This window comes from Nuphar pumila, chromosome 6 (assembly GCF_984573655.1).
Source record: "Nuphar pumila chromosome 6, dmNupPumi1.hap1.1, whole genome shotgun sequence".
Lineage (NCBI taxonomy): Eukaryota > Viridiplantae > Streptophyta > Magnoliopsida > Nymphaeales > Nymphaeaceae > Nuphar > Nuphar pumila.
In genome coordinates this window covers 73,431,467-73,503,555 of record NC_143254.1, presented here as the reverse complement: position 1 = coordinate 73,503,555, position 72,089 = coordinate 73,431,467, and the positions used below count along the sequence as shown (strand labels likewise).

The window sequence follows — 72,089 nt, the reverse complement described above, 5'->3', positions numbered from 1 at the left end:
AGAAAATCTCTAATTGTATTCTGAGAAGTGAAAAAATTATATAAAATGTCTTTTAAAATTGATTTCTGGAATTGCCTAGCATTTTAGAAGAAAATTTTAAATTTCTGCATGATTTTTAATGTTTGTGGGTAGCATCTCTGCAAACCCTCATGAGACCTTGCTCGTCCACTTGGGTAACCCAGGGGTTCAAAAAGGGCTTGTTGCATAAGCTAAATGCAACCATGATTCCTACGAAAGTGAGTTATTTGTTTAATAAAAGTTTGCATTTTACTCGGGTAGTTCATATCTCCATTGTAAGGGTAGGGTGTATTGCTAAGGACTAGTAATTATTCCAGCATGGGGGTATTTGATGATGCATAAATTACTCATAATTATAATATATTTTTATTACATAAATGCATCATTTATATGTTTATAACTCTCGAATTTCGTTTGAAACGGACTTAAAACGAGAGAGATATCGCATTTTTAGTGAAACGGGTCGGACCTCAGGGCGGTACGGGTCAAAATTGGATCCAAAGGCCCATTTTGGGTCTTGGATCTGGTCAAAATGTACCCAATCCAACCCACATCAACCCAAATTTGAATTTGGAAAGAAATTGCAAAAAACCTTTTCAGAAAAGGCGCCTATCAAATCTTTCTATTTTAATCATCTTTTTGGAATTTCCAGAAAAGAGGTCTTTTGCATAAAATGAATGAAGAAACCCTAAGAGAGGGTTCTTGCCTTGGGAAATGCACCACCCAGACTTATGTTCTCTCCTCCATCGTCTTCTCCAACTTCCCTTTTCCTTCTTTTCCATTTTCCTTGTTGCCCCCTTAGTTCTTTAGTGATTTCTTTCCCTCTTCTTCGTTGTCGCCCCTCTCTTCTCCATGCCTTCTTCATGCTCAAACTCCTCTCGTTTTTATACATCTCTAACATTTGACTGTTGTGTTTTGCAGGTGTAGCAGCACGAAGAAGGTGCTTCTTCCAGCGGTGTGACGTCCACAACGCTTGGAAGGCCGGCCCTCCTTACCGGCTTTTCTCCCACCCGAGCGAGACTCGGATTGCCTTCCACCATTTCGGCGCACTTCTAGGCTACAGCACAGCGTAGCACACTCCAGCAACGTCCTCAGCACCCTGGTTGGCATAGTTCTCTTGGCATTGAACCGCTTGCCTCCTACTCCCGCACTCGTCGGACATCCCCCACGCATGGTATGTCTTTATTCCCTACTTCTTCTAGTTAAAACCCATATGTGTGTTGTTTTGTTTTCTGTTTTCTGAAATTTGTGTGATTGTCAGCCTTAGTATAGGTGTGTGTGTGCTTAGACTAGCACCTTAGGTCGAGTGTAGCATTAGGTTTGCTGGGTGTTTTGTGTTTCGGCATCTATTTCAAGTGATTTCCTAATATCGCTTCAACCGGCTAGATTGATTCTAGCCCGGCTAAAATTGCTATGTTTTAGGAGTTAATTTAGTTGATGTGCATATTGTAGTTATGTTTCTAAACGTGTAGAAGTTGATTGTGATTCTATAAGTGTGTTTGTTGTAGATGGATTTGCATTTCGTTTTTAGGTGCTCTCAACCACCAAAAATCGGGTAGAGTTCTTCTACCCGATTTAGGTATGTTTGAATTAGTAGATAGTTTGTAATGTGTGGCTTAATTTCTGTTTTTGCAGTGTTATTGTATTTAGTTCCTTACTGTTAGTGAATCCCTTTAGATAACATTAGGGCTGTTTCGTTGATTTTTAATTGTATAAGTAGTTAGTGATGTGTTAAACTTAATTCATTGCATTTCCATGGTACTCGATTTAGGCATTTTGTGTACTTAGGGTATAGTCTTTAATTTTCTGTGTTAACAGCAATTCTTTAGATGTTTAAGTGCTAATATTTTAGATTTATTCAGTTTATAGCCATATAGTTTTAATTGGATATTAGGTTCAACTTTGTTTTCGCAGGATTTGGATGATATTGCATGTTACCCGATTTTTATATTTTATGCAAATTAGCTTTTCTTAGTTGTTTTGTGAGTTGCTTTTAACAATAGATACAATTCGTAATATGTTAATTAGTGAGATTAAGTGGTATTAGGTTGATCACTTGCTGAGTTTAGTTTACATGTTACTATAGTTTTAAGATTAGTATTATTAGAAGTAATTTCACTCTAATCGATTGTAGTATTACATATTAAATTAGATTTTTGTAGTCATTGGTAGTTTCTTGTTTTTCCAGCTTGTTATCTCTGTTGATTAATTAATTCCCTATATGCTACATAGTACTAATATCCTAGATTAGTTATTAGTGTTGTGTTAAGTGTTTTTGGCAATTGATTCATCCAAAGACCAAAACCGAGTAGCATGTGGCTACTCGATTTGGGCGTTTGGCAAAGATTGACATAGACTAATAATTGTTGTGAGTTTACATTTTTAGCAGTGATTTCCAGTAGTTTTATGTGTTCATTGGTGCATGGATTTGGTATTAGTTTAGGTGATTTGATGATTGAGTTATATTAATTAGTTTGGTTATTGTATTAGCATTAGTGTGTATTTCGCGCAAATAGTGTAGGTAGTCAATTTAGATTCCATTTTCTTAGTATAATTAGTTGTATTTTCTGTTTGTTAGTTAGTAGTAAGTTGTGAATGATTGTAATTGTGTATGTTTTGAGCAACAGTGCTTTCTTGGGATTAGCATAAATGAATAGTAGATTGAATTTAAACCCAGAATATTACATGGACTTACACTCATTGTTTTAAGTGTTAATTTTTTGAGTTTTTCCAATATTTTTGTTCTATTCATTAGAGTGTTTACTGTTTACAAACCAAAATTCAGCTCATTTCGAGTTTATTTGGTTTGGCTTTTAAGCGTTTTACAAAATTAGGTTTTCGCGATTTTAGATTTCGGGTCAAACGATTCTAGAACTTTTCTACGAACTTGAAATGCTTGTATCCGGAGTTTCCGGATGAGTTTTTCATTTCCGTAAAGTCTGACAAACTCTTGAATCTGTCAAAAAGAGAAAAAAATATAAATACTTAGAATCAAACTTCGTCTGTCTCTTCAAACATCCTATTTGCGAAAACCTGTTTGAATCTGATTTTGCGCTATTCAGGGACAAAACAGTCATTTACTTAGTTAATTGATTTTCCTTAGTTTTTAGTGTTTTCTAACATGTAGTTAATGTACTAACAGTAGTTAGACTATTTAGAATTAATATGATTAGTTAGTCTAGTTAATTTTTCATTTTCCTTTATTTCTAGTTAATTGTAATTTAGTTTAGTAATTAGTTCAGAATTAGGGTTAGTCTAATTTTTAGAATTACTTCTGAAAATGTTGCTAACTTTTGATTTTCTTTTGTTTAGGTTGATAAGTTAGAAACATATCAACAGGTGTATTTAAACTGCGAGTGCGGATGCACGTGTGGCGAAAAGACAAATTTACCCCTGGCAATTTGGAGAAGACTTAGCAATCCATTTCAGTTCATTTTCATTTTTAGATTGTCATTCAATTAGAATTGTAATGTTAATGTAGTTGTAAACAGATATGATATTAATAAATAGAAGTTTTAGATTTAATTTGAATGTATCATGTTCCTTGAGGATTCGACCTGTACTCACCACATTCGTGGAAAGTCGGTTTTTATTACTTGATTGGTGATTTTCCAAAACTCTTTCAACGATAAAATAAGGTTTTAAAATAACACTTACAAAAATAACGATCAGCATACATGCTTCTCATTAGGCATATGCATCTTCTCATTAGCTCAATGCATCAAATATGTATCCCAATTAGCTTAGTGCATGAAACATGCATTCTAATATACGTTTTCTCATCAACATGATGCATTAGATTTTCATTAGCATAAGGCATATGCATGAACATTTCATCATTTGCATTCTAAATTCAATATGATCTTTGTAATTTCTTTCTATATTTGTCTGTTATCTTGTGCTAACTCAGTTTTTGCAGGAAAAAGGTGGAAAAGTTGATTTCTTTTTCTCAGATTAGGAATTTTATATTTCAATTTCAATTTCAATTCAAAACTATAATAATTAGATACTAATGAGAATTTCTCCTTTTCAGCTTAGAATAGAATATATGAGCATGTAATTCTCATAATTGCTTGTTATATCTCATTTTATTTTCATTTTTATTTCAAAAATTCACAATGGTGAAGTATGAATGGCACGTGCACCTTTCTAATAAGTGGTAAATAATTATAAGTAAATGATTCACATTTATGGCTATAGTCAAAATGTGAACAATACTTAAGATTTTTATCTTTTATGGAATAACATTTGACCTCCACTTAGGTCTCTTTTGAAAATCATCATATTTTTTTGAAATATTATTTTCTTTCTTTATCAGAATTAAATATGTGAATTAATTTAAGATATATTTGTGGCCATAGTCATGGATATATTAAAAGTTAATTTCATTTTAAATCCTATAAAGGCACAAAAAATTTATTTCATTCTTTATTAGAATTTAAATATAGATTAGATTATAATATGTTTGCGATCATAGTCATGAATGTATTATGATTTAATCTTATTTCAATTCTATTAAAGAATGAAATATGCTTTCAAATTTCAATCTTCAAATTCTTTCAAAGCATTCATCATTTAGGATAGAATTGCATTTCTTTCAAATCATTTTCAAATCATCTTCCAAAATTCCAAGTGATTTTGAAATAAACTTTCAAAAATATAATTTTCATTCCTAAATTCATTTTCAGTTTCCATTTGTAAATTCAGATTTATCCTTTTATTCTCAAATTCCATCTTATTTCAAAATTCTAACTTTCAATTCTCATTTTTGAATTTCATGTTTTAAATTCCAAATTTCATTCAATATCTTTATTTCCACTTCAAAATTTTCAAATCCTGAGTTTCAATTCTACTTTAAATCAAAGTTTTGAAATATATTTTGAGATTCCAACTCAAATTCTGAGATTGATTCTGAATTTCTAAATCGATTTTTCCAATTCTATCATGATTTCAAGGCAAATTTCAAAACCAATCCTAGATTTCCAAATTCAATTCAGTTTTCAAATTTAATCTTGATTTCAAATTCCAAGTCTGAATTCAAATTCTATTTCCAAAGTTTATTTCTTTGAAACTTCAACTTCTGAATTCATTCTTTGAGTTGCAAATCCAATTTCAATTTCAAATTCTAAATTCAATTTCAATTTCCAAATTCATTTCTAAGTTCAAGGTTAAAATTCAATTTCAAAATCGATTCCAAGTTTCAATTTGAATTTCTATTTCCATTTCCGAGTTCAATTCTGATTTCAAAAGGTCAAATCAAATTTCAAAGTCAATTTCATATTCGAATTTTCATTCTAAACTTTAAATTTCAAACTCCAAATTCGATTTTGAACTCCAGTTTCAAAATTCAATCTTTTTCTACTTCACTCTTCAATTTCAAAAACCCTCAAAATCTCAATTCTATTTCAACCTTTGACTTCGGTTATGATTTCAACTTCCAAACTTCAAGTTTCCTTTCCACAATCTCAAATTCATTTCAAATCCCAAGTTTTAATTTCAAATTCCAGTTTTTCAAAACAAGTTCAACTTTTTGAATCATTTCTTCAAAGATATTTTCAAACTTATTTCAAATTCACTTGGAAAAAATTAAAATTTCTGCAGCACTTCTCAAAAGCATACATCTTTGCATTTTCATTGCACAAGCATGATTCAATGTGCATTTTAGGATTTCAAAATAATTACTTAGACAAAATTAGGCAAAGCAAAAGGCATGGATTCGATCCTTGGTTCAATTATCTCTGGTAAAGGCGTCAGGAACGGTTGAACCTCGTACTGACAAGTGAATCCCGTTTCTCCATCTTTTCCCCCAAATTTTTCAAAAACGGAGGTGAGTTAAATTTTTAAATTTTTTTTTTCAAATAAAGGTCAAGTGAGACCTTGCAAAAGGGTTTCTCTCTTCTTCTCTTTTTTCCCTAAAAAGGAAGAAGAAAGAAAGAGAAATTTTTTGCAATGATCACACTAACCTACAGTTTCTGCTAAAAGAAAATAAGAACAACACAATTTGAAAAATGTCAAAACCAGCTAGACTATGTCTTGCCGATTTTGCTGTTTGGCAAGAAAATGAATAATATAATGAATGAGCACCTAAATTAAGACTCAAACTCGATCTTAAACTATAGAAACATTAATTGAAGACAGTGGTTTGCTATCAAAATCAGAAAATAAAAATTGCTTTTAGGTCTTTATTGGACTCGACAAGGGTGACTCAATCTACACTAAAAGAAATGGGAAGGAAGAAGACTCACCTCAGAGGGCTGTCCGGTGAGGGAGGGGGGAGTATGAGAGGTTAGTTGGAGTTGGAAAATGTGCCCAACATGTTCCTTGAGGGTCTGCCATGTCTTCTTCGATGTTGCACTCATCGGAGAATCGATTTAGAGAGGGTTCGAAGAAGAAAGGTGAGAGCCGTATGGAGAAAGGGACGGCCACTTCTCGTTGATGAAGACGACACACCACCGAGAAGAAGTTTGCCTTTGATATGCAGCACCTGTAAGAGAATATGACAGCCAACCAAGAAATAAACGAAACAAAAAAAAAAAAGAGGAAGAGAAGAAACACGCCAATGGCGTGTGAAAGTGAGAGGAAAGAGGGAAGAGAAGAGAGGGTGAGGGGAAATTTTCCAAAACCAAAAAACATTGACCCTAGATTTTTTTGAACTATTTATATTCTAAAGTCAGCCCTAATTCTAAAATCCACCTAAATAAGAAATTAGTTTTAGTTAAATGCCTAAACTCTATGTTATTTACAACTGGGTAACTAAATGCATTAGAAATCGGTGGTTTATAGAAAATATTATTGAAAAACACTTTAGATCACGTGGGTTTGGGATATTTAAGGTTTGGGTCTAGTCCAAGATCCAAACTTGAGCTCTTGGATCAGAACTGGATCTTGTTGGCCTCGAAATCTGATCCGAAATCTTAAAAATACAATATTTTTCTTGTTTTAACTCCGATTCGAGTGAAATTCGAACCAAGATCTCTTTGTATCTAATTACATCAATACATGGGTTCTAAACCATTAAAATACTTGAAAATGCATATTGTATGAAAATGATGTGCATTTCATGCATGATCAAATACCCCTATGCTTGAATGTTTGTTAGTCCCTTAACAAACTAAACTAAACTACCTAAGTTATGAAACTTAGAAAATAGACAAATATACAAATAAAAATAAATATCATACAAATTTTAAATAGCCTAACTCACTTTTGTAGGAATCACAGTTACATTTAGCTTATGCAACAAGCCTTTTAAACCCCTGGGTTACCCCAATGGACGAATAAGGTCTCGTGAGGGTTTACAAAGATGCTACCCACAAACATCGATGTCATGCTGGGAATAAAAATTCTTTTCAAAAATATTATGCAATTAAGAAATTAGTTTAAGCAAATATTTCATGCAATTTACATTCTCATAACACATTTAGAATTTTTGTGCCTCCACAGTAAATATTTTCCTTTCACTTTTCTAAAATTTGCAATTATCTATGATTTTTCCTTAGAAAGTCAAGTATTATCATGTTATTTCTCATTTATCATCACTTGTATGTTTTCTGCATAATATTTCATAATTACTTCTAAGCAATGAATTTTTCTCATTAAGCTCATTCTTTTGATTTTGATTTTTAATTTTCACATTTTTCAATTTTTTAGTCGAGCACTATTTTAAATATCCAGTTTCGTGACCCATGTAGCGAGCTTTGGGTCAGTAACTCCCAGGCCAGATGACCTTAGGGCACCAGATACAGAGTAGCCCTCAAACTTAATTGCTCGAGTCAATAGACCTTCGTTTTTAATAGTTTACGTGTAGTCTTCTTATTGTCACGTGCAATGTCTACATCTATTAGGATTTCTATGAAGTCCATGTAACAAACTTTCAAGCCGGTGGCTCCCAAACCAGATGGCTTTAGGGCACCAGATGTAGAACACCCTTTAGACTCTACTTGCTCAAACCAAATAGGTCACAAATATTGACTAGACAAGAAGATTATCTCCTTCGTTATCCTTTTCGTCATGAGACTCAAACACTTCAACTTGTGTCTAAGTTCAGCTACTGGGAATCACAAAGACATCAACGACTGAACGTAAATTCTTTTTTTCTTTTAAGATCATATTTCTATATATTTTTTATTTGCTTAGTTTTTCAAAAACATATTATGCATACTTATACTTTAGTGATTTAAAACAATTCTAACATTTAAATACTATCTTTTCTTTGAAATTTACATAAATAGCCACTCTTTTTATATTGGTTCAGATTTTTTTTTCACATGGGGCTTAAAAAATTCTAAATTTCCAAATTATGTCAAAAATATTCATATATGCTACAAACTTGTTTCTTAAAGACCTAATTTTATAAGTTTTAGCTACCTGAGCAGATTTTTTTTTTTAGTGTGCATCTAAACCATCCCCCCATGCTTGAATGACGTTGTCCCTAGTGGCATACAAAAATATAAACATACAAATGCATATGCACACTAAAGAACATAAAATAAATACGAAAGAAAAGATAGATACAACCTGATATGTGCAGAGCCTCTTGAGCTGATGATTGATTTGACTTTGCACCACCACTATGCATATACGAATGCATAGTTTTCTGCTGATCTAGCCAATGGTAAGCTCCTGAAGCCGTGTCCTGTGTCCGGTAAACTATAACTCATACACTGAAGTATCATATAATATGCATACCTACATGACAAAAAAAATTTCAAGTCAAAATAAAATCAAACATAAATAAAATCTTATTCCTACTCTGTACATATGATACACTGTCCAGCTCAGATTTTGTCCTATTCTTCAATGGTGTTCTAGCATATTCTACTCAGAAGCCTAAAGTTCATTTCCCTTGGGATTCAACACAGGTTGGCTCGGATGACTACCCTCGGTTCTCCTCGTCAATGCATCTGTTAATTGGCCCATCTGTGTTTCAAGCTTGGCTATAGACTGAGTATGGGAGTTAAGCATCTGGTTATACTTCTCCATAGCATTGTGACTAGAGGTTTTTACCTCTTGCAATGCTTGAAGAATCTTCTCCTCAAAAGACAACTATGAAGCTCTCTTCTGAGGGGTAACCAAGGGAAAGGTAAGAGAGGGTTGGGGGTAATTTGGCCTATGAAATGACTAAGTGAATGTACTAGGCCTAACCTAGTGAGACAGAGGGGCAGGGACTAAAGCTTGCTAGTTTTTCCATAAAAAAATTGAATGGTTTCACCAACCTGGACTGTAAGTAGAAGAAAATGGATCATTCAGGAGATTGGTGAACCCCTGGGCAGTCTAAACTTGTTCATGAACAAATTTAGGGTATTGAGCTACCGAAGGGTACTCAGTGACAGAATGTGTCAGACTGGCACATAGAGCATACACTTGATGAATGGGGGATGGGCCCACGAGAAGTTGATCCAGCTTCTGCAAAAGCATATTCACTTTGCTTTGCAGCGCAATAATCAGACCAATCTCGAGAACACCACCTTTCTTAGAAATGTTGGGTGTGGATCTCTCGGTATGAGAGCTAGAGGCATGATGCAATGAATTTTCTGCTAAAGTATCAAACAATCTCCATGCCTCATCTTCGCTCTTCAACATGAAGGTGCCCCTGCACGAAGAATCGATCATCTGACAATTCTGTTTAGATAGACCATCATAGAAACTCTGCACCAGTTGCCATCTCGGCACCTGATGATGGGGACACTTCCTAAGGAGATCATTTATCCTCTCCCAGGTCTCATGAAATTGCTCACCATTTAGCTCTGAAAAGCTAGTAATGGCTCGCCTAAACTGGTTTGTCCTACCAATGAAAAAGTATTTTTTTAGGAACTTCTGTTGCATCTGATCCCAGGACCTTATTTTTATAGTATCTAAGGACTTTAGCTAATACTTGGCCTTGTCCTTCAATGAGAATGGGAAAAGGGTCAATCTCAAAGCATCATCCCCGAAATTATGTATCTTTACTGTAGAACAGATTTTGATGAACTCATCTAAGTGCCTATAGGGATCCTTGTGACTAAGGCCGTAAAAAGATGGGAGCATCTGAATGACACTGGCCTTAATCTTGAAATGGGGCGCTCCTATATTGAGTCTCCAAATGCAGGATGTACTCCATAGGGATGAAGTACTCCATCAAGGAACGTGGAGGAGCTAGAGCTAGAGGATCCATGTCACCCATTTCTCTAGGACTTTGAGGAGAATGTAAATTCTCTCTAGGTCATCGATAAAAGGATGCAAAAAAATACCTAAAGCTCTTCGCCCCTGCATACACTGGTGCTAAGACCAGATGTATGGAACGAACCTAAACTAAACTAAACTAAACACAAAATAAAAGAAACAAAACACAATGTAAAAAGCAGTAAAAATAATCTAAACTATGTCAGAACTATTTAACTATTCTATAAAATTTAAAATAACAAAAAAAATCTAAATCACAAAATTAATAAATACAAGAAATCACAATTATGTTCTCTAAGACTCACATGTCTAATCGCTCCTTGAATCATGCAGTTTAGTGAATCCTAGATAAAACAGTACATGAATCCTATATTTACTAACTAATCCTACTAACTAAACAAGAAAAAAACAATAAACAAAAATTAATAAACTGAAATATTAGAAATAACAGAATATCAATTGTCGTTCCCCAACAACGATGCCAAAATTTGGTTGATCTTTTTACAGTGGTATTTTTAAAACATATTTTTCAATAAAATAATTTGAAAAATTGTCAACCAAAAGTATAAATACTGACTTTCCACTTTCGTGGCGAGTACGGGTTGAATCCTCAGAAAACAGGATGATATTCTGATTAAATCTAAAAAATTCACTTTATTAATATAACAGATGTTTACAACTAAGTCAAACACTACAACTATAATTAAGTTATAGACTAAAAATAAAAATTAACTCCTAAAGTAGGTTGCTAAAGTCTTCTCTAGATCGTAAGGGCATTTTCATCTTTTCACCACATTTGTATTCACACTCTCAGTATGAATACGCCTTTTGACCTGTAGTGAACTTATCAACCTAAACAACAAAAACAACAAGTCAGTAAACAATTATGAAAATTAATTCTAAAAATTATATTAAAACTAATTTTAAAATTAATTATTAAATCTAAATTATAATTAAACTAAAAATAAACTAAAAAGATAATATCTAATTAAACTAACTAATTATATTAAATCTAACTAAGTTAACTACTATAAATATACTAACTAATATGCAAAAAAATAAGAAAACTATCAAAAACTAACTAATTAGCAAAATGATTGTTTTGCCCTCAATGTAGTATAAAATTGAATTCTGATAGGTTTTCAAAAAAAACTGTTTGGAGAGGAAAACAAAGTCCAAAATTACTGAAATTTCTTTTGTTCTATTTCTGACAGATCCAAGAATTTGTCAAATTTTACAGAGTTGAAAATTTCATTTGGAGGCTCCAGATATAAGTGTTTCAAATCTGATAAAATTTTGGAATTCGTCTGTCCCGAAATTTAAAAACCCGAAAAAAATGTTTTTGGAAAATGCTTAAAAATCAAACCAAATCAACTCCGATTGAGTTGATTTTTAGTCAGTTGACCGTTAACACACAGATGAATAGAATATAATATGTTTTTTAGAAAAACTTAGAAAAAATGCACATAAAATGATGAGTGCAATTTGATGTAATTTCCAGTTTAAAAATTTAGTTCACTATTCACATTCAATCCTTCACTCAATATACTAGTAAATTAGAGCACATGCAATACAGACCTAAACACCTCTACTATGTTGTTAATTACAGTAAATAAAATGAATTATACTAAAGAATTTAACTCTAAAATCAACACCTCAGTTACTAAAAAAAATTAACAAGTTGATGCTAAAGTAGAATCAAAATTCACACACTTCTATACACTATTTTAAGTTTAAAAAAATGCACTCTAAGCTGATGAAACACTGCTGGAAATGTCCTCCTTTTGGGAATTATTCACTTCTAAAATTAATACTAACAAATGTAAATGTGAAAATAATACCACATGACTATGCTAATTGGCTTCATAATTAAACATATACTCCTTAGCACAAATGCACATGCGAGACCGACATACTACCTAACTTAGACCCAATTAAATATGATCTCTATAATACCTAATTAAGTATTGCCAACCCTTATATGATATGAACCATAAGTATTCATGTATGACAAGACTTACCTAAAATAATGAATACTATATAAATAAATTCATCTAGCTAAGAGACGGGAAATAATTGAATTATTAAACTAGTTTGGAATTGAGATGGGGTCCAACCAACTTTCCTTAAAGGGATATGGACTTCTCAAAGGCAAAATTGCCAGCCTAGAGGGAGGTCCATGTGTTTTTTACTTTGAGAATTAATTAAGGAGGTAATCCCCTTTTGATTCAAATCACATGAATTTAGGTAAGAGATTTCAATTCCACTTACCTAAATTATAAAGATGAGGAGATTCTCTGGGTTGGCGTCTTCAATGAGAACCAACTCTTTCTCTTTTAGGCTTTAAGAATTTTAGCAACCACCAAGCAATTTCTAAAATTGCCTAACAATAGCATTTATGAAACAACTCTTCATGCAATTTGAAATTTAAAAGTTTTACTACACTAACTAATAAGTAACCTAAACTATACAATGCCCAAATGAACTAATGCATGGGCATAAATGGAATACACAGTAAAAATCAACAATGCTAGAATTAAAACCTAAATCCTAAATTAACTAATTATTGACTAGCTTAAAAATTAGCATGCAATGCACCTAGACAACTAAAATGAACCTTCCTAAACCTAATGAAACTTCTTAAAAGTACCTAAGACCACAGTTGGGCCAGCAATGGCTGCTAGACCCTAGGTGGAAGACGACAAACACAAAACACACTAACTTACAGACCGATTTTACCTAAGATAAAAAAAATCAATTTTTACTAAAACAAAATAGTGAATTATACTAAACCACATTCTAATCTATGCTACACTATTTATTCCAGATCCTAAGACTGACAAACAGAACTTATATCTATTGGACTCAAAACAAAAAGCCAGAAAACAATTTTTTTAAAAAATAGAAATCCACAAGAATCAACTAGACAAGATCTAGCCAATTTTTATACTTTGACACGAACAACACATTCAGACTCGACCCACATGTGAAAACTACGCTATACTCAGTCTTAACATCTGAACAAAATGAGTTCTAACTTATTGTTTTTGTTAAAAGAAAATAAGAACAACATAATTTAAAAAACATCAAAACCTGCTAGACTATGTCTAGACAATTTTGCAAGTTGGCAAGAAAATGAATAATGCAATGAATGAGCACCTAAACTAAGACTCAAACTCGATCTTAAACTATAGAAACTTGAATTGTAGATAGTGGTTTGCTGTAAAACTCTAGAAAATAAAAATTCCTTTTTAGGTCTTTATTGGACTCAACAAGGGTGACTCGATCTACACTAAAAGAAAGGGGAAGGAAGAAGACTCACCTCTGAGGGATGTCCGACGAGGGAGGGGGGAGGATGAGCAGTTAGTTGGAGTTGAAAAATGCACCCAGCACGTTCCTTGACGGTCTGCTATCTCTCCTTTGTTGTTGCACTCATCGGAGAACCGATTTAGAGAGGGTTCAAAGAAGAAAGGTGAGAGCCGTATGGAGAAAGGGACGACCACTCCTCATTGATGCAGACAGCACACCACCGAGAAAAAGTTCGCCTTTACAAGAGAATATGATAGCCAATCAAGAAATAAACGAAACAAAAAGAAAGGAGGAAGAGAAGAAACACACCAATGGCGTGTGAAAAAAGAGAGGAAAGAGGGAAGAGAAGAGAGGGGGAGAGGGGTGATTTTCCAAAACCAAAAAATTTTGACCCTGGATTTTTTTGAACTATTTATATCCTAAAGTCAGCCCAAATTCTAAAAGCCACCTAAATAAGAAATTAGTTTTAGTTAAACGCCTAAACTCTATGTTATTTGCAACTGAGTAACTAAATGCATTAGAAAGAGGTGGTTTGTAGAAAATATTATCGAAAAACACTTTAGATCATGTGGGTTTGGGATATTTAAGGTTTGGGTCTAGTCCAAAATCCAAACTTGAGTTCTTGGGTCGGAATTGGATCCAGTTGGCCTCAAAATTCAATCTAAAACCCTAAAATGCAATATTTTTCTCGTTTTAACTCTGAAAACCTCTTTGTATCTAATTACATCAATGCATAGGTTCTAAACCATTAAAATATGTAAAAATGCATGAATATTGTATAAAAATGATGTGCATTTCATGCATCATCAATTAGCAATTAAAATAAAAAACCTTAAACTCAATTCATACTTTAAAAAAAAATCATATTTAGCATGCTTTCACTAAATAAATTATGAAGTTAGTAATTAAAATGCAAAACTCTAAAATTTAAATCATACTTAAAAAAAATCAGATTAAGCATGCTTTCACTATATAAATTTCTAAATTAACAATTAAAATACAAAAACCTTAAAATAAAAAATTAAAAAAATTAAAAAAAAAAACTTTGTCGGTGGTGGCAGGTGGTAGGAATGAGCGCCGACAGTGACGGTGATTGCCGATGAACACAGAGAGAAAGAGAAAGAACACAGAGAGACAAAGATGAAACTACTAGCCGGTGGTGATGGCCGATAAACACATAGTCAGGGAGAGAGAAGATGAGACAGAAAGAAGGAGATGTTGACGGCGATGGTCGTCGGTGAACATAGAGAGAAGGAGAGAGAGAGGAAGAAAGAAAGCACTGATAGATAGAGAGAGGTCACTGACGATGGCGATGGTGGTTGCTGGCAATGATGGTGGTAGTCGCCAATGGTGGCGGTGGGGGTCACCAACTGTGGCGGTGAACAGAAAGAGGGGGGAGAGAGTGGGGAAGAGAGTGTGAGAGGGGGTTCTAAAAGACATTTTTTTTAATCCTCTTTTTTCTACTAGCGCACTTTTTATGTGCATAAAAAAAATAATCTTTACTTGAGCAACAAGTAGATGCGCCAATAAAAATCTTTTTTCTGGTGCACTTCCTCTATGCTCCAAGAAATATTTATTATACTGATGCCTTATGTTTGGCTCTAGTATAACTTGCATTTTCATTGGCACTTGGCATGCCAAGGGGTTGCACCAATAAAAATGTTATTTCTTGTAGTGGTTGATGATGGTGGCCTAATTTTTTAAATGATCACTTAGGGCCCATATCTATAACACTTCAAAATTTCACCCAAAATTATTTGATTTTTTTTTATTTACTTTCATAGAGAAAAGGGGGAAGGTCGATCCACCCTTCCTTTATTATAGCTTTCATACATGTTAAGTCCACCCAAGGTGGATTTGTGTGGTTTAAGTAAGAGAGCCCACTTAGGAAGGACGCCCCTTACTTGTTCAATATATATATAAAATTAGGTGACATACATCACCAAGAGAGAGAGAAAGAAGGGAGGGTCAGCCTTCACTTCTTTGATAGGTGGGTCCCACTAGGGGTCGATTCACCCTATCCATATTTCAATAAAATATATATTGATTTTTTTCATATTCTAATTAAAATTCTGAATTCAGTTTTCTATTTGATTTTGGATCTTATTTGGATTGCATTCAATTTGGATCAACTAAAAATTCATATCCAAATCTGGAATGAATTTCGAATCTATCCAAGATTCAGTATCCAAACATCAAATCCAATGTAATTGGATTAGATTCAATCTATTTCTATAATGGATTCTGGATTTACCTAAGATCCATATCCAAATACTAGGCCTAACAATTTAAATGGTGGAATTCAATTTAAGGTTAATTCCTTGAACCCTTTAATTTCATTCAAGTATGTATAAATATGTTCAAATTTCATTTCTTTCAACTGCTATTTATCAAAATTTAAACTTCAAAAATTGAAGAAAAATATTTGTTATTGATTTAATAATTCATTAAAATTTTATAGGTATTACATTCTTTCTTCCTTAAAAGAATTTTGTCCCCAAAATTCATTACAAGTCTATTAAAACAACTAAGGGTACTTTTCTCGTATACTAGCTTTGGGTTCCCATGTGCACTCCTGGATGCCATGGTGTTGCCATAGTACTTTGACCAATAGAATGGTATTGATCCTTAGTACCTGCTTTTTTCGACCTAGAATGTTCACTGGTCTTTTCTTCCATACTGAAATCCTTTTGTATATTCACATCTTCATAATGTATGATATGAGATGTGTTATGTATGTATCTTTGCAACATTAATACGTGAAATACGTTGTGAATCAACAAATACTGAAGAGGTAAAGCTACTCTATATGTTGTCTCACCAATATATTCTAGTATCTCAAACAGTCCAACTTATCTAGGACTGAACTTCCCTTGCTATCTATCAATCAGAGAATAAGTTTTAAATAAAAAGTAAAAATTAAACTAAATATGATTTTGACTTACAGAGTGTTGTCGGGTTTCCTGAATGGACAATGATTCACACTTCTGTTTCTGGTTTTAAACCTTGGCTCTGGTACCAAAGAAGTAACACCCCACCCAACTTTTTCAGAAAGTTTTTTGTATTCACTTTCATAGAGAGAAGGGGAAAGTCGATCCACCCTTCCTCTATTCTAGCTTTCATACATGTTAAGTCCACCCAAGGTGGATTTGTGTGGTTTAAGTAAGAGAGCCCACTTAGGAAGAACACCCCTCACTTGTCCAAAATATATATATATATATAGGTGACACATGTCATCAAGAGAAAGAGAAGGGAGGGTCGACCTTCATTTTGGTAGGTGGGTCCCACTAGGGGTCAAGCCACCCTATCCACCTTTTAATAAAATTTATACTTACAATTTTTAAATATTCTAATTATAATTCTTATTTGGGTTTTCTATTTGATTTTGGATCTTATTTAGATTGCATTTAATTTGGATCAACTAAAAATTCAAATTCAAATCTAAAATGAATTTTGAATCTATCCAAAATTCAATATTCAAACACTAAATGTAATGTAATTGGATCGGAACCAATCTATTTCTATAATGGATTCTGGATTTATGTGAGATTCATATCTAAATACTAGGTCTAATAATTTAAATGGTGTGATTCAATTTCAGGTTAATTCCTCGAACCCTTTAATTTCATTCGAATATATATAAATATTTTTAAATTTTATTTCTTTTAACTGCTATTTATCAAAATTTAAACTTCAAAAGTTGAACAATTTTTTTTTTTTAATAATTCATTAAAATTTTACATGCCTTACAATTAGGGGTGGCAAAACCTAACACGACCCGCCAACCCGCCTCTTAGGCGGGTTCGGGTTTGGCTTAAACTAACCTGTTTAATAAACGGGTCGACCCGCCTAACCCATTTATTACACGGGTCGGGTTCGTGTTAGGGGTATGCCAACCCGCCAACCCAGCTGACCCATTTAATAAACGAGTTTGGTGGTCGGGTCAACCCGTTTACCCAAACCCGACCAGCCAACCCGTTTACCCGACCCTGACCTGCCCGCCAACCCAACCCGCCAACCCGACCCACCAACCCGCCCGCTAACCTGCCAACCCGTTTACCTGACCCAACCCGTTTATTAAACGGGTTGGCGGGTCGTGTCGGGTTACCCGTTTAATAAACGGGTCAGGTTCGTGTTTGCTACCGTCGACCTGTTTATTAAACGGGTCAGGTTCGGGTTGAGGTATGCTGACCTGCCAACCCGCCAGGTCGACCCGCCAACCCGACCCAATTGCCACCCCTACTTACAATATGAGTTGTAATAGGGATGACATCCGAGGTGGGAATTCTTCTTCTGTGCCCGTAGACCTTGGGTAATTTTGACCGTTTGGGTAGCCTTTTAAATGGTTGTCTTATGGCCGTTATATTTCTTGCAGATCGGACATCCCATAGTGGTGTTTTTTCTATTTTGATATACGGCGTATTGAGCAGGACACGCCACCCAATTGGCTAATTCACAAACAGTACAAGCTGGTTTTGTCTAACGTGGTCAGAAAGTTATAATTTTTTTGGAAAATCCCAAGAAACTATCCTCATATTCAATCATTAAAATGCTAAAATATTAAAAATATGAACATACATAAAACAGGGGAAAAAATGTTACAGAAGCGTTAATATAAGCATTATTATCTCAAAAACCATGATGGCAATTCATAGAAACAATGCTCCATGTGGGGAAGCAGTCAAGTCTTTCATCCATTCATCTTGCTACTCAGCGTGATATCCGAGCAATGGCCATCATCAGATGGCCTGATCAGGCTTCAGGACCTTCAATGGATAGGGGTTGACAGGTTGGGTATTGATTGAATTACGTGGCTTATAGCTTCCTGCTTTTTTCATAATTTATTTTCTGTATTATTTATATGATGCGATCTCTCGTCACCGTTCTATTAATAAATTTTACGTGTTCCTCAAAAAAAAAAGTCAGAGAAACAAAAGATAAAAAATAGTCATGAAGCGTCAAGCCTTCTTTGTCAAACTTTTTCTGCTATGCATTTATACATATTAAATTCTTTCTTGTCAAACTTCTTACGCATGTGTTTAAAGACAGGAAAAGAAATAAGTTACATAGTAACACAGTAATAAAAATTCAAATGTGTTAATTAACTACTTTAGAATTAGATAAACCTCTCTCTCTCTCTCTCTCTCTCTCTCTCTCTCTCTCTCTCTCTCTCTATATATATATATATATATATATATATATATATATATATATATATATATATATATATATATATATATAGTGAAGGTTGGGTAGATGAGGGGCAGAGCCAGGATTTTGACATAGGGTGGTGGGCACAAATATAAAGTAAAAAACAATAATTACTAACAATATATTTTTTTTAAGGAAAAATTACTAATAATATGTTTCAAAAAACAAAATCAAAACCCTATTTTCTACGGACATCATAAATGGTTCATTTATGCTAAATAAAAAACCCTCAATATTCTAACCAAAATCAAATCACAAAATATTCATGGAAAAACACAAAAACCTTAAAACTATAAACTAAATATTTATATCTTTCTAAAAAAACAAATCAAAAGTAATCACTACAAACAACATAAATTATTCTAACCAAAATTACATCTTACAATATTCATATATTCATGCCTAATAATAATTGAAAAAAATAGAAAAAACCTTAAACCCTAACTAAACATTTATATCATTTAAAAAACAATACCCCAATCCCTACAAACATTATAAATTATGTAATTAAGATTAATTAATAAAAACTCTTAATATTCTAACCAAAATCAAGCCACTTAATATTCATAGATTCATGCCTAATGGTAATTAAACACACACTCACCTTAAAACCATAAACCTAACATTTACTTCATTCTAAAAATATATATCTTGACCTTAATCCTAACAATCATCACATTATAGATATGCTAATTAAAAAAACCTTAACAAAATATCTATGTCATTTGAAAAACCACAATAAAGACATAAATTCTAACAAAAATCAAAGATTTGGAAGTTTGGTAACCAAAATCAAACATTTATGAATGGAATCATGCTTAATATAATTAAAATAAAATACTAAATTCTTCATTATATAATCATGTGATTTGGAAAAAAAAACAAATCAATGCCCAAAATACTAAAAGAGATCGTAGATTTATGCTAATTGAAAAAGAACAAATAAAAACCATAATATTCGACATTCATTATTCATGCTTAATGCTAATTAAAAATGAAAACACAAACGTATACTACAAGAAATCTGCGGATTATCGACGAACGTAATTCATCGTAAATTCATCGTTGAATAGTTTAGCGACAAATAACTTTCATCGCAATTTCCTAGTCGCTAATTAGCGATAAAACATATTTGTTGTTACTTTCATCCCTAATTTGCGATGGATTAGCGAATGCCATGATTCATCGTGAGGCTGTCACTAATCCGCAAAGATTTGGTTTTGCGATAGATGCACATTTGTCACTAATTTCGTCGCTATTATAGCGACGGATTTGTGATAGATTACAATCTATCACAAAACATTAGTCGATTTAGTTTTGTGATGGATAAATATCCATCCTTAATCTGTCGCTAAATTAGAGGCTGATACTAATTAGCGACGGATATTATTGTCACTAATCCATCACAAAAATTTTAAAAATTAAAAAAAAAATTGTTTGAAATATAAATATCATGAAAAAAAAATCGTTATACAATTTATATATCCCGTGTATAAAAAACAAAGTACACATAAAATATATATATACAAACCAGGTGAAACAAATTTAACACAAGTTACAAGAGGAAAAAATTTATTGATCCACTATAATCCTCACCAAGTTCTAATTATTTACAAGTGAACATATACAAAGAGTTTTGTTTGAAACAACAAGAAGGTGCAACAAATTCAACACATGAATCTAATCATCGCCAAGATTCGGAGCATCATCCTCTTTATTGTCTCGATTTTCTCCTTCATTCATGCCTCTATCAGCTCCTCTACGTTGATTATCTCCAGCATCCTACAAGAGAACCAAAAGGTTAGTATTGATACACAAAAATATAATAAAATAAATTATATGCAATGGACCTAATCTAAGGCAATCAAAGTAACATGGATGAATGACACATACACTAGCAATAAAGTAAAGGACATTAACAAAATTCAGATATGTGTTCTAAGGCTGACAAAAAAAAATCATAGTGATTCAATCATGCAGATATGTGTTCTAAGGTTGTCAAAAAAATATCATAGTGATTCAAGCATGCATATATGGTTTATAAGGCTGTCAAATAAATGTGTTATGTATCACAATCATTCATATATGTGTTATAAGGCAGTCAAAAAACTTTCATAGTGATGAAATCATGCTTATATGTGTTTTAAGGTTATCAAAAAACTTTCATAGTGATTCAATCATATATATATATATATATATGTGTGTGTGTGTGTGTGTGTGTGTGTTATAAGGCAGTCAAACAATTTTATAATGATGAAATCATGCTTATATATGTGTTCTAAGGTTATCAAAAAACTTTTATAGTGATTCAATCATGCATATATATGTTCTAAGGTTGTCAAAAAACTTTTATAGTGATTCAATCATGCATATATGTGTTATAAGATAGTCCAAAAACTTTCATAATGATTCAATCATGCATATATGTGTTATAAGGCGGTCAAAAAACTTTCATAATGATGAAATCATGCTCATATGTGATGAAATCATGTATATACTAGCTCGAAATCTAACGACATGAAACAAATGACATGAAACTTTCATACCTGACAGGCACCTGCAGACAAAGTTCCTCTGTCCCGAAAAAAGTTGCACAACTCATTACAGACAACGTCGGAAATGGCTTCATGTAAAAAGTCATGCATTGTATCCTTAACAAGTTGGCAGACACCATCTCAAGAATTAGCAGGGTCAATCGGATGCTAGGTGTTGATGCTGGTGAGAGAACTCTGAGAGCCCTGGCTGGAGGAGGCAACAATTGGTGTGGTATTCATATTACTCCCAAACCCAAACATACGACCCTTTTTTGGTTCACCGGTTGCAGTCACCCATGTTGCAGGATCAAAAAGCGGATGCTGAGTAGAGTCATCGTCATATCGCTCTACCATCTGATGCTCGTATGATTCCTATAAAATAATGATTACAGTATGGATTAATAATTAAGAATTACAATGTTCATGGTAACTTGTCTATTATAATATTTATTAATATAATAAATATATACCATTTTCGCTCTCGCCTTCTCTAATGTGAACTCTTTCGTGCTCTTACGTTTATGTGTTTCAACAAAAACATCCTTATAAGGCACAATGCCTCCTTATTCTGCTTTCTGTGAAGTTAAATGATAAAAAAATCAATTAAAAAGTATGCAACAATACTTATAAATTTGATAATATATATTGATGAGTTACCATTTTCTTCAGGTGGCTCCCAAAAGTCCTACATTCACATGTGTGTAGATGAGCATCGAGCATCTTCGCTTGATTTTGTGCAGCCTTTGCTGAGCGGTTTCAAAATTCATGGCCCGCCCACTTGTTGCATATTGCATCCCAATAATCTGACTTGATAGCAGGAAGGTCATGGCCCTTCCACTGCAGTGGATCATCTATCCCACCAGATGCTTTTATTGCTGCAGTCTTTATATTATGCACCATGTCGGCAAATCGACTGGCAGTCACCTTCTGCCACAGCCGCCTCGCATGCTGCTCCTCCTTCGTAGTCGTGAAGCAATTTGAAGCCTACAAATAATTTTAGAAAGTTAGTACACATGACAATAACAAAAAAATAAATATGGAACACATTAGGTATGATAAACGATTATATACCATGAATGAGGACCACAATTTGTCCAACATCTCCTTCGGGTACTCTTTTCATTAAGCGATCGGTCTTGAAAGATGTTGAACTAGTGACTGCCTAATTTCTTGTATTACTTCTTATGGCTCGAACCTCACGCTGCACATGAAGTGGTACACATTAATAATCAACTATCGATATACACTATTTATAAGATAAGTATTGAATAAGTAAAAATGAAATACTTACGATCGACTATCGATATACACTATTTGAATGAGTCATTGTATGTCAGACTGAGAAGACCCTGCATCTGGCATTGTCTTGTGATGTGTATGAATAGCTGGTGTTGGTGGGTCATGTGCAGACAAAACAACATCTATAGAAAAATGAGTTAGAAATTCACACAATGAACATTTAAACTAATCAAGTATACAATTATTTAAATGATATACCTATCAAAGCATTACGTGAAGACGAAGGCTGAGACTAGCTATCATGGCCTCCACTTGATCTTCGACCACTGAGTGCTCGATCATTGTGACCTCCATGAACCATATTCTAACAAATAAAAATGTTATTTGGATCAGTTGCATAACTCTTGATCTTATCATATACATGAAATGTAAAGATTTAAAGGTCCTACATGAATCAGTTTTATAATTATGCATGAATTGTGCATGTACATGGTAAGTATGCATGGAATGTAACATGATTTGCAATTCTACGAACATGGATACATAATCAAATAAAAAATAACTTTATGCAATCATGCATATAGTCACATCAAACATTGTAATATGTTCAAATCATTCATATAATAACAATGTCAAACATGTACCTGCAGCAAACACACTTCAATATCCCGCTAACTACAACCATAACTAGTATGGTCTCTGAAATACAAATATAAGAGGATATGAGAAAGTGATGTGGTATGTATTACAAGATGTATTTCACTAGCTTGAGTATGTTTCCTCATCACTTATTTGACTTTCATATTCTTCTTCTTCCTCTTCCTCCTCTTTGTCCTCTTTGTCTTCTTCTTCATTGGGCACCCATCTACTTGGTATATCATTTGGATCACATTCTTTCATACGTGTGCTATCAAACAATAGAGATGTGACATACAGACCATGTGTGACATCGTGACCATAAGAGAAGTTATACATATCATCTGATTGATAGTAATCACCATCTTCAACAATCTTGTCTTCCTGTAACTGATCATACTCGGGATATAGTTTAGACTTCACCTTACAAACTGTTCACCATTCATTTCTATCTGACTTCCTTGTATTCAGATATGAAGTATAGTAAACTTGTTGAGCTTGCAAGGCTAATATGAATTATTCATATGTTATAAACCTTGATTTATAATTCACCTCCACAATGCCTAAGGCTTTGTCGACTCTTGTTGCTGTGGGATCAAACCAATGACACTTGAATAAAGTTACACTGTTATTTATGCATAAGTAAGTCAATTCTATTATTTCTTCTATAACATCATAGTAGTCATGTTCATTTTCACCGTAGCCGCTACCCTTGACACACACGCCACTATTCATTATTGACTTATTTACACCATAGTCATTTGTATGGAATTGATAACCCTTTATGATGTACCCATTGTAACATTGCACAACTTTGGTCGAACCATTTTATAAATCACATATTCTTTGGTCATTAACATCACCATGGCAGACCTACAAGCATAAGCAATGATTGTGATCATGACCAATTAAGTAACATATTATTTTTTACATGGAAAGAATATATGTCATCGTCCTTACCAACTCTTTCAAGCATGCCACAAACTTATTTTCACGTTGTTTCTGTACTTCTGAATCAGTGAGATATGAAAGTTCTCTTTGCAACTATAGATCAAATCATCTATACTTAACAAATAATTATATTACCGAACCATGTACATACGTAGAGAACTTAGTGTAACATATTAAGCATACTTACTCGATGTAGGGGTCAATCGTTGAACAATTAAAAAGGATATAGATTTATGGTGCGTCTTGCTTTTGATCTTCCAAGAGTCTTGACTGACAACTGTCAAAGGCATGCCAAGTGATTTAAATATCGATAGTTTGTCAGCCACAGTAACTTGTTCTCCATCATCATTACGAGGTGGGCAAGTGTAACGTGTTGGAATGTGAGGTTCAAAGTACATAGATGAGAAATTTGAAATCTCTTCTAAAGTGTACGCCTCACAAATTGAACCCTCCACTCTTGCTTTATTCTGAACCTTTTTTTTTAAGTCAAACATGCACCTGTCAATAATATACATCTTGTAATACAATAAATTTCCAATAGATTGGAGAGAAAAATATAAAAAATATATACCTTTCAAATGGGTACATCCATCGATATTGCACAGAACTACCAACCATAAGTTTATATGGCAAATATATGATCACATGTTCTATAACATCGAAAATGCTGGCGAAAATATCTTCTCTAGCTGACAAATAGTAGTGACGACAGAATCCTTGAGATTTTTTGCCTCAATTACTATAACTTCTGATGCGTATAATGTTCTAAAAAATCTACTCAACTCGGATAATACCCCCCATATAGGTTTGTCTAACATATCGTGGAATGCTAGGAGAATCAATTGTTGCATAATGACATGACAATCATAGCTCTTCAACCCATATAATTGTCTTTCATCTATCTTCATAGCCTAAGCAATGTTAGAGACATATCCATCTGAAAATCTCAATTGTCTCAACCATTGACATACCTGCTTTACTTGATCTGGTCCAAGCACGTACCATGTCTTTGGTTTCAGTACTTTGCCATTGTACTCTTTGAGTTCCAATTCTGGTCTTTTACATATTACTTTTAAATCCATACGGGCGTTCGGATTATCCTTCATTTTTTCCTTGATATTCATTATCGTATTGAATATATTATCAAACACATTTTTCTCCACATGCATCACGTCTAAATTATGTCTTATCAATAAGGTTGACCAATATGGTAGTTCCCAAAATATAAATTTCTTTGTCCAATTGTGATCCTTCTCAAATCCAAGGAAGGGCGTCGGACTATGGGCATTTATCAGTCCATATGGAAAGTATCGCAATTATCTTAAAATCTCTATGCCATACAATCGTGTAGGTGGACCTTCTATTTCAGTTATGCCTGCTCGGAACACATTCCTTTATCTTCAGAATGGATGGTCGCCTAATAGAAATCAATGGTAATATATATGAAAACCCTAATATATATATATATATATATATATATATATATATATATATATATATATATATATATATATATATATATATATATATATGTGAATTAATACGAATGCGAATTCGCAATGCATTATTCATTGAAACCCTAAATTCAATTCGAATTGCATAAGATCACTCAGATCTCAAATCAAAGAATTTAAATGATGTTAAAACCCTATCATTTTATGTAAATTAATAAAGAAGGTATTTTTAAAGGAGACAGACATTGGAAGCTAGAGGTTTTAAGTTGAGTAAGAGTAAGACTGAATATATGGAATGTCGGTTTAGTAAGCAACGAAGTAGTGATGGGAGTGTAGTGAAGCTTGGTGAGCAAGAAATACTGGTGAATGATTATTTCAAATATTTGGGATCCATCATTCAAAAGTATGGAGAAATTGATGGAGATGTAAATCATAGGATAAAGGTTGGGTGGATGAAATGGAAAAGTGCAACTGGAGTGCTGTGCGATCGTAGAATGCCATTGCGGTTGAAGGGAAAGTTTTATAGGACGACTATTAGACCCGCTTTATTATATGGTACGGAATGTTGGGCTGCCAAGAGACATCATATTCAAAAAATGAGTGTAGCTGAGATGCGGATGCTTAGATGGATGTGTGGAAATACAATAAAAGATAAGATTCGGAACGAGGAGATACGTAAGAAGGTAGGTGTTGCACCCATTGAAAATAAGATGCGAGAGAATTGTTTACAGTGGTTTGGACATATTCGGCGAAGGCCTAATGATGCTCCAGTTAGAAGGTTGGAGAAATGGGAAAATATATTAGTTAAAAGAGGTTGGGGTAGGCCTAGGAAGACTTGGATGGAGATGATAGGAAAGGATATGAATGCTTTGAACCTCACCGAGGACATGGCATTGGATAGAAATGATTGGAGGAAAAGGATTCATGTGGAAGACCCAAAATGAATTTCTTTTTTTGGTTCATATCGCTGACCCCAATTGTTTTGGGATGAAGGCGTAGTTGTCGTTGTTGTTGTTGTTGTTGTTGTTGATGGGTTATACTAGAGATGGTTTTTCATGAAGAACATTAATTTAGAATATATTTTAAAATTCAAGTTATATTTGAGTTTGTCATATTTTTCCTTCGTAGGTGGGCTTGGGTCCCACTAGGGGGTCGACCCTAGCCCATGGCCGACCCATATTAGGACAACAGCTAGCCCTGAAGACCAGCTAGACGATAGCAAGAAGGTAAGGAAAAATAAAATTTTCAAAAAAATAGCAAGGATTGGCCAAGTGGGCGGCGCCCATGGCAGTCCTGTAATGATTTTTGGGTGTCATTATGAGGAGGGAGCGTATTTCCAAGGGGAGCATGGGGTTGCGCCCCATGGCATTTTTGAAATAGTGTAGAGAGGGTTCAAAAGGGAGAAGGCGATTGGGAGTGTTGGGCGGCCATGCAAGGGAATTACACCCTTTCCACTGCCTAGAGGGGGGTGTAGGAGCCCTCAATCGTAGGATCTCTCCAAGAGATCCTAGACCTCCATATCCCATGCATAGGATATAAAAGTTTTTGTGGAAGAGAGAGAGAGAGAGCATTTGTGAGGGGCATTTTTTTTTTAGCTTCCATCTCTCTCCCTTCCCTTCCTCTCCTCTTCCTCTAAACCGAGTGTGTGGGTGTGTTATGCACCGTGTGGAGGAGGTCCCTCAAGCAGAACAGCCGACCTCTCCTCCTTCACAATTCGAGCAAAGTGAATACCTCAACTATATTTTCTATTTTTATTCGGATATGTGTGTGTTATAGGATGCATGAAGCCAAAGAGTTCCCTATGCATCTGTTGTTTGCACGGCTCTTTGGTGGGTTAATGGTGTTCGGGTTGATGTTTGTAGATTTCTTCACTTTGAGCACCCAAGCACTTAGTATGATTATACAAATCTTATTCCACATTTTTTCATCCATTCTTTTTTTTCTAGCATTGCTTGCAGTTTGGTGGACTAGTGGAAGCTTGAACACCCTCCATTTCATTCCATGAAATGTGAGGGATTCTAATCAACCTGTTTTCATTTGATTCTAAGCATTCTTGCACTTTTTCTTTTTGTTGTTGCTTGCATTCTTGTTTTTTTCTCTGTAGTTTTGCACATGTAAACTTTTTTTTTTTTAGTTTGTGCATGCCCTGTCTGCAGCCACCTCTCGCTGCTAAGAGGCTAGCTGGGGGCAGCAACCATGCCTTGGAAGAGCTGGAACGACCGGACTAGGCTCGCTTGTAGCCCAGCTCAGCCGCTACCTATCTCCTCCACCCGGGCCATATGCAACTCCTTTGTTTTTTCATTCCATTCCTTTCCTTTTCTTGCTGTGTCATTTTGGTGTGCAATCCTTTAGGTTGGACCCAGCAAGGAGCCCCTGGTCCGAGCAGGAGCTCGGCCAAGAAGAGACCCTCCATTCAAGAAACAAAAGTTTATTAATAAAATCATGCATATGTCTTGTGTCTTGTTCAACCGAGTTTTGACTCTGAACCTTTCTCAGGAATGCATTATGAGTTGTCCTGATATGTTTGGATACACGCATGTTGTGGGCTTATCCCGATCTCTACAGATAACCTTCATATGAAATTTCATGGACAAAAATCTTTTAAGGGAGGTAGGATGTAAAGCTCACAAAAAAAAAACAAAAGATCATGTTGAACACGTGTCAGAAACGTGTCAATGTTGGTCCATCATGTTGAACCCATATCCGAGTCCGATTCGGACCTAGATCCAAGCCTGACCCAGACCCAGCTTCTTGAAGGATCAAGAGCCTACGTCTTTAAAAGACGCAGGTTGCTTGACGAAGGGCGAAATTCCTTGCCCTTTTCTCTCTTCTCACTGCCTTCTGTTGTCACCCATTCTTCAAGTATCCGTTGGCGATTGAAGCCGTCGGCTACCCCCTGATCCCCATCACCACCTCTCTCTCACCCCCTTTTCTGAGCTCTTCGGCAACACCGTCGGCCACTCAACTTTGTTGCCCTCTCCCTTTTCTTCTGCATTTTTCGGTGATGCTGGAGTTGTCACCGCCAACCTCCTCCTCAGGTAATCTCTCTCTCTCTCTCTCTCTCTCTCTCTCTCTCTCTCTCTCTCTCTCTCTCTCTCTCTCTCTTCTTCTTCTTCTTCTTCTTCTTCTCACCGGCGTCTGGTCGGTAGGGGGCGGAGCCCCCTACCGTTGTCTCTTGTCGGCTCTAACCTCTCTTTTCGTCTGGTCGGTAGGAGGCGGAGCCCCTTTTCTTCTCGGCAAGGGGCAGAACCCCTACCTTTGTTTTTGTTCAGTCGGCAAGGGGCTCCGCCCCCTGCCGCTATTTCTTTTTGGCATGGGGGCAGGGCTCCTACACTTGTTTTCTTCGGTCAGCAGGGGGCAGAGCCCCCTGCCGCTGTCTCTTCTTGTCTGACAGGGAGGGCAGAGCCCCTGCCTATGTTTTTCTCCAGTCTGTTGTCGTTCTTTTCATCAGGCAGGGCGGGGCGGAGCCCCCTACCTGTGTCTTTTTCTCTGGCCGACAGGAGGCTTTGTCCTCTGCCATTGTGTTTTTTTTTTGTTGATAGGGGGGTTTCGCTTTTGCCTCTGTGCCTTTTTGTTAGGCAGGCAGGGAGCTCACCCCTACCTTTGTGTTTTTTTGTTAGGCAAGGGGGGGGGGAAGCCCCCTGCCTCTTTGTTTTTCCTTTCGGTAGGTGGGGTAGAGTCATCTGCATGTCTTTATCTTTTCGCCTTATGGGCATAGTGGAAGGGATGGGTCCCTCCTTGTCGCCATGTTCTTGCAGGGGAAGGGTCGAGACCTTCCTATTTTTCCATGTTGTAGGGGAGGGACTAAGCCCCTCCCTGTGTTCTGTCCTTGTAGGGGAGGGGTCGGGTCCCTCTCCTTTTTCTTTCTGTTTTGCCTGGCAAACAAGGTGTTAACCCCTATTGTTGTTTTTCTTGCAGGCCAGGATGGAGCCCCTGCATCTTCTGCAGGGCTGGCAGGGGGCTGAGCCCCCTAGCCCTCTTTGTTGTTCGAGCATGCAGGGAGCAAGGCTCCCTGCCTCTGCCACTGCTTACCATCTGCAGTCAGCAAGGCCCTGACAAGGGGCCTTTGCTATTCCAACAGGTAGGGAACCTTGGGCTCCCTGCCTTGCTGCCTCTGTTGTTCTTCTGCATGGAGCTGAGCTCTCTGTCTACCCTTGTATCGGGGTATGATACTACTGCAGGTCTTACCAGACCCACTTTTTTTTTTGTTTTTTTTTCATACTTATAGCTTTATGCTTGCAGGTTGCATGACGAAGCGCACTCGTGCCTTATGGCTCGAGGACATTCGCACCTACGCCCACAGGCGTACAAGAACCCGCAACCCCCCAAGGTAGGGGAAAGTTGCACAAAGGACAGTGAATGAACTTAAATTAAGCAATTAAAACTTAAAATGAGAAAAGAAAGGACCAAGTACAATATGTATACGTATATCTATATATGTATGCATTTAACTCAAGGACGCGGTTTTGCGATCCTTGTCATTTTTCCTTTTTGTCTTTGTGTTTTGTTGCTAACATGCTTTATGTGCCCATGCTTTTATTTTGGCATTTACTTTTTGTCTTTACTTTCTTATCTTTACTTTGCCGTCGCGCTTTATATGACCAGGCTTTTGTTTCACATTTATTTTCTGTCTTTTAATTTTTGTTACTTTTCATTTTGTTGCCCCGCGCTTTATACGCCACAGCTTTTACGTTTTGTCACTGTTAATTTCTACACTTTCCTTTCTGTTGACTCACACTTCATGCGCCATGGATTTTTCTTTTCCTGTTTTATTTCTTTCATACTTTTTCTTTCTATTGTCGTCACGCTTTATGCACCAAGGCTTTTCTTTATGTTCTTTCTGGTTTTTACATTGTGATGCTCTTTTACTTTGTGTATTACTTGCTTGCATGTCTGCTTTGGATATTTGCTTGCTTATTTAGCCGAGGTACAGTTTTGTACCTCATGCACTGCCTTGCGTATTTACTTGCTTGCGTGTTTGTTTGGCCAAGGTGCAGTTTCGTACCTCATGCATTGCCTTGAGTATTCATGTACTTGCTTGGTTGATTAGTTAAGGTACAGTTTATACCTTGTGCACTGCCTGTAAGGTTTTGTGCTTGACACGCAGTTTTGCACTTTGGGGAACGATCGCACCTTATCGTCGCACTATATTATGCATGAGCTTGCTTCTGGTGACTTGCACTTAAGTGTAGCCTTGAGCGTATTTCTTTTTCGTTCATTTGGGTTAAAAGACATGATGCACACTTATACACTTGGTTCTCTAAAAAGATGACTTTTAGGCGCAAACCCATTTTCAAAATGCATAGTTTTGTAAAACAGATTTTTGAAAGCCTTTTACAAAATTACGGTTGGATCTCTCAAATCGACGTATTTGGGAGAAGTGTTTTACAACTCTGGTTCATGTACCCGATACGACTCGGATAATCTTGATTAAAGGACGCGAACTTGTGTTTTGGTTTGTTTTTTTGGAAAACCCTTACCCTGTTTATCGAGACTAGTATCGTGAATGGTTCTACTAAGAAACTTGCACATTTGTTGTATTGGGCCATCTTATCACTTCTTTTGTGAGATGTTGTTGTTGGGTTTTCTCGCCAAACTAGACATTGTTTTGCATCACTTTCTTTGCGAGTTTATGCTGTGGATTTCTTTTGAGAAATTCATGTCTCTCTCTTTGTAGTCGTACCTTTAGACACGTGCAATATGTTTGGACTACGAGGAGTAGGATGAGAGGTCTGCGGTAACCTCAAAAAGTGGAATCATGTTGATGATCACCTAATAAGCATGAGGCTCATGATGATCTAAAGGGCCAGAGCATGACAAGTTTGAAATAGAATGGTTACACTATGTATTTTTGGCAAAGCATTGTTGTGGTGATTTTCTTTGGGAAATTCATGCCCCTCTCATTATGGTTGTACTTTTAAATAGGTATGTTGTGTACTATGATGAGTAGGATGAGAGGTTTGTATTTACCTCAAACGTGCAATGGCACATGTTTGAGACCACAAAATGGTGACATTTTCACCTTCACAATAAGTTGACTTCTTTCATCGTTGTTGTACTTTTGAACAGGGATGTTGCGTACTGCAGTGAATAGGATGAGAGGTGTGTGGTTGCCTCAAACACGCAATGGCGCATATAAATTACCTTTGGTGATGGTTTCGCCTTCACAGGCAAGATGCTCGAGTGGGTCTAGCAGACCAGAGCATGTAGAATGGGGCGACGGTTAAGAAACCCTCATCGTGCCTATTCGACCCGCTGACTCCCGTCAAGAGAAAGGACGGGATGGAACAAAACTCTGATGGACAGGCCATTAATGGCTATTTTAGGCAAAAGACTCAGCTTCCTCAGTCATCAGAGTTATGAAAAATGGGCTACAAAAGATAGCTTTCAGGTCACTTCTGCAGAATATTGGATGCATCCACAGGCCACCTTTGCCTTTGGGGATTTACTCTCTTGGTCACTAGTCGTCCCCTTAGGAGTGAACTCAGTCAGCCATCTGGATTACCTAAACACATGGCATAATAAACCCCCGATCAATCTTGGCTATTTCTATGTTTCGTGCCTTGCGCATACCCGCCTGGCCAGTTAATATTGAAATATAAGTTAACCTATTCACATTATTTGAGATATTCATGTTGTAACATGACTTGTTTGTTTGCTCAATAGTTCAGTATAATACTCATTGACTTATACACGCATGTTATAGCGTTACACTAGTTCTTTGCTTGTAATAACCAGTTGTTTATACTAGTTAAATGTTTATGACAATAGCATTATGCTAGATGCAATATGATGCATGTGACTTGCTTTATTACTTGGTTGAACTATTCGTGCTTGTTGTAATGTAGCACTTGTTGGCTCGAGTCTCTTATGACTAACGTGACTGCTTACAGCTCGTAATCTATAAATTGTTCACATCTTATAGCTAATATAATTGCTTGATTGTATAACTACTTATAGTTGTAATTTACGCATTGTCTATACCTTGTGATTGGTAAAATTGCTTGTAATATAATTGCTTACAGCTCGTAATCTACAAACGGTTTTACAACTAGGACTAATGTAGTTGTTTGTCTTATGAGCTGCTTATATTTTATGATTAATATAACTATTATCGTGTGATTTTCTACCGTGTATAGCTTATAAACTGCTTGTAGTGCAATTGCTTATAGCTTGTGGTTTACGAACTGTTTGCGCCTTGTAATTAATAGAATTGTTTGTTGTATAATTGCTTGCATCTTATGATTAACACATTTACTTATCGTGAAATTATGCATGTCTTGGGATGAATGAACTCTGACCTTGTGATAGTTAATTGCTCATGTGATTTCATAATTTATTGTTCACTTACTTAACTCATTACTTGTTATAATTGCTTATTTCAGTTACACATTGTCTCACTTGTGCACTTACTAATTTTTCGTGAAACTGACCCATTTTATGGACAGGTGGTATTTCGGACTGCGATGGCACAATGACGTGATGAGATCAAGATGAGACTATTTTCCTGATAATTCGCTCCTGAGAATATTTTGGTAAATTTGGTATAAAGTTTCTTTGAAAGCTTCTCTTTTGATTAAACTCTGAATTATTAAAATTATGTTACCAAAACTATGTTTTTTCTTTATATTTCAATAAATATATTGAGTTACAAATCTGTTTATAAGGAGAAGTTTGCATTGTAATATACCCAAGGTCTAGAGACTTGCTATTTCAAACATAATTTTTTGTTGAACCTCTATTTCAAACTCTGATAAATGATCGATTTAAAAGCTTTCAACTTTTTTCATAAAAGGTTTCAAGTTCAAGATTTTTGGGGCGTTACACTTTCTCTCTTTGATAGAGAAAGAGTGAATTCTTTTAAGCTCAATAAACACTTTTGAATGGATGCGCACCGTTGTGCATATTTCGCATCTATTGAGGTTCGTTGGAACCTTGAGACTTAGTTTGGCGATGCACAAGTGACTTAGGTTTTTATGAAAAAGTGATTTTGCGTAAGGGAAAAGTCTTTTCAATAGAGGCTTTTTTCGTTAAACAGAATCTTGATCGAAGAGCAGCATATGGAATCGCATCAACGATTTGGAGTTGGTCTTCATTTGAACGCTCATTTATGCAGAGCTATATGTAATATAAGCAAGAGCATGTGCTATATAGTATGGTGGCATAAATGAAAGCATATTTATTGTTCGACGAGGAAAATTGAACTAAATAACTTGCAGAAAGCAAATACATATATATTTATAGAAAGTAGAAGCCTTGACATCATTCGACGCGATGACATTCTTAAATATATAAAGTAAATTGCAGAAAGCATGGGTCTTGGCATCATTCGACGTGACGTCAATCTTATATATATATATATATATATATATATATATATATATATATATATATATATATATATATATATATATATGTTCAATGATAGTCGAAAGGCACATGCATGAACACCGAGGGCGTAAACCAAGGACTAGGGTCAAATACATTTTTTAAGAACGCATATATTGCATATTCAACATAAATATTCAACGATAGTCACAAGGCATGCATGTGAACACCGAAGTGTTTTAGATGGCATAAACCAAGGACGAGGGTCAGATACCCTTTTTAGGAACATATACAACATATACCACACCACAACAATTAGCAAATACTTGATAGAGAGAGATCGACGAGCAAACTTACACTCCAACAGGTGAAAAATGGCTTTGATTGTGTTTAGTCTGCTTCGAACTGAGTTTCGACTAAATTGGGTTCGAACATTCTTTAGAGAGGCTAAACTATGTTAGATGGGTTCAACCTAGTTAAGAAAAAGAAAGAACATGTCAAGCTGCTAAGACCAAGTGGTTTGGACCAAACTGGGTTCGATCCAAGTCAATTGGGTCAGGTGGGTTTAGACTTAGCTCAGTAGGCTAGGTCTAGGCTAGGTGGGGTCAAACCTAGACTAGGACCAAAAAGGAGTTTGACTTAATCAAGCTTGACTAGACCCAATTGGGCTCAAGCTAGGTGGAGCAAGTTCAAACTAGGTCAGGCAGGCTCAGAGGGGCTAAGCTAGGTAGGAGAGGTTTTAGAAAGAGAAGAAACTAGAGAGAGAGATTTATGATTTTCTAAAGGGGGGGAAGCCTTTATTTATAGGGTTCTAATGGAGAAGCCTTATCCTTTTAAAAGGATAAGGTTTGTTCATTCACCTTTTTACCCTTGGCTTTAAAATTAATTTCAAGTGGTTCTTTTTGTGTGGGGTCTACTTAGATATTTTCATGAGATATTTTGTGGGTCCCACAAGATATTTTCTAAAAAATATTTTTGTAGGGGTCCGTCAACATTTTTATGGGTCCCAAAAAAAATTTGGGGTTTTGATGATTTTTTCTCAAAAAAAATTTAGTACGCCATTCTCTTCATATCGACAAAACTAAGAAAGTTGATTTGTACAAATCTCTTAATTTTACTGAGAGGGGAAGATATGGTTCCCTGATTGTTTGAGCATATATTTGTAAGGATGCATACATCTTAAGTATAATTGGTTCGTTGAAATCTATTCATTTCGCATTTCTGGTTCATATGCTATTTTCACATAAAAATACCTCATGAATTTATTCAAAAATTTTTGCTAAAATTTTTGTGGGTTTTACACTCATTGAGGACTGAAGCGAAGTGCGGGTTGTTGAGTGGCTGAAGGCTCCACTCTTACTTATTATGATTCTTGGAGGACCCAGGTAAATTTTGATGGTTATTAACTTGTATCAATTTAACTTCTTGTCTGGATCTTTACGTTTTAAGAATTGTAATGTTTTGGAATGAGAAGAAATTTTAAATTTTGTCCTTCCATCTCCGTATTAGTTATGCTTGTAGTTTAGAAACTTTAAATCTTATGTAACTCTTTAATTGTCCTAAACCTTAGATAAATTTTGTCTTTCATATTTTTTCATGTGTGAGAATTCTTAAAGTAATGACCCCAATCGAGTTGTGTTTATGAATGATTCTATTATGTATCTGATACTTTAAGGCTAATATACACTCATGCTTGCACTCAGATGGGCTGTCTAGTATTTGGAACGGTTGGAATGTAGTTATAGATGAATTTGTTGGTATATTACTTTCAAGAATCAAGCAAAATTTTATAATAAATAAAAAGTTTCAAATTTTCCTCAAAAATTTGGGTTTGAAAAAGTTTTAAAAAGATTAGATTTTTTATGGATGTTACAAGTTGATAGCATGAATCCTTGGAAAAGTTGTTTATGCTTCGTAACAAAAGGAGTTCACAACTCCTTTGAAATGCATTTCTCTTTGAACATGGTAGTTGTGCTTATCCTGACTCCTTGCAACTCCCTCCAACACAGGTTCCCAAACAAAGCCTAAAGGTTTATTGTAAACGTCACTTTAGTAAAAAGTAAACCCCTTTACAGTTACAAAGATTCTCAGCCTCCCCTCCCTTATCTTTGAGAGTTTGAGGAACGAAAGCTCAGAAAACAAAAAACAAAAACAACGTTCAACTTCATCTCTCAAAACCCAATACGTGAATGAAGTCTGCCATTAAGGCTTAGGGCATGCTCACCATTGTTGGCTACAACTCCGTTGGTTCCTCTGCAACTGCTCTCTCTCTCTCATCGATGGCCAAGCCCTCTCTCTCTAAAAAATGATAGGGGAATTCCTTTCCCAAAAATGATGTTTTTCATTTTCTATTTTTTGTTATTTCTTATATTTTTAAATTTTCCTTTCCAAAAAAAATGTACCAAACTTTTCCGAGTTTTTCTCTAAAAAAGAAAAAATTCTAAAATCTCCCAAGGTTTTCCCTTGACGAGAAATTCCCAAGAACATTATTTGTGACTGTGTGGAGCCAAAGGGGGCGTTTTATTTTTTGTTATATATTATATTTTTAAATCTTCCTTTCAAAAAAAATACCAACCTTTTTCACGATTTTTCCCAAAAAAATAACTTTTTGCAAAATCTCCTGAGATTTTTCCTTGTCAAAAAATCCCCGAGAACATTATTTGTGACTATGGGTAAGGGGGGGAGGGGGAAGCTGGTCCATCAAACAATTTGAAGAAAAGAAAAAAATACATATGGGGCCACGTATGGATTTGAGAGAGAGACACTAATTGGACAAGTCTGACCGCAAATACTCACTAATATCATAGTGACTGAAGTTTAAAATGACAAGTTATCACCAAGATTTTTCTCATGATATTTTGAAATTTCTTTTATCTCATTGTTTTGAAAAAATATCAGCTAAAAATAAATTAATATTTTACAAATATGAGGCAAAAATAAAAAGTTCAGAAAATAATGTGTTTAAGGTCTTGTCCAAAATTGAAACTTATAAATAAAGTTATTTAAAACTTCAAAATATGAGTTTAATTGATACGTTGGACTTTAAGATAGCTTTACTATTTTCAACGCATTTAAAGCTTTTAATTTCTAAGATAGATTTTAGGAAACCATTTTCTATTGTCAATAGTTTCCAAAGCTGACTTGTAGAGAAACTCGTTTTATGTTTCTTGTGAATGAGAGGAGAGATGAATTAAAAGATAATTTATTGAGAATTTATTCACTTGAAAATAATGTTGTTTAATGCATTTCAAATTAATTTAAAGCAAGGGTCTCTTTTTTATTTTAAATATCATGATAAAACCATAAATATCATGATAAAAATGCAATATTTAGGTTTTATAAAAAATATCATGATATTTTAAAAAAAAATATCACAAGATTTGTAAGTTTAAAATGGTAAGATATCATGTTTTTTTGCAATATTTTCAAAATATCACCCATATTTGTCACTACGGGTTGCAATTAAGATAGGAATATATATATATATATATATATATATATATATAAAGCTTGTTGGGCTGGTGATTGGCATTTCGAATGACTTAAGGCAGGCATATGGATAGAGGGAAATCAAAATAAAAGAAAAGTCTGGATAATGGTGACCAGTCCACCCAACTCTAAATCTGTATGTCCTCTACGCCCTTTTGATTGTTCCTTGGTATTAAGAAAATCATCCAAATAAACTAGCAACTATACCAGCCAGAAGCAAACATGGGAATTGTTTAGGTTGTGTTTAGGAGGACGAATGAAGAGAAAAATCAAATAAAAGGAATTCAAGGAAATTGGTTTTAAAAGAAAATTAAGTGAGCTGAGGCCTTTTGTGTTCATGTGGACATGTGTCACCTTTTTCATAAAATAAAGACACGTGCACACCAAAATCCTTTTTGAATGAAGAGCTGTAAATGCCTCTTCATTCAGAAAGGACTGGAAACTAACGAAATCAAGGATTTTGGAGCCGGTTCTTACGACTCCCTCAAATATGTTGTGAATGTTTAACCGCCTGTAACAGATTCTGACGCCCTGTCATTCTCCGATGCCATCATCCCAAGCACAGACAGGCTCTGCTTGAGTGATGAAGATGGGGATTTCGTAGACTCCACCTGCCCAAGCTCCTGTTTGGAAGCTTGGAATTTGGGAAATGGGAGTGATGTTGAGAAGGGAGATGGAGTGGAGATCCGTTTCAATATCCTAAAGAAGGATGTTGTTGACAACTCCATTCTCATCAGGCATTTTCTTCTTCACTCCTATCATCTGCTCTCCAACACCAGCTCCCAAACAAAGCCTTATCAACGATCTCAAAATTACACATGCAAGCTTTTGAGGAAGTGTTTCACAGAGCCACTTCCCCTCCAAGGGAAAGTTTCTTTTCTTGAGTTGCAAACATGCCCTAAGAAGATGGAAACTCCAAGAAGTACTTGACAACCAGTTCACGCATGCCAATATAGAGTATCCATTAAGCTGCCTCTAATTCCTTTCCAGAATGCCAATATAGGGAGAAAAGAACTCGTGTTGAAATAGACCAACGGCGGCGGCTACAATCAGAAGCAGATCTTGGTGTTCACTTTAGACATCTAGGTCTGACAGTTGTATTACTAATTACATCTTCGACAAATACACGAGGAAAAGAATCAATTGTGAACTAGAAGCAAACTACAGAGATTATACAAAGAAAAAAAACAAGAGATATCAAGCACCATATACATTAGAGGGACTGGGGGAATAAGAGGAATAACAAAAAGAAAAAATTTTGAACCTCCTTACAACAGAAGCCCGCTCCAACATTCATCACTTATATTCTGTGCTCCAGTTTGAGCAAAAATTCCAAAACGAGTAGCAAAACCAAAACCTGAACGGAGAGACATTCAATCAGGGACAGACCAAGGACCAACATTGCTGAAGATCAGAAACACTAGTAAGAATCATGCCCATGATGAAGCAGAATCTCTATACAAAATGCATATAACAGACTTGTTTTCCAAAATGTTGAATGGGGATTGGAAGTTGCTAGTTGAAAGACAACAATTATCACAACTGCTTGACCCTTGTTTAAAATATTAAACACTACTCTTGGTGCTTTTCTTGGGAGTGCTGCTGCTCCCAAATAAATGAATTCACAAATAAATAACACACAATTTGAGCACGCTACTTACTTGGTGCAGCTGACAGCCCATAAGTTGTTATCTATCATGGATAACAAACAAGAATCCTGGACTATGTCCACTATGCTTTAGATCCAGATCCTATATTTGCTCCAGCAGAAGAAAAACCTGCTTGATTTAATGCCTGCCCTGAACCCCCTGTCGATGTACCTGAAATAAATGAAGATGATGGAAACTGTGCCGTCAGCAGCCCCTTAACCTGTGACTTTGGGGAGCCTGGTGCATTCGAAGCAGCATTATTCATGTTGCCCAGAGAAGCTCTGCTAGTTGGTGTCGACTGGAAGGCCATCCTAGGTATAGTGGTAGGCAACCCAAATCGTGCCGCAATTATTTGATTGCGCTCAAGCATAAGTCTTTGTCTTGCTCGGTCTATCTGTTCACGTACTCGCATAAATACCCTTTCCATATCAGTGAAAAGGCCCAGCTTAGTCTCCAACTTATGCAACTGCGGAAGATTCATTGGTGATAGCTTGTCAAATGCAGAATCACAAACAAGCAAGCAATCAATTTCCTTTATGTTTTCTGAGTTACCTGCCTCTCGATGACAAAAGAGCAGAGCTGACGAATTTGCTCCTCTTCCTGGTCTGCAAGAAGTTTTGCCTTTACAGCAGCAGCTGACATTGCAGCAACTGCAGCACGTTTGATTTTACTAGAAGCAGTGCCATCTTTCTTCTGCTCGGTTGAGCCAGCACTTATCTCATTGGTGACCTTAGACTCTTTCAGCCCTTCCTCAACTGAAAGATAAAACAGTGAAGAAATATCTTAAAACTATGCATTGAAAAATATCTAATCATTAAAATGTGTTTTCTCACAAGGAATTGAAACTATAAGCTGGTTAAAATCATTTACCTTTGCAAGAGCTAAAATCTGTCTCCTGAGCAGTCACTGTCGCTTTCATCTCGTTTTCAACTGAAAGATCAGATGGGCAGCTAATGATTAAAAACAAAAAATGTGAGCCAACTAAGAAAACAACCAGCCACACTTCTGCCTTGTCTTCAAATTAATGGGGCTGCATCAAACTGCTCCTACTTAAGATCGAGGTCTAGCTACTGTTCGACTACCACCATCACTATTGAAGTGGTTTGGGGGGCTTAAGCCTTCAAGTTTCTCTCTATATCACTTTTTATAACATTCCATATGCTATTTTCGTTTTTGTTCAAGAAATACACCACAATCAACAAAAGAATGGGCTGTCACTGCTTTATCCCGGTTGGGGCACGTAAGGCTTGGTGGTTGTGTCCTCAACTGGAGTTTTACCTTGCAGAGAGGCAGGCCCATTAAGTGACCTGGTTCTCGGTGAATGGGTTTCCCTTTGTCATAAAAAAAAATCAACAAAAGAAAATGAAGTTTGGATGGTACCCCAATGGTCAAACGCAACCAAAAGACTGGCTTACTCACATTACTTGGAATGTAGCTATGCTCCTTTCCTATCAACTGAAGAATAGAGAAAACAGGAGCATGTTATTTTGCATCTTTGAACCACATTAGTTTTTTTTTTAACTTGAAAGCTATTCATTTCCTTTTCACAGCGATCCATAGAGAGTTTTTTTTTAGGACACAGTTCAATATTCAGAAACTAGAAAGGATGATATCACATGTAGCCAAAATCACTTGCTTTCAGAACACAAAATCTTCTTTGCTTCGTTCACATAATCACAGATAAAGGAACCACTTAAAAACGTGGCTATTGTATATAAATGACCAAAATAAAATATGATGGGATCTATAAACTCTACTGAGCAGAGGTAATTGACAATTAACTAGATTTCAACAGAATATTTACCTGTACTAGAACCTGTTTCAACTGTCTGGTCAGAGCTGACTATTTCTCGAGCACCCTGTTCCTCTGGGTGAACTAAATTTGAATCTACATCCAACGGTTTTGTCAACTCTAGAGTTGAAGTAGCTTGCTTGGCTGAAGCTAATTCACTTGATTCGGTTGCAACATGAGGTTTTTCTTTGCATTCTTTTGAGGGTACAGATGCATCTGTTGTCTCAAGAACCATATTTTCGCCATTTTTATTTGTTGATTCCTTACATGATTCACTGCCCTCGGTAACTAATGTTTCTTTTTCCTCTTTTTGAGGCTCGGCATCAACCATTTCAACAGTACTGTTTCGAATTTGCACATAGCATCATCCAAATAATGTCAACAAATTAAAAGAAAAATAACAAAAACAAACAACTACAGCCAATTGGGTATCCAAACCTCTCACATGCAACAGAATCCTTGCTGCTATCAGGTGGGTCTTCAAGGAAGAAACAGTGTCTAGAAGCAAGCTGAATACCGGGTGAATCCTCAGACAATGCCCTTAGAGAGCTCCGTATTGAAGCATCAGATACATCAAGGTCAACCAAGGCTGCCAAGTAGCCCACCTGTTCCCAAGTATCTCTGGTAAGTATCCAAAGCATACTTAAACAGAACCAAGCATAGATTCCTTCAACATACCAATGCCATGACAGGATTACCAGCCTCTGCAAATGAAAGTGAACCTCCTGCCCTAGACGGTGCACCAACTGCCTGAAATGCAGCCTTTAATGCATCCATTGCAAAATTATCGACATTTGCCTGAGGATCATCAACATCACCAGCATGACTTGGTTTAACAGCGTCAGATGGAGAAGCCAGTGGCTGCTTGTCAGTAGTTTCACTCTTGGCCAGAGGTGGCTCTGAATCAGTTTTGGGTTGCTCTGAAGCAGTATCGGGCTGCTCTGAAGCAGTTTTGGGTAGATCTGAAGAACTCTTCAAAGCAGGTGGATCTTTGGTGACTGCAGCCAAATCTGGAACTTCAGGACTAGTTATGTCAGAAGTGTCCTCACCTTCTAAAAACATATCCTCAATAGGCAATCTAACAAAATGCAAGAAACATTGAGCCTTTGTTTTTGTGGCAACATGCTCAGCAATCTCATTCCAGTTCTCCCCATAAAGCTCCAGAGCTTCAAGAAGAAGCAATGTTTCCTGATCGGTCCAACTTCCACTACTTGTGCCTGACATTTCTGTTCCAGGTTCCATAAGGATAAAATCTGCCGATGTCATTCCAGACCCAAATTTTTTATCATTATAGCATTCATGACACAAATCAAAATCAGCCTGTCAAAACAGAAAGCATTTGGTGAGAAGTTGCTTCTGGTAGTGGCAGATACCCAACCAACTATGTCACACGGACTCTTCTAACAGGGCACCGGACCCACGTTGCACCTGCACCCAAGCGGGTGCGACACTTGGACACAGCTTCCTTTGTGTTAGGTGAAGTCAACCACGGTCCATTTCTATCCAAAAGTGGATTCAGTTAACCCTAATCAAGTCCATTTTTATCTATATTATATATATAAATACATAAATGCACACAAATACACGTAGTGTTAACTTAAAACTGTTAAAAAAAAATTATATATATATATATATATATATCTTCCCCGCACCCTCGCACCCAAGTTTTTTTAAAGTGCTGCATCGCGGCATCCGCACCCGCACCTATGTGACATAGCCAATCAACTTGTTTTCCTGTACGAGAAAAGTGAATCTGGAGAGATTCACAGAAAAGTTTTTCAAACAATGAACTATGAGAAACTTTTACCTTTTATCAGCATACAAACAAGAGACAGAGAGAGAGACACACAAATGGTACCAAGAAGGTTTTTCTGAGAATTACAGTGGCATACATCAGAAACCTGTACTCCCCAAAAGTGCGTTCGGGTAACACAGGAAAAAGGTAAAAAATATTATTCCTGTTTGCCATCTCCAAATCCTGTTTTTGTGTGAATAGTAGAGCAAAAGCCTTTGTTCTGCCAATTTCTGTAAATTGGGTGGCTGGTAACTTGGATTCCAAGAGTATGTTTGGGTAACACAAGGGGAAAAGATAACATAGAGATTTTCTGTTTGCCACCACCAAGTCCTGTTTTTATGTGCATAGTTGAGAAAAGCCTTTTTTCTATGTAAATTTGATGGTTGGGAACTTGGATTCCTACAGAAGTGGAAACCATCATGCCACAATCCACATAATAAAACAATAGAAGCAATTAATAAAAAAGAGAGGTTGGAAAATAAATAATTAGCCTAACAGCCACTTCACTGGAAGGGATAATCAACAAATTGCCAAATTTTCCTCATAATTCGACAATAAAATAGATCATTAACTATAGAAACTTATGCATTGTTTTTTTAAGAAAAGGTATCCAATGGTCTGCTTTGGATACCAAACATTTTAGCAAGGCTTCCCTCCCACATTAAAAATGAAAAATCAACATCAGATCAGCAAGTATTTTTTGTATGCACACCATTGTTCATTGATATTTGATATTTTAAGATAACATTTAAGGGTGTGAATTGATCACAAAAAGAAGCAAACAAGCCAACGTCGCCTTTTTTAGCAAAAACAAACCTCATATTGGATGCATCTCTATGAATTCATACCTGCTTCTGGCAGTGATAACGCTTACGAGAGCAATCAGCTGAGCAGGAGTTGCAATGGTACTCAACAGCCGGACCTTCCTGCGGCATTGCATCTGGAATGGCAGATTCTGGAAGGATTCGAGGCATCGAAGTCGGAGCAGGCAAGCCCTTCTGGAGGCCTACCTTGGAAACTGGGTGCATGCGAAACTGATAAAGTTTTTCAACCAAAGATTTCACCTCACTATTTTCATCAACCCCATCGGAAGCTGCAACAGTGTTGGGTAGTGGGAATGGGTGAAAATTTATCAAACCCCAGCGACTTAAAAATTCCATTATCTCCCGCCTTTCTTTGGCATCTCCAACATTTAGGTCAGCTAAATCCTTCACACTTATTTGCGATTGTGGATTAGTGTGGTACTTCTTCATGATTAGGTTTCTTAATTCTAAATACTTTTCTGATGTTTGGCCTTCAGATTTGCCATTAAAAAATGATGGTAGTGCTTTCTCTTCCAATGGATGAACCTTTGTCCAGGAAAACCAACCTGAAAGACAATCAATCATGATAACAGGTTCTATCAAATAACAGGCAAGCAAAAGCATGTTTAAGGATATTCAGATAACAATATGAAAACAGCAACCATCAAGAATACATCGTTCAGCCATGTAAGCTAACATCAAGAAGGAAACTTCATAGAGTTATATGACAAGTTCATCAGTTGGTTGACTATAAACAATCAGGTGAGAAATTCAATATTTTTACTATGGACAAGGGACCATATGAGAACATAAGGTAAACATTTTTTTACAAGAAAGATACCAATTACACCAATGCAGCCGGACAACAAGATAGAGTTTTGGAAAGTGACCTGAACTTAGTGATAAAATGGCTTCTATCAAATTGAACTTGACATCATAATCAATCTCTAACAATATTCTAAACCTTTGCAAAAGTTTCCCATAATACCACAATTTCAGTGAACCAACTCAAAGAATCGGTGAAATTAGAAAGTGATTGGTCATCTCCAACCATCTAATTAGACCAAGCAAGCAGCCAATGATTCACACCATCATCATCATCAAGCCTTATCCCAATTACATTGGGTCAGCTTTATGAGCCCTATTTTTCCATTCCTTCTTATCTAAGACTACAACCTCAGTCACCACGCAATCTTTCATATAACTTTTCACTGCCTCTTCCAAGTATTCAATGGTCTTCTGCTCTTTTTAATTCCTTCCACTTGCATCATGTCAACCTTTCCTTCAGGTGTATGTCCATACATGTCCAAACCATCTTAAATGGCATTCTTTATTTTTTTTGTTTCCTTACATGTCCGAACTATCTTAAATGATATTCTCTAATGGCTTTTTTCTTTTATCGGCAGTATGCCAAGTTTTCTCCAATACATTTACTTCTAGTTTTATCCTTTTTCGTAATTCCATACATTCATTTTAACATAAACTCTCTCTTTATGTCACTTTTAAATTGCCCAACATGTGAACCATATAAGAGTGTTGGTCTTATTGCAATCTTGTGGGAATGCTCTTGTAATTGTAGAGGAACTCGTTTGTCAGATCACATTCCACTAGTTTGCTGCCACTTTATCCAACCAGCAAAAATTCTGTTAGTGATATCTTTATCAAACCCACTACTTATTGTATCATAGATTTTAAGTGTCCAAACTCCGCCATTAGGGAGGTTTCAATCTTATTAATGCCAATCTCAAGCATGGGAAGGAAGGTTACCATCAGCAGGAAGCAACTACAAAAATCTAGCCACATCCTGTGAATATGAGCCAATGGATTTAAGAGAAATAATTAATTTTCACTTTGATACATCACCAAACTATGCCCAAAGAAGCTTCAAATATTAATTATACTATGTAACATGGGTACTTCCAGAAGGGTGACATACCCGAGTTGAGTCGTATCAATGCTGCTACTGGAACTTCATGTGTACAAGTCAGGTCAGTTATGGATTTAACCTGATCTGGACCTAACCTACTACCTATTTTGCTGGATTGTTTCATCTATTCATCATGTTTTCATCAATTCATGTATTGTGTTTCACACACACACAACTGCTTTAAATCTTCTGTCACTTAGGGTGGAAGGGCACACATTAAGAAGTGCAGCACAGCCGACTTGGGGAATCTGGTGAGAAGCAAAAGCACCTCAATAACATGGTCTGCGGAAAGGATTGGATGTTCAGCAGATCAGCAAAATAAGACCACACTCACAGAAAGGTCCCCAGATAATAGAAAATGGTCTCCACTCTCTGTAGAAATCTGCAAACAACAATGGCAGGCCAACGCAAAGGGGACACCGAGCTTCTGGATAGCTGTGTCCACCAGAATGCACAGACACACAAAACTCATGCATATGTGCATACATATAATCTTTATTAAAAATAAGACATACAATATACATAATATATACTAGTCATATCCCCGTGCCCATGCTTTTAAACATTTGCATGTTGTATCCTACATATCCGCACCTCTGCCTACGTGATGTAGCAGCTATCTAATGTTCCAATCTACAAAATCTATGGCTCTACTAAGAAGTGCAGATAGAAAAATCATGGCATCCTGTTTTGGTCCCTTCACACAAGAAACAAAGACGTGATAGAATAGCCCAAGACTACAAGAAATAACCTACTCAACAAACTATAAAAGAAAGCAAAATAAACAAAAGTTATCTTACCCTTATCATTGTCTCCAATTCAATCTTCCCTAAGCTCAAGCTTGGATTTGATCAGCATTTCCTAAATATTCTTCATACCATGCCATACTCATCTATGAATGTTGTGAATACTAAAAGATATGCCTTCAAATTTTTAGAGGCTCCTCTCAAGCTGAATGGACCATCATGTTGATAGCAAGTTAGCAACCTTTGTAGGTACACTTTACTCAATGTCACACCCTGCCTCTTTGAATAATCAAATGATGTTGAATCCTTAGTGCAGCCAATCATCTTTAGATCCATTAATTATGCAAACACAAGGATTTATTAACAAAATCCCTAACCCTAAACCTCTTACTAAATGTTGCATTTTACTAGCCCAATGAAAGCAACAACATGCAGCACATCGATCAATAAGAAACTACACTAAGAACAATCAAGGAATTAGCTCATGCAAAAGGTATTAGGCTCCATATTACACATCAAGTGTACTCCCTAATTGCTACATAACCCTCAATCAAAGTTACATAGATCTCAAGCATGTCCCCAAAAGTAAGTAAATGTTAGTAGTCAAAAGCACCAGTCAGTGCCTAGGTGGAACTAGTCGACCTAATCAGGACTCAAAAAGACAGGATTAAGAAAAACAGAAAATTTACAGTAAATTGCCAAAAGCTAATAGCAAACATATTGTAAAAATTATAAATATGCATAAAAAACAATAATAATTAAAAAATTAAAAATACATAATTATGATTATGATTATGACTTAAGCTAAACACTTAAAACACACATAATATTCCAACGATAGTCACAAATATCGGTGTCGGCTATATCTCGGCAAGGCTATTTCTCACGATATTATAGGTTTGGTGATAAATCGCGGAAAATCTCGGGGCTTTAAAAATATAAAAAATAAGAAAATAAGAAAATAACATGTTTAGACAAACAATACATAAATAATAAAAGAAATAAGTAATTTTGGGACCGATCTGGGCACAAGGGAGAGGGCTTTTACAATTTTCTCAAGAGTGCATTTCGTCGAGCAGGAATGTCGCGGTTGTCGACATTCGTACTGCTAGGACTTAAGTTTGTTATGTGTGTGTAAACTTGTGTTGAATATTTGTATGTCTATATTTTTATTTGATGGTTAATTGGTTATGTTTTAATTTAGATCTTTCGATATCGTCTTAACCTTCATTTTATAAAGATGATCATGCATGGCAATAATGCAGAAGCATGGATGATATACCACGACCAAGGTTATCATTGAGATGTCTATTTTATGGTGTTATTATTAGAGGTGGACTGCATAGATTTAAGCAACATATTGCAGATCTTCGTCAAAATGTATGTACATGTGATTCTTCATCTATTCATACCACTTTTTGTGTTTATGTTATTGTTGAACTAGAAGAAATTCAAAGAAAATGAATTCTGCAAAAATGCAAAGGACTTTCAACCATTGTTCCAGATCCCAATGATGATGATGATGACCCACTTGCTAAAAAAATGGCCGAAGATAAAGATATCATCACGCGGCAGTTGAATGCAATACTGAGGAATTACTAGTTCTACTAAACCCCATCCCTTCCACCAACTAGATCTAGGAAACAATTACCAAGAGAACTGATAAATCTCTCTCTCTCTCTCTCTCTCTCTCTCTCTCTCTCTCTCTCTCTCTCTCTCTCTCTATATATATATATATATATATATATATATATATATATATATATATATATATATATATATATATATATATACATATATACATATATATATATATAAGATTTTTAAAGATTTTATTAATTGTGGACAATTTTGGACTAGGTCAAATTTGACCAAAATAGTCAAATGTAGGTCAACCGCACCCGACACTTGTTGACCTGCACCCAGCAGTGTTGAGTTTTGCACCTGCACCCAGCAGTGTTGAGTTTTGCACCTGCACCCACAGGATGCCTTGAGAGTGTAGACTAGGGTTGCAAATGGGCCGCTTGCATCCCTAGTGCAGATGTACCCATGTTACATAGATCAAAAGACAAACCAAGACCAATAGATAATTTGAGCAAAAGAGGATATCGCTTGGTCAATAAATGTATCTCATGCAAAAGACAAAATAAAGTGGTGATGCATACTCACATCCCCTTTGGAGTTTTGATTGCACCATTGTCACCGATATGAGCAATATTTTGAAAATATTGCAAGAAATACTGATATTTTAAGGTAGCCGATATTAAAGGTGATATCTCATGATATTTTCAAAATATCGCCAGAATACAAAATATCACGATATTTTTGGAGAAAAAAACTCTTTTTTATTAAGTTTGCATTTCCTTTTTTTTATATTTTAAAACCTTCAAAACATATTTCTTTATATTTTTAGAAAAAATAATGCAAAACTTATTATTTTCTTAGCTTTTTTGTTGTTATTTATATTTTTTTCAAATTTTTGAACTCTCGAGATATTTTCGAGATTTATCAGCTTTTGAAAATCTCTTCGAGAAATACCCTCGTCGAGAAATTACCTTCAACGATACAGGTGACTATGGATTGCACCAAGGTCCTTTCTATTATCTTGCCATAACTCTGAGCATTCAAACTGATACCAAGATATCAACAACTTATTTTTTATACCAGTGGGAAAAGTGGATGAAGATTTGAATGGGATGGCAGCTCCTTTGTTAACTTTTTGGTAAGAGAAAACTAAAGTTAGATTAGTTTAAAGCACAAGAAACCTTGGCCTATTGAAGATGTGATACTACACATAAATGTTCAAGCCAGTTATCATTCCCAGAGTTACCAGTCGAGGAAGCGGGAGCGGGAAGCGAGGCACTTTCAAAAGTTTAGGAAGCGGGAAGTGTGGGACGACTTAGAAGAAAATTACGAACCATCTCGGAAGCGACCTAGGAAGCGAACCAGAAGCGAGGGGGAAGCGAAAAAAAAATGAAAAAAATGGGAAAACGTGGGAGAAGCGCGCTTCCCTGCACGTTTCGGAAGCACGATGTTTCGCGCTTCGGGGAAGCGCGCTTCCCCATGCACCTAGGCGCTTCCGATAACTCTGATAATTCCCATTAAAGCATACCTAATCCCATGCAAGGGAAGGGACATCCAATGGATGAAAAGCCTTGAAACTGATAACTTGCATCCCCAAACATGAAAGTGACATGAATGAACAATGAAATAAAAAAATCCATAAAAGTAAGAAATATCACTAGAACTTGACCATTATCTCTCTTAACACCAAAGAAGTGCCCGATGAAAATGAACCAAAAATATGACAATTGTAGGAGAGATCTTTAAGTTCTTCCTAAAGAGAGTTTTCTAAAGGTCTATAGAATCCCAGAAAAATGATAGAGGCATGTGTAAGAGTACACGCAATGGATTGAATCCCCTTTCTTCCTTCCTAATCCAAGGACCACCCAACAGATTATGCAATTCTTGCAGAGATGGTTTCTCTTTAATAGAGACAAGGAAGACTTGGAAGGTTTGTAAGGACAGATTGCTCTTTTATAGATGGGTGGTTGCTGGTTTGGGGAATATAGTCTCCACTCCTTCATGATTTCTATATATCATTGAAAATTTGTGCATACATGTTTTCATGTTCACCATATCTAAAAACAAAAGAGAAATGTATTGTGTATCATTGTGATTTACCTTCCAATTTCTTATTTACACACAATTCTATGACAGAACAAAAGGTATTCAATTGCTTAATCAAAACATTGAACTTACAAAAAATTAGAATACATTGTCATTGGCATGACAACACACACTTCCTTATTAACAACTTGACTCATCAGCAAATATGTGTATTCTTTTTCATGAGCACCGCATTTTCATGCATGAGAGTATGATCAATTATCATGCTAGGCGACATAGTAGGACCTTAATCAATACAAAATAAGGTTCTTCAATTATTCCACGCAGGTGCACCTAATTATGGGTGGCAAGGAGAAGGATTGGGAAAGAACTAAGGAAATGGATAAGACTACCCATCTTATTGTAAGAAAATGAAACCACAAACACATGGATCAGTTGCACCAGTTGCCAAAACCTCCAAATGATGACTTCAGTATATACCTATCCAATAATCTAACTCCCGAGCATGGGATAAATTAGGTACTGATTAGAAAGTTTAAAAAACATATTGAACAGCAGAAATTTTGTCTTCCAGCACCTTTAGAAGTTATAATTCTAGGTAAAGGTTGTTGCAATTCTAGTTCAAGAATCAAATGTTTACTTTAAGCCACGATTCCGATCTCAGGATGAACCAAAAGCGGTAGCCTCCTTTTGTCAGATGTATGCGAATGAATTAAGGATCGTGGTTCTGTATCATGAGGGGCATGTCATATAATTCCACGTCGTAGCATCAAACGGCTAACATTACCATCTTAACAGATGCAATACATCTCGAACCTTTGGAATTACAAGAAGATGATGAAGTAGAGAATCCAAAATACGTCAAGCATCAGACGGATTTCACATTTACCAGCAGTCACAGGAATCACATGGACATTGGCATCCCGCGATCTGACAGCTTCCAACTCCGTGTCAACCAGGGGCTCGGGTGTCTGATCCTCAGGGTCCGGCTTCTGTTCAACTTCGCCCGGTACCTCTGCAATATCCTGCAGCAACTGGGGATCTTCTGGTTTCGCAGGAGTTGCAGCGGCAGCTGCTCCAGGAAACTTGTTGGGAGACTGCCGAGCTCTAGTACAGGGGCCATTATGCAAAGGAAGAATAGGAAGAGCTCTTTCCTTGGAGAAACGTTTGGAAGGAGCCGACGACGAGGAATTGGTAGCCTTCCTCTTCGGTGGTCCACCAGACCGGCGTCTTGAACCCTCCAAGGCCTCGCTCTCTGCATTTACCACAGTCGGATTACACCCTAAATAGCATCAAAATCAAAATGCAAAACAAACTTGAACCCTTGAAAAAACGGATCTATCGCGAGAACGAGTGTGTGTAAGAGGGAAGACTCCATGTTCAAAAGGGGGAAGGGAAGAAGACGGGGTGAAGTAGGGCATTAGATTTAACCAAAGAAGAGGAGGCGGAGATAAAAGAGGAAATTTGGGGAAACAGATGCTCGAGAACATTAACCGGAAAAGAGGAACAAGGTGCGGTTGAAGAGGAAGGTTGAGACCGAAGGAGACCAACCTTTGGGGAGCGGAGGGAGGGCGTTACTAGCAGAGACACCGCTTCTCTCGGCCATGGCGGAACACCCACCTTCTCTCTCTCTCTCTCTCTCTCTCTCTCTCTCTCTCTCTCTCTCTCTCTCGCCGTGGACTGCTTCTAGCATGGAGCAACCAATGGGAATTGCAAATTATATAAAGCCCTCAGTCATTATCACCTTTCGATGCCCTTAATGGTTAGCGGTTTGGGTGATCTGAGAGCGGGTTTGGTCTATTGGACATAAGCTTTTCCCCGCTCCCTTGGGAAGTTGAAACATGAGATTATCAATTCCCATCTTGTTGACTTTCTGTATGAGTGGGCCGTGCTGGTTCTTGCCTTTTGAGGCAGAGTAAGCATCTTTAGAACCTACATGGCATTTCACTCTTGTTACAAGTGATGCGTCTCTCTCTCTCTCTCTCTCTCTCTCTCTCTCTCTCTCTCTCTCTCTCTCTCTCTCTCTCTACCAAAAAACCACGGTGTCAACGTAGATCCAATTTTCAAAAGCAACTAAACATTTGGATCATGTTCAGTTTGATATGATGTTTTGAGCCATCTTTAAACCACCTCCACCTTAATAAGTTGTCGAGCCTCGATTTCACCATTTTAAAAGCTAAACATTATTGTACCTCAAAGAGAATGAAAAATATTAGCATAGTAAACAAATCACGTTTCACACATCTGCAAGGTTAGAACGACACAAACAATAGTGCATGCCATCATATGGTATCATGGTTCAAAAGGTGGACTGTGCCTTCTCAGTATCACATTAAATTGTGATTACCTCAATAATGGACAACTAGCAATCCAGCAATATGTGTCCAAGTCGTACTGATTGGGGCACATGAACGTGTTTCTCGAACAGCATCGATCCACAAAATCCATCAAAGAAGACATCATTCGTGATCTAGGCTTAGTTTGGTTGACAAGGAAAACCAAGTTAATTTAGTTTTTTGGTGAAAGCACTTGTTAAAAACATAAACAGGTACTGCATTTGTTTGGATGACAGAGAACCGGGTTATCATCAATCAATCGCTTTCTTCTTCTTCTTCTTCTTCTTCTTCTTCTTCTTCTTCTTCTTCTTCTTCTTCTTCTTCTTCTTCTTCTTGCTTGTTTTGATAGACAATTTGGGATTAGGCAGACATGTAGCAGTCCATTAATGATGAATCATAAGAACATGCATGATACAGCTATAAACCAGCAATCTGGAAGCTTAACCTTGGAGGTGTGAGGTTGATTTAGCACAGCCTATTGTGCCAACTATGTAGCTATAACATTGTGAGATTTAAGGACATGAAACCAGTGCATCACCTTACTAATAACAACGTCAGGCCTTCTTCTCCTACCCTCGATGTGTTTTTTGCAATACAAAACTTTAAGACTCAACTGACTCTGCTTTATGATGGCCTGACCGACCACCTGCAGTACTTAACACTGCAAACAAAAGGTTTCGTGAGGCACCTCGTATTGTGAACCCTGTCTGCCAATGGCTAAAACGAAATCCGTAAAACATTAGTTTTTGATCCAATCATATGTAAAAAAAAGGAATCCAACCGGCAATGATTGGATGAGAGCATTTGCAGGAGGTGTTCACACGTGTGGAACCTATGCGTTCGGATATTATGCCATGTCACACTTGTTCAACTCTTGAGTTGGAATCCCCCAACCAGAATAAGCAGCTACCAAGCTACTCCAACTTTCATTTTGCATAAACCAAGTTTCAGTAAAAACTTGATTTATGAAATATCTAAAGAACCCAAAATTTTCATTTTTGTACAACTTGGAATATTGGGTTTGTGCACCTAAATCACCCATCACATTTTTTCTTTCTTTTTTGCCATTTTTGTTAGCCAATTTCTTCGTCATTTAACCATCACATCCAAACAGGAATAAGTTTATGTTCTAAACTAATTTGATTTGCCAAAAAAAACCTTTAGCTTTGGACAGAACCTAGGTTTCTATAAAGCCATGTTTGCTTGTTGTAAGGTCTTAGCATGTGAACGTAGACTTTAGTGGATGAAAAATGCAAATTTAATTATCATGTTTTCTAGTGGTTATTCAATTGAATATTCCAATGCAGGGAGTTACAAATTTTGTTGTGCATTACAAATTTTTTTGCCCTTTTTGTATGACGTGTCAAATTGAATGAACAATTACCATTGTTTCAGCTACAATGATATTGTTATGATGGAACCGCTGCACTATGTTTGATTGAATGCCCTAACATTAATCTTCACATGCTACTAGATACACCGCTCATCCTAACGGACAAGTAATAAAAGTTGTATACCAAGCAAAGCAAATATTAACTTTAATAACATGTCCGTAGATTCATTATTTACATAACAAAAGCATGCATGTTTCAAAGACACGAATTGGTCCTAAAACCAATGTTGTCAGTATCTCGGTATCGGCCCTGAATCGTTGGGCCACCGATTCAGCTTTATTAATTTACCGATACTCAGCTGAATCATTCTGTATGGGCCCAAAAACAAATAAAAAATTTATTATGTGTCAACCATAATGTGACACGTGTTAAAACCATTAAAATTAATTTAAAAGAATGGTGTTTTTTTTTTTAGCTGATTCAGGCCTGCAGCGTATTCAAATTCGTAAGGTAACGGATTCAAAAGTGGAACAGATTTTTCTAAATTACCTAGGTGTTATTCTCTACTACAGATACAGATGGATAATATCATAACATGTATTGGCCTACATAAATTCTGCAAAATATTTTATACTGGAATGCCTAAAGCTATAGGTATTAAGGCGTTCAAGCAGCAGGACATCGTGATTTTCAACACCAAGGTGCCATAAGGCCAAAAGTAATCAGTAGACTATTTATTTATTTTTTTGTTGGTAAGGACGGGGTACACAAGGAGTCTTATACCACATGCATCGATATAGGGCCATATGGTCAATGCGGCACACCCCTTCGCCTGGCCTTGTCTTATACCACATGCATTGATATAGGGGGCCACGGTCAATGTGGGACCCCTTAGCCTGTACGAATTCAAGGATGTTAAAACAATCGTGCTGGTTTCTTCGTGAAGAAAATTATACAGGTACCAAGTGAACCAGATTCGACTTAACACATCATTGAGTGGATAGAAATTTAAGTAAGATTGTCTAACAACAAATCACTGCAGCCTACAAAGGCTATGCACATTTGCTTGAGGCGACTCATGAAAATCACCAAATTGAAGAGATCCAAAATTTGAAACCTATGAGTGCGCATCTCTAGTTATGTCGACAATGTTGGGTGTACTCCTTAAGGTTTTTTCACGGCAATGAGCTTGTGAGTGAGCTGGTTTTTCTTATTTATTTAAAAACAATAAAAGAGAGAATCCTATTTAGGAATCATCCTTTTTGCAGTTAATTCCAAAATTAGGCCTCACTTTTCTAAATGCCTAATTTCGGACACAAGTTTTCGAAAACTGTTACATATAGACCTCATGTTAACATCCATCATCTCGAGAAAAAGGTGATATGATGGTGTTATTATGGTCAGGGGTCACCATGATGCTGTTTGAAGGTGAATACCTTTGGCTGTATTTTTCAAATGGATCTATAATTATTTAGAAAATTCTAACATTTGGCTCATAATAACAAAAAAATACCTAAATTTCTGTCATAAAAGCCCCTGGCTATCTGAAAATTACTAAACGAGCCTACTCACTTACTATTGGCCATGAAATCAATTAACTAAAGTTAAATTTTAATTGAATTTACTAAACTACTATCTTTCTTTTCTGTAAGGGCAAACAACTAAATTTCAATTCTAGGAAAGTTTAACTTGAGGTTTTTATTTGACAGTTTTTAAGAAACTTATGGTCCATATTATATATATATATATATACTAAAAGGGGACCGTCCAACCAAAAGAAGATCCAAAATCTATAATTGAAGATGATCAATAGTGTTCCTTCTCTAATGATCAAGTTTTTCATCGATCAGAATTTACATATTGGATTTTTCCTGCGACCTACTTTATACAATTGTGTCTAGAGTCTGTTTTGCTTTGGTTGAGTCGTGATGTAAAGTGTCGAGTCACTTGTAACTTTCTTCGGGCCACTCTTTCACTTTAGTTCAGGTTAATAAATATCCTGAAGGGTCAACCCGTAAATCTAAACTGTAATGAGTCTACGAGCAAAATTGTGAATGAATGCAAATGTGAAGATCTTTCTTTTGTTCACCCTCATTGTGATTGCTTCCGAGTGATTGCAATTTTTCTCTCTTTCTCTATTCTATCACTTTCTTCTACTCTCTATCAAAGCTTTTGTAGTGGTAAGTGAGCGATCGAAAGGCTTGCGATGGTAAAAAAGAACCGCCGTGCTACACTAACCTATTGAAGAAATAGGTTCGTGATAATTGGCATCATAGCAGAAAGATTCACGAAGACCTTGTTGTTTATAAAGTGTCACATTGAAGAGGACAGTGGTGGTTTATCTTGGTTAAGCAAATTTGTACAGCTGAAATATTGTTGACTCAGCACAGAAGCAAGATGTTGACAGGGTGGTATAGGTCATCTTGTCAATAATAAGCAGACGTGTAAGGTTATTGTTCAGTTGGCTAAGGGAACGTAGATAAGCCAAAGATTTCTATCAGTTGTGTGTTAGGCTCATAGGTGGGGTGTGACGTTTGCCTTGTGCATGCAGAGAATGCATGTTGGATTCGACTGGATGGATTTGCATTTTTGGGTATAAGAGACTCAACTAAACTTCTATATTCTCTTTCAAGATTGTAGGTTAGCGGAGTGCCCATCTTGAGCAGAATGCTCATTTTGGTTTTTTGACTTGGCAGTTCTTCTGTAAATTGTGTGTGCAGAAAAAGTTATTATTCGTGACTTATCAGTTTAGTTCTTATAGGAATATTTTGCTGGCTCTGGATAAGAGTTGCAGCGTTGGGCGAGTTGCCCCTTGTGAGAATGAGTGTCCAGAAAGACGCTTTGGGGGTCACTTTGTGGTGATATGCAAGTAGGCGTCCCCCACTTAAGGACTAGTTTGGACCGTTGAAAAATCGCAAGTTGGTATCTTAAGGGAGTTGATATCCCTACAACAAGCATTGGTGGTTGTCCTTTTCTGGGAGGACCACGAAGGTCTTCGAATTGCCTTTGTTGGGGTTAGAAGGTACCCTGGTCATGTGCTTGAAGATGACAAGTTTGTCGTGTGGGTGAGGATGATCCGCTTATGTATGGGACTACATTGAAGTCCCACGAGCAAAGAATGCTCGATATTGATGGAGCAGAAGAGCATTATCTAAGTAATAGGAGGCGCGTTAAGAAATGGGACTTGGCGTGTTAAAGGTTGTGACGATGGTAGATGAAAACCAAAACAAGTTGAGTAGGTTGAAGAAAAAGAAGATCAAAGATAAGTATAAAGAGAAATTGACATATCAGTAAAGATTGTGTTCTTACCTACACTGGCATTGTCGAGGACGATAATGGTTTAGGTAGGAGAGAATGTCTCAGACCGAGTCTTCGAAATGAGGCAGTTGTAGTGCGAAGCTCTACTGAGTGAAAAATGCATCGAGTGTAGGAACGTGCGGTATGTGTTGGCTTGATCGATGACGTGTGGTGATAGCATGGCACGCGATAGGTAATGGTATCACTATTAGTGCATTGTTGTGTAGTGGCGCAGACGTGGAGCGTTGTTTGGTTAGGCAGTGCCAGCGGATCAGAGGATGTTGCCTTTGAAGATTTGGTTAAGGACCTCTCAGCTTGCAGGAGTTTCCCATGCATAGCGGTTGGATGCACGGGAGTGCGTGTAGGTTAGGGCTAATTTTCTCAAGAATCACCTTAGGTGATTCTAACCGAGTATGGTGACTCAAGGCTAGGCGAGTGAATGCCTAGGCATCGGCGAATGAGTCTAGGTGGTGCTCTTTGCTATGGTGTTTAATCATCAACTGGTATTCAGACTGGGGGTCGTAAGGACTTATTCCTTCAGTGATGAGGTTTTGTTGTAGCATGTGCATGGAGTCGCAATACGCTCCATGACATGCAAGGCTAAGTCCAGTTTGTGGCTTTTTCAGAAGTGATAGATGGTATAGGATTGCTATGCACTAAGCGGCATGGACTAGATGGAATTCACATTTAAAATAAAGCTTGGTCAGCTTCTGCTAGGCAACTACGTATGAGGTGGTGCGCAGAGCCACTGAAATGGTTCAGCACATGAAAAAGTGTTGGTGTGCGGCCTTTGAACATTAGGCCGGTGAGATTGGGCAGTCTGGCACCATTGTGGGTTTGTGAAAGATTTTATGCCCATGACAAAGCGACAAGAAGGCTTGTTGCGGTAAGGAAGGACTGTCTTGTTGCATTGGCCTATTGAAAAAGTAGGTTTGTGACATTAGGAATACAACATGTAAAGGAGATCAATTTGACTTTAGTTTCTAAATAGACTTGGTTAGTAACTTCTAAATTACAAAAGAGCCTTTGGGTTGAGTTGGCTTCTATAGAATATGGCAGGAATGGTTCTATCTGGTTCAGTTGTAGTAGTAGGGGTGCTTCATGGGGATGGAATAGTGTGTTACAATGTACACCTTTTCTTCATATAGGGGCCAATTGGAGGATTGGAGATGGTCATGAGGTCGAGTTTTGGTTTGACCCTTGGACCCATGCATGTCCTTTGGTGCAACTTTGTGATTACCAATGGTCGATGGGCCAACTTAGGGCCATGAAGGTTGCAATTACATATAATACATGTATTTATTATGGGTTTGGTCTGAAACTCTTAATTTATGAAGACGTTGCTCACCTTAGGTAGGAAATTCATGGGGTTAGTAGGCAGACGACACAATATGATAGCTTGTGTTGGTTGAACGATAAAGATTTCACCAAAAAATATTGCATGGAAGGTATTGTTTCGTAGAAGGGTGATGTTTAACCTGCACAAGTACTTGTGGTTCGAGCAACATGTTCCATGGGTGACAATTACTCTTCATTTGGTTGTTGACAATAAACTTCTTATCCAAGATCAACTCCAACAATTTGGGAATCATCTAGCAGGATATTGTGCCAAACAAAAGAGTGAATTAGTTAATCACTTGTTCATTTTTTGCAAAGTTATTGTGCAGGTATGGTGGTAGGTCATCTATTAGTTTGGGTTGATGATGAAAGATCCCCATATGGTCGTTGGTTAGATCATTTTTGTGGTGGCCAAGGAATGGTTTTACACACAAGGCCATTTATAGAGTTTGGCTATCAACGTTTCAAGTTGTTGATTTTCATGGGCATCGCTCCTCCGCACAAGCCAATGCATAGCATAAGCCCTGGGGGCAGGGGTCTTAGCATCTGAATTTTACGCTGCTGACACGATGATCATAGGTTTGACGGACGGAGCTAGCGCAACCAAGTCTTCATGTCGGGTGTGGTTTCTTCTTGTTATAAATAAAAAAAAAAGGTGAGAAATGTTGGTTATACATGGCATGCATGATCATGTATGGCCATGCACCTCATGCATGGAATTCATGCATTGAGGACAGAGGTGGGCCCACTCTCTGCTCAATGCATGGGAAGCCCAATTGGTTGGGTCTTTCCATCCATTGGCATCCCTTCCATAAAGGGATACCAAACAACTTGGCTAGTTTTAAGGCTGGGTAACGTCTACCCAAGGAGAAAAAGATTGCCAACCCTCACTCCTATATATAGTAGTTAGTTCTTTCTGAAAGTGTGTGAGTTATCAATTTGAAAATCAGCCCCCTAAAGAAGGTCGTAAATCTTTCCCCCTCTCTCATTTTCTCTTCTCTCACTGTGTTTACAAAAGCAAGTCATTTAGACTCTACACTAGTATCAGAGCATCAAGAGACTTGCTAGTATGTGCTTGTTGTTTTCGATCAGCTGTGATCGTCGCTACCAACCACTTGAGCTCATCACCGCTGGAAATCGAAAATAGGGATAAGCAAAAATCGATTAATTTTTTTATTTTTCTTAGTGTGGGAGTTGTCACCAAAAATCTAGCCACACAGTCACTGAAAAACTTAGAACCCTTTTTGGGAGAGAAAGGATCACGCGGATATTAAAAAAAAATTACTCACCCTAAGGCAGAGGGAAAAAACCCTCTTTTTTTCTTGGGATTCATTTTCTTTTTTTTTTTACAGAAGAAAAGGTCTGCATCTAGATGCAGGGAGGTTGTCAAATCTGGTGACCTCTGTTACTGTATTATAGTATCAATAAAAAAACTCAGAAGGTCGGTGACCCTTGTTTCTGCTGCAAAAAAAAAAACTAAAAGGAATACTATTTTTTTGTTTATCGCTGGAAAAGAAAAGGGAAAAACAAAAAAAACTCAAAAGGTCGCCAAATTTGGCAACCTCTGCTTCAGCATCTAGAACAAAAACAAAATATTGATAGGAGACAGTCAGATCTTTGTGACCCAATTGCAAAAAAGGTAGAGGAGGAGAAAACCCCCTCTTGTCTATCATCTGAGGTTCATGGGGGGTCAAACCTGCAGATCGGCTTAAAGTGGGTTTGATTTTCTTGTTTGATCACTATCGCCTGACCGTTGTGAACGTTTGCACCTGCTGCCAGAGGAGGTCACCCATTTTTCTTGTCGAACGGACCCATCGAGTGCACTTTGTTGTGGATCTGGGCTCTTTTGAGTGGCCACATGATCCCGACGGCCATTTCTATCAGAGGTGCGTCAGAAGGAGGCAGAGGAGCGACAAAACCAGAAGCATAACCGAAAAAAGAAACCACGCTTTTAAAAAAATTGAGATTAGGGTTTTCCTCAAACCTTTTTTTTTATTTTATACCCTTTTTAAAGGGAAATTATTGATATACTCTTATCATTTGCATAAATTTCTATATCTATTTGTAGTTCATTTACTATTTTGCCCTTAAATATTTCTAGTAATTTTAGTTATATCCTGCTTCATAAATTTACTAGACTGCCCTCTGTTTATTTTCTATTTGTAATTGTACCCTTTGTTTTTATAAAATAGGGGCCTCTATATCTGGTAAATTACAAAAACAGTCATATACTCTTGAAAATTCTAAAGACGATCTCTAACTTTTTAAAAACTTAAGAAAGATCCTCAAATATTTTTGTTTAACTCAAAAACTTTTTTTATTCCTTTTAAAGGTTCTATTTTTCTATTTTTTCACAAAACCAAACCCTGATTTTTTTAAAATTGTAGAAAAGTTGTTAGTTTATTCAGTTTGCGTCAAAAACTCTTATTTTGATTGGAATAAGTAGGAATTTAATATTCTTCCATCTTTTTTGGTAATTGTATTATAGAATATGCCTAAAAGCATGTATTTTTTATTTATGGATATGATATCTTGTATGAACATGACTTATATTGTGTCGTTTATTCTTTTATTGAATGTTGGACTCCTATCTATTCTTATTTGCCAATATATAAAAACTAAAATTAAAAAAATGACTAGTAGATTTTGTGCTACCGAGTTAGCCAAAATACACAAACTAAATGACATAAATTTTCATATTTGAAAGAGGAGAATTCATCTTGTTTTGACTTTAGTGGGCATCGAGAATGTCCTAAACATAGAAATGAAAAGTGTTGGTCAAACAGCTATTGATCAAAACAAAATTGCATATCAGAAATACAAGAAGCATAATATGTTAGCCATACAATCATGCTCACATACATGGAGTATGATCTGATTAGGGTATTTGAGAGTTATCCTTTTGCAAAATAAATATTTGAATCAATTTCTATAAAATATGATACTACCTCAGAAACGCACATACAGTTGCTCCTAAAACAATATAATTCATGTAAAATGCAAGAAAATGATAACGCAGTTGACCATGTAAGTAAGATGTTGGCAATGGCAAAAGATTTAGCCAAAGTTGGGAATGTAATCCCAGATCGTATGTAGATATTTACTATTCTATATAGCCTTCATTCTTCATGGAAGATGGTTGCCACTGCCCTTAGTTTAAGCTCCAAGAACTTGTCTTTAGAAGAAATGCATGCTCAATTGAAAATTAAGCAACAACATATGCAACAAGACAAAAAGAGCGAATTATATTTTGCTAAAGATGTTGTTAGTGGTAGCCATGGTCCTCAAAAACACCCATAATTTAAAAGAAAGTTATTTTAAAATGTTGGCAAATTTGGTAAGAAAATGGATTCAACATTCTGAAAGCTGCAGAGAGCCACTTCTCAAGTGAAGTGTTTCAAGTGTGAAAAACCTAGACACATCAAGATCGCTTGAGTCGCCAAAACAAAAATAATAATAATAGGAATAACATATGTGACGAGCAACAGGGGAGGCATGATATTTTTTGTGTGATATTAGAGTGTTCATATTCAGACCAGAAACTTTCTAGATGGTGGGTGGATTATGGTGCTACTCGAGACATTGTCAATAGTAAGGAAGTTGTGGTGGACATGACTGAGTATAAACTCGAGAAACATCGAATGTACATGAGGAACAACACCTACTCTAATGTTATAGGTGTTGGGACCTACCGTATTAAAACCTGAGAGAATAATATTTTTTTGACCGATGTCCTATTTGTATCGTCCATGAGATGGAACCTCGTATATGTTCCAACCCTGGTTAATAAGGGTTTTGAAGTTAGGTTTTCTTGAGTGAAAGCATGCTAAATCCAATTTTTTTTCTCATGTATGATTTAGATTTTATGGGTTTTGTATATTAATCTATATTTTTATTATTTATTAAGAGATTACATGTTATATCTAATTTTTTTCATGTATGATTTAGATTTTAAGGGTTTTGTATTTTAATACATATTTTTATTATTTATTGTGTGAATGCATGTTATATCTGATTTTTTTCTCATGTATGATTTAGATTTTTGTGATTTTGTATTTTAATTGCTAATTTTATAATTTATTGAGTAAAAGTATGCTAAATATGATTTTTTTCTCAAGCTTTAGATTTAAAGGGCTTTATATTTTAATTATTATTTATGATTTATGATTTTTTAGGTTTTTGATTTTAAGGGTCTTGCATTTTTTGAAGATTTTTTTTTCAAGTATGATTTATGATTTTTCAAGTTTTTGATAAATTCGAGCTTGGAATTATGCTACATATTATAGTATATATTTTTTTCTATTAGCCACTTTAACTTACACTTTTTTAGTGCACCATAGCACCATTTTAGTGCCAGTAAATAAATTTTTTTGACGCTATTTTAGCCTCAATAAGAACTCAATTACCGGCAACACTTTTATTGGCAAAATTACTAGTGCAATGTTAGCACTAACAAAGGTTGTTACTGGCACTGGGCAGAGTTTTACTGACGCTAATTTACTCCTAATTTAACACCAATAAAGGTTTGATTTCTTATAGTGGTAGTTACTGGTAAGGGTGTTAAACGGGTGTGATCTGGGAACCTGGATTTGTTTTGAGGTAAGGATATTGGGTTCAGACCCGGATCTTATTAGGTCTGCTATAAAAAAACTATACCCAGACCCTATAAAGATTACATGAATCATTCTTGGTTTATACTCAGTAAAATAATATTTTTAATCTTTTTATATTAAAAAATCATTGATCTTAACCGAAACTCATGTCAGACCCGAGTCTGGTATGAAATTTCATAAACCATACCCTGCATCTTATACTAATTATACCCTTTAGGTCCGACCCAGTTTGAGATGAGCGAGGTCTAGGTCAAACCTGACCCATGTACACTGCTAGTTACTAGGTTTTTAAAATCATGTCATCTGAGGTTCTTGTAGAGTGAGGTCCCCAATAACAAGCGGTATGTTTTCGTTAACTTTTTTTTTAATTTATAATCCAAAAAAACCATACCCAGCACGAAGACCTGATCGACCTGGCTCAGCGTATTATACCTACAGTCATTGTGTCAAAACTCCAAAGTTAGGACCCTTTATCCAGGGTCCATTTTACCCATTTTCCTTAACTTGTAGTTGATTTTGACTTTGCGAGTAGTGTAGAGTGCCAATAAAAATTTGTTTATTGGTGCTCATTTAAGGCCAGTAAAGACTTTTAAAATATTTTTAATAATTATTATATTTATTAAAAATAATTTTTCTTGTATAAGCATACATTCATCACTATATAAACATACATTCATCCTTGTACATTTTTCTCCATGTATAAACATACATTCATTCTTGTATAAACATACATTCATATACATTATTCAACCCTGCATAAGCATACCCTCCATATACTTATTCTTTTCCCGTATAAGCATACATTCAACCCTGTATAAGCATATATGTATCCCTATATAAACACACATTCATATACATTAATCGTTGCCTATATTCAACGATGCATAAACACAATATTCATATACATTCAATCCGCTATAAATTTATCTTCCTTCAATCTTTCATAACTCAAGGTTAACATATTCAACATTGTAAACGAGAAGTATGTTTATTACATCTGTTGCGTATCTGATATGACTCAGAAAACCCCGATAAGGAGCACAAGCAAGTGTTTGGGTGGGATTCTATTGAGAAACCCATATCCTGTTTATCAAAGCTAGTATTGAGTCATACATAGCATATACATACTATGATAAACGGATGAGAGATTCATGATGATCTCGTACTGTACGAATGGCACAAGAGTTGTACTTCTGTTTTGAAAGATAAGACATGCCAAACATGAGTTTTTGTATTACATTACCTCTTTACGAAACATTATGTTGGGGTTTCTTTTTTAGAAACATATACCCCTTTCATCATAGCGTACTTGTAGACATGCGCTCCATATTAGTACTGCGATGATTGGATGAGACGGTCATGAAACCTCGAATTGTGTTATTGGCACAATGTTAAAATCACATATATAGTGATGATTCGCCTTTACAGGCAAGATGCTCGAGATAGGTCAAAAGACCATAGTATGCAGATTGGGTCTTCAATTAAGCAAAACATGAAGCACCCATTAGACCAGCTATTTTTCATCAAGGGAGAGGATGGGATGGTATAAAAACTCTGATGGACAGGTTGTTAACAACCACCCCTCGGGCAATGACTCAGTGTCCCCAGTCATCGGAGTTAGGGAACGGGACTACTAGAGATTATCCTAGGTGGTAGATCTCATAGACTTTTGTAGAAGTAGGATGCATCCATTGTCTATGTATGCTTTTGTAGAATATTTTCTCGATCACCGACCGTCCTCTTAGGAGCGGATTCAGTTAGCTATTCGGGGCATAATAGACCCCCGAACTAGTCTCGGTTATTTCTATGATTTGTGCCTTGCATATACCAACAGGCCAGCTAATTATCAAAACAAAAGTTATACTACTCACACTACTTGTTGATTGCGCACTGTGTGCTAATTAACTGCTAATGCTAGTTGTAGCATTTCTCTTATGTTGATTAACTGCTAATGCTAGTTGTAGCATTTCTCTTGCTTTGATTAATTGTTGATGTTAATAGTAGTTTGTCACTTGTTTAAACTGCTAAGCATGATAGAATTAAATGCAAGTACTTAATTATGTTCTCAATTATCTTATTGTTCACCTACCAGTTTTTCATCAAATTGGCCCATTTTATGGATACAGGTAATGAATAGGTTGCAAGAAAAGTGATGGCGCAATTGTAAGATGATTTCTAGATCCCACTGTTTCTGATGGCAGCTCGCGTCTAGAGTTTAGGGTTTTTGGCAAGGGTTTTTTCAGAAAATCCTAATTTTGTACAACTTGAAGTTATTTTTAATGCAAATAGCTTATAAAAATGTTTGCAAGTTACTTTTATTTGGAAATATAGATTTTTACGCTAATGTGCCCAAGGTTGTCAACTTACCTTTTTTATTCAAAGAAAAACATTTCCGCTGATTTGTTAAACAAAACTCTAAAAAAAAAGACTTTTCTAAGTCTTTTGAACTTTTTGGAAAGGTTTATAAGTTTGAAATTTTAGGGTGTTACAACTTGGTATCAGAGCTTATAGAAACGGTGGTTCTTGTCGAGCATCTGCATCGCGTTGTAAGTAAACATTTTTCTTGTATGTAATTTTATTAGGTCATTAGGCTAAAAGAACTTTGCACATTTTGTTGAAGATTTCCTCCTAGCATTACGGACCCTTCCGATAGTGCGAGAAGTGGGCCAAGCATAGTCACGCAAAGGATGCATTATCGCTTAGTTAGAGGTAGAGGCCATATGGTAGAAGGACATGGTCGTCTAACTACTTGGTCAAAATGTTAGACTAAGAGGCCACCCCCACCCACCTTCACTGATTCTTAGGGCTTTACACTTACAAGAGTTTACCAGACATCGCTTGCTGCGACTTGGGCAGCAGCGTATTTTTTGGAGGGTGGTTGCATACCATCGCATGTACTGCTTGGCCAACCTATCGTGCTGGAATCCTCTGAGGCAGAGTCTCCCTGGCAAGCCTAGGCGGAGTGTGTTTTTTGTGGTGAAGAAGGGCACACAATAAGTGACTGTCAACTCAAGAAATCATATGACAGAAAGGTGTCTTGAGAACAAGATCTAGAGGACACAGTTTCCTCAGTCCAAGGTGTTTCAAGATTGTATGGGACTAATATGCTATTGTCTCTCTCAGCGGGTCTTGCAGGCAACATTTTGCCTACATACACGCCTTCCCCTGACTCTCCATTCTACACCCCAGCTTCACCAACCTACGCACCAGACTCCTCTCCCAAATACACACTCACAACACACCTCCATGATCCAGGGATCCCAAATGAGGATTTGCACTCCTCTTCTCCCCCGCGCAAGTTCAGGCGCACTAGCAACAAGAGGAAATATTGTAAACACCCCAAATTTTTCTCATTCATCCTCATACACCCCTTTTCTGCAGATGTTAGTCCCTGTAGGAGTCTAGCCCTAGGTCGATTCTAGATCAGGTGTCATTCCATCCATCCCCCCCCCCCCACCACCACCACTTTGTTAGTAAAATTCCCATTTTACCCCTAGGTAACCCTAGATCTTTGTCAGTCAAAGTCGACTGAGCTCATTTTTATGTTCAGAACAGTTAGAATGTTTGTCATTTCTAGCTCACCATGAGCAAATCATTTCTGACCATTTCGGCTAAAATTTGTTCATTTCCTCATAAATGAGCTCAATTCCAGTATGAATTGTAGTCAATTGTTTCTTAGTCAGTTAATCTCAGTCGACCCTATTTTCCTGAGTCTAACTTGAGCTCATCAGAAGTTCAAGTGGCTTACTTTCAGTTCAATTTTATTTTCCATAGTGTAGGAGTCTATTTTAGCCCATTTCAGCTGAAATTGAGCTGAATTCAGTCAGTTGAGCTAGTGTTTGACCTTCAAATTTAGTTTATCTCAGTATTACTGACCTTTATCTTAGCTCAAACCCAGTATATTTTCGTCACCCACTTCACTCCAGTGTGTATTTCTCACCATTTCTCTGAAAATTCTATCATTTCTCGATCATCCAGCATAGGAGTTCTATCGAGTCAATGTCTTGTTAGTTCATCTGAGTTCAGAAATCTTAGGATTTAGTTTAGACCAGTCGAAACCAGTTTAAATTGTGTTTTCAGTACCACTCCATGCCCTACAAGGGAAAAAATAATTTCTTGGTTATTTTATCCAAAACTTCATTTTTATCATTCCCCCAACTGGTACAACCATTAATCGCAGCTCGGATCAGTTCCTTTCCTGAAAATTTTAAATATATTTGAGACCCATTTCGCATTTAGATCAGATTCAATGTCGGATCTGATATTCAATAATCAATTTTCATCCTCGGACGAGAATCTTCAATTCCTTGTCTTTGCCAGGGGTTTGGGACTTCAAATTTCTCATCCCGGGTTTGCATTTTGTATATCATTTTATGTCATTTGATATCATTTTATATCATTTCATTGTATTGTATGGCATTGCATATCATTTTCGAGATCCAGTACTCTCATTTTCAAAATCTTTAATCCAGATTCAATTTTAAATTTTTTTTTCGAAATCAATTTAAAAAACCTGGGTTTTAGATCAATATTTGCCATTTGTCAATCCTCGGGATCTTATATTTCTTTATTTTGAAATAACTTCCTTAGAAAGCGATCTGGATTCATTTTAAACTCAATTTTTAACTGATCTCAATTCTCAGATGAGACCCATCTAGGTGGTGTCGCTTCTGGATCACTTTTTTTTATTTCTCAAACTTTAGTTATTTCAGAGTTTTAGTCAAATTAGGACTATCTTTTTACCTTTTAAACACTTTTCAAAAATTTATTTTCGTTTTAAATCAGAGGTAGCCTTGCCCCTTGCCAATTTCTTTCATTTTGGCCAAAATCTTAGAGTTTCAGTCAGACTAGGACCTTATTTCAGAATTTCAGTCGGATTAGGACTCTACCTTTCATTTCTGTTTTTAAGAAAACTTTCAAAAAATTTAAAAAGAAATCAAAATTTTAGAGTTTTAGTCGGATCAGGACTCTGTTTGAGAGTTTCAGTTGGATTAGTACTCTAACCCCGACTTCATTTTTTAGAAAATCTTTCAAAAACTTCTTCATTTATCTTTCAAAAAATCAAATTTCAAAATTCTAGGACTTTATTTTAGAGTTTCAAAATTTTAGGACTCTGCCCCAGAGTTTCAGTTGATTATGACTCTAACCCTGATTTCGTCTTGTTGTTTATTTTTACTAATTTCTGAGATCTTTCAAAATCTCTTCGTTTGTCTTTCAAAAAATCCAAAATTTCAAAGTTTCAGTCAGTTTAGGACTCTAGTCCGGTGTTTTAGTTTATTTAGAACTCTAATTTTCTCGATTTTATCTTTTGCCTTTATTTTTATCTATTTTAAAAATCCTTTTTAACCTTTATTTTAATTCTTTTCAAAATCCTAATGTGGGGCCCACACAGTTTGTGCCACATTTGGGAGAATTTCAACTCGTTTGGGACTCTAGTTGATTTAAAACTTTCAATTTCAAACTCATCTTTCATTTTTAACTTCTGTTGAAAACCTTTATTTTCAAAATTGTTTTCTGAAAAACAAGTGGGGCCCACACTAGGTGGCACCACATTTGAAAGTGTTTAGGTTAGTTTAGATTTAGTCAGTGTTTTACTCAGGTTAGAATTTTGAAAGAGTCAAAATTGATTTTTAAAAGTCCATTTTTACCTTAGTATTTTAAGCCTTGTTTTTAACTTGTAATTAAAGCTTTAAAAAATAAATGTGGACTCGCATAGGTGGCGCCACATTTGAGATTTTTCTTAAACCATTAGGAGTCTTAGTTAGGCTTAATTAAGGTTAATTAGGTAGAGTCTTTTAGGGTTAAAATACCACCAAAAATTGCCCTCATTTGACTTATCTTAATTAAATAAGAAGTGTTTTAAAAGAATCCAACTCTTTAATTAAGAGTTGGAAATTTCTATAAAATGGGCTATAGGGGGTCGACCCCCTCATCTCTCCACTTCTTCTTCTTGCTCCATCTCTCTCCTCCAGCAGCCTCTCCCTCCTCCATTGCAGCAGCACCTCCCAAGGTAAGGTTTCTTTCATTTTTTTTTAGTTTTTATTTTTTTATTTGGTATTTTAGCCATTGTCGCCCGCTTTGATATTGGATTCTAGCTTTATTTTTGTTCATGAACCATGAAGACGATTCAAGAATATGATCTAATGTTGTGTTGAGACTATTTTTACTTTTTTAATCCATTGAAATAGCTTAGATTATTGCCTTTTATGTTTATGCTAAATAAAAGATGAGATTCGATCCCTCTATAGATTGAATCCCTCTTTCAAAGGCCAAATCAAGTTTTCAACAGTGTTTTCCCTGAATTTTTTTTATATTTCATCATGCTCATGTTTGTTTTACTTATTCAAGCATCAAATTGTGACTCGTTATATTATTTATATGTTTTTTTATGACTTTGCATGTTTAGATTAGGGTTATTCGTGCATTTTACTTGTAACATATGTATCTTGATTCTGGCCACGCAGAAATGGCATTATTTTATATGGGTTTTTCTGTCAATAAAATCTAATTTTTTTAGAGTTGAATCATGCGTGTGTCAGTGAATTTTAATAAAAAATCGAATTATTTTGAGTTCTATAACCCTACTAAAAAAATCAAAAACCGAACTCTAATTTTTGCACCGTAAAAACGCTATGCAGAATCTGGAACGGCTTGTCGAAGTTATATATCCTTCATCAGAGATCCAATCGATGATCCGTAAAAAGAAGTACGTTCACCAGTATGACTAGTATATCCTGTGAAAATTTCAGATTTTTCTATGGTCATTTGTTATTTTTATTTTATCAGAAATCAAAATCTATTTCTCAGAGATTGTTATGCATCGTTTAATCTTTGGGTCAACTTGAGCAGATTGTATCTCCCTAACCAGAGATTGTTTTCCCAATCCGTAAGAAGTCATGGATTTATAAACATGTCTAATTTTATCAGTGTGATATTGGTAATTTTTGAACTCTGTTTGATATTTTTATTTGAACAGAAATCATAACTAATTTTTCTAGAACCGTTATATATTTGCCAGAATCAAGTGTATATTGCCGGAATTATATCTCCCTAACCGAAGATGATTTTTCTAATCTGTAAAAAGAATTATTTTCGTTCAGATGTCTAGTTTTTCCATGTGAAATTTTACAGTTTTTCATTACTGTTTGGTGCCTGATTTGGGTCTAACACTGTGATAAGTATGTGCTTACAAGCAAAACCATATATTTTCATGTCTTTATTCAATTTTCATATCAAAATAATGCCAAAAATGTATATTTTTATTTCATATTAATTTTAAGGTTATTATAAGTATCCATGTCAATTTTTATAGATTTTGGAATTCATTTAGTATGTTATTTGGTTAAATCATAAAAACAGGATGCCTGCGGAGTCCTGATTCAAGCAAAACACGGGCAACAATTGATATTCTTTGGATATTCCAATTTTTTCAAGAAAAGTATTATATTTTTAGGGTTTGATCATGCTCATAATCATACTAGGGTGCTCTCCACCCGATTTGGTATTGTTTTGAATTCGTTTAATCCCCGGATTAAGCGTTTTACAAAAATATTTTCTAAAAAAAACTTTGTTTTAACCCTGATTTGCAATAAAGCTCAATTTTTAAGGATATTTTGGTCATTTTTCCCAAAATTCTTAATTTCAAAATTATTTATTTTTATTATTTATTCAATTCTACATCATCCTTTATTATATTTATTTCAGGAAAATATGGAAAAAGGCTTATATCTGGACAAATTCATCAATTTCCAGATATTGTTGGATAAATTCTAAAAAGCTAACATTTATCCACTAATGAGTTTGTCAGTTTTGCAGGAACACTCAAGATTATATTTTTCTTTTTCCTTTATTTCAATTCAGTTATTAATGAAAATTATAAATATTGGAATAAGAATTTAATTTTATGCTTAGAATAGGATTGCATTGCATATAGTTTATTTTTTAATAATGTCAATGTGTTGTGGATGATGATTCATGCATATTCAAACTCGCAATGGTCTACACGAATGACACATGCACCCACTTCTAAAAAGTTAATAAACTCGATTGAGTTCATATTTGTAGCTATAGTGAGAATACTAACAAAATCCAGATTTATCAACTTTTTCTAAGCTACAAACAGCCTACACTCTTAGGCTATCTTAAAAAATCATGGCATATTTTCTAAACTTTTCTAACAACAACAACAACAACTACGCCTTCATCCCAAAACAATTGGGGTCAGCGATATGAACCAAAAAAGAAATTCATTTTGGGTCTTCCACATGAATCCTTTTCCTCCAATCATTTCTATCCAACGCCATGTCCTCGGTGAGGTTCAAAGCATTCATATCCTTTCCTATCATCTCCATCCAAGTCTTCCTAGGCCTACCCCGACCTCTTTTAACTAATATATTTTCCCATTTCTCCAACCTTCTAACTGGAGCATCATTAGGCCTTCGCCGAATATGTCCAAACCACCGTAAACGATTCTCTCGCATCTTATTTTCAATGGGTGCAACACCTACCTTCTTACGTATCTCTTCGTTCCGAATCTTATCTTTTATTGTATTTCCACACATCCATCTAAGCATCCGCATCTCAGCTACACTCATTTTTTGAATATGATGTCTCTTGGCAGCCCAACATTCCGTACCATATAGTAAAGCGGGTCTAATAGTCGTCCAATAAAACTTTCCCTTCAACCGCAATGGCATTCTACGATCGCACAGCACTCCAGTAGCACTTTTCCATTTCATCCACCCAACCTTTATCCTATGATTTACATCTCCATCAATTTCTCCATACTTTTGAATGATGGATCCCAAATATTTGAAATAATCATTCACCGGTATATCTTGCTCACCAAGCTTCACTACACTCCCATCACTACTTCGTTGCTTACTAAACCGACATTCCATATATTCAGTCTTACTCTTACTCAACTTAAAACCTCTAGCTTCCAATGTCTGTCTCCATAATTCTAACTTAGCATTAACCCCAGCTCTAGACTCATCAATCAAAACAATATCATCAGCAAACAACATACACCACGGTACATTTTCTTGAATTGATCTCGTAAGCTCATCCATCACTATTGCAAATAGGAAAGGGCTTAAAGCAGATCCTTGATGTAACCCAACCGTTATCGGGAAATTGGTTGTCACCCCTCCACAAGTGCGGACATTGGTTACTACTCCTTCATACATATCTTTAATTATACTAATGTACTTGAGAGAAACACCTTTCTTCATCATTGTCCACCAGAGAACGTCCCTAGGTACTCTATCGTATGCCTTCTCTAAATCAATAAAAACCATATGCAAATCTTTGTTCCTCTCTCTATATCTTTCAATAAGTTGTCTAAGAAGATGTATAGCTTCCATAGTTGATCTTCCAGGCATAAAACCAAATTGATTCTCCGATATCATGACAACCTTCCTCAACCTAGACTCAATCACCCTCTCCCAAAGTTTCATAGTATGACTCATGAGTTTTATACCACGATAGTATGTGCAAT

At 36.1% G+C, this 72,089-nt stretch overlaps 1 protein-coding gene across 1 annotated transcript; it reads right to left on the bottom strand.

Moving 5' to 3' along the window:
- Positions 1-38,331: 38,331 nt before the first annotated feature.
- LOC149834931 (SWI/SNF complex subunit SWI3D-like) lies at positions 38,332-51,361 on the bottom strand. Its single transcript, XM_090011611.1, has 10 exons — positions 51,224-51,361; positions 50,562-50,927; positions 43,415-43,935; positions 41,450-42,091; positions 41,210-41,376; positions 40,784-41,112; positions 39,850-39,909; positions 39,532-39,734; positions 38,992-39,445; positions 38,332-38,687 (listed from the first exon to the last, which is right to left on the bottom strand). The coding sequence occupies exons 1-9, from the start codon at positions 51,276-51,278 to the stop codon at positions 39,062-39,064; spliced, it is 2,727 nt and encodes a 908-aa protein (XP_089867737.1). The 5' UTR covers positions 51,279-51,361; the 3' UTR covers positions 38,332-38,687; positions 38,992-39,061.
- Positions 51,362-72,089: the final 20,728 nt, after the last annotated feature.

Bases quoted from the DNA above. Each gene is read 5' to 3' on its own strand.
- LOC149834931 (XM_090011611.1), bottom strand. From the start codon at position 51,278: ATGGCCGAGAGAAGCGGTGTCTCTGCTAGTAACGCCCTCCCTCCGCTC. The intron at 42,092-43,414 runs GTATGAATTCAT...CTGTTTTGACAG, and splicing joins GTTATCACTGCCAGAAGCAG to GCTGATTTTGATTTGTGTCA. The intron at 39,446-39,531 runs GTAACTCAGAAA...AATCTTCCGCAG, and splicing joins CTTTTGTCATCGAGAGGCAG to TTGCATAAGTTGGAGACTAA.